Source organism: Podarcis gaigeae, assembly GCF_964106915.1.
Source record: "Podarcis gaigeae genome assembly, chromosome: 3".
In the NCBI taxonomy this organism is placed as follows: domain Eukaryota; kingdom Metazoa; phylum Chordata; class Lepidosauria; order Squamata; family Lacertidae; genus Podarcis; species Podarcis gaigeae.
In genome coordinates, this window is record NC_139680.1 from 57174004 (window position 1) to 57245837 (window position 71834).

The window sequence follows — 71834 nt, forward strand, 5'->3', positions numbered from 1 at the left end:
CAATCAATATTATCAACTTGACTCTGACTGGATTCATTATGCCTGGCACAGAAGGACTATATTCACCTTTCGAACCAGCTATCATCCTACTGGTGTCAGTTAAAACTCCACTGAAATCCCTGGCACTACTGCCCAGTAAATAATATGGTTTGGGGTTGCTAATCTCACTTGGTTTGGTATATCAGATGCTGCCACTGTTTGTATTTTCCAGAAGTAATGCTTTGTTCCAGAACACTTCAGATAAGGTCATGCAGTTCTACTATACTTTTGCTCAACTGCTTTCAGGCATGAGTTATATGATGTGCTACCATCTCATGGACATAGGTTCTTTAGCTAGGCCGCAAAGGCAAGTTTAGATAGCAGGTTAGTCTGGGAAGGGATGGAGAACCTGTGGCCCTCCAAATGTTGTTGGACGACAACTCTCATCATCTCTGGCCACTGGCAGTACTAGCTGGGGCTGACGAGAGTTTGTTTTATTCATATATTCCCAAAAATGTATTCAACTGAGCTGCCAGGTGTCCTCTAACCTCCCATCTTGTTTACAAAGAAGTTGTAACTGCTGGTTTTGCAGGGAGAGATAAGGCAAAAAGAGGAAGCAGTAGGTTGCGACAGGGATTGCTTATGCTAAATGCTGATAGCCAACAGAATCATAGTAAGTATTAACGAATGTAATTTAACTGTATAAATTGCATGAGCATGCCATGAAAAGGTGTGCAGGATTTGGAACTTGATTCCCCTGTCCCTTCTTACCTCATTCTGAATAAGCCCTTTCTTTTTCTACCCCGGTGTGATTATTGACTCATCACCCCAGCATTGGACCTTTGTCCGTAACAACATGGTGGTGTAAGAGCAATATATACAATAAAATATAAAACACAGTTATAAGAGTACAAAATGATCATTAAATAACTGAGTCCAACAATATATGGAAGGCCACAATTTCCCCATCTCTGGCCTAGCGTAAGGTGTGCACTGATTGCACATGTGTAAGTTTTTGCCCTGGGCCCTTCCAGAGAATTTTGTGTCTAAGTGAATTGCTGTGAGGGCAATCAAACACTGCAGCTCTGTTCTAGGCATACACAACGAGCTGATGCATGCATGTTTCTCCAAACAGAAACCTTCATCGCACAGTCTCAATCAGATTTTAATACCACCACAGGCTTGGGGGGTCCATTGAGCCCTCAATAAGTGATCAGTATTGTAAGCTACAAACTTACTGGGGTTGCTCACAGGCAAGTGTGGATCCAATAGATTTTTATCCTGGAGAAATGCACATACAATACCTTGCTTGTGCAAGTGCCCTTGGGGGACTGGCATGACAGTAGATATGCATGGGGAAAGTGCATATGGCCCAGCCAGACCACGGTTACAAGAATGCCAAACAAGGACAGATCCCACTGTGGACCTTACCTCCCAGTTGCTGTGTCACTGCTGTATACCAGGATCGGGTGGGGCAGGGCCATGGTGAGGTCAGGGTGATTTAGCGATTCTGGTGCTCCTACTGGTGTGCACAAGCCATCTCAAGCTTGCCACCATGCACTGTCCAAACACTGTCCCAGTGTGCACCAGTGACAGCACTGCCAGGAGGCCAGGTCCTCAGTGGGGTCCCTACCTGCCAGCCATTCCTGACAGTTACTATGGCAAGGTGTGAGAAAGTGAAAGTATGGAGAACAAGAGTAGATTTAGTTGAATGTTCAGTTGTAGCCACTGGTCTTCTGTCTTTTTCCCAACAATGGAGGGAGGTTACATTTGGCTGGGCATAGATTTACTCCTAGGGTATATGATGACAGCCTCAATTAGCCATAGAGCAGAAGCTAAAAGATGACTATAAAATGTGTTGGCCACAATAGTTCTTTAGTTATCTGAAGTTAAGGTGTTCACAGTCCAGTTGTGTGAATGGGAGACTTCGGAAGCTGCTCTGAGATTCCTAAAGGAAGAATGGCCCAGGAGTATAGTAAATAAATGCATAATATGGACAAAATGTTGCACAACAAAGAATGCTATGTTAACTTAGCCATATGTAAAGTTTACAATGCATGTTCTAAAGCTCAAGTAAAAGTGTGATAGGACCCATTCTGGTTCTTCCTTTCATTCTGGGTTCACCTCCAGACTGTCAGCATTTTGTGGGAAGGATTCTAGCGCATACTGAAAACACAGGGATATGAAATTAAAGTGCTCTGCTGCTCTAGCACAGGAAATGCACTTAAAAAACAACAACAGACTTTTTATGGTTAGGAAAATGACTGGGAAATGCATTGAAAAGTGTGGGTTGAACGAATAATAAAGGGAAGATGTATAAACACAGCACAAGCAAATTAGGAGGAATGTTCAGTCAAGACTAGGCGTGGTCCAAGCCCTCTGTAAGCCTTGCACAAGCAAATCTGGGTGAATGCTTAATTAATAGAAGACTTCCCTAATCAAAGCCCTTCCCCACCCAATTTGTGAGGCAATCTCATTTGGGCAGCCTGCTATGAGCTCTTCTTGTGTGCTTCACTTGAGATACTCCTTTACTCTGGCATGATTCACACATTCAAGACATGCCATGGTTCATGAGTTGTTGTTATTGCTTTGGCTCTTGTTTATATGCATGAGCATGGGCACAATCCTTTCCCAATCACAGATCACGTGTGTTTTAAAAGGAAATCAGAATAAACGTCACCTTGGATGCTTTACTCATATTCTGTAATCCTCCTGCTTCAAAATTCCAATATGGCTCAGATGAAATGGTCCTTGTGAAAGGGACATAGCCCTGGGACAGAGCACAGGCTTTGCAAGCAATCGTTCCAGGCATCAACCCTCTCTAGTCCTGGAGAAGTGTAGCAGGCAGTGTAGACAATATTGAACTGGAGGTGCAAACGGTGTGACTTGGCCTTACATGGCAGCTTAGTGAGTTCCTATAGCCTCTGAGCAGCAAAGATACATTACAGTCTTATTGTTATTTTTACATGTTTTGCAAATCCAGTGAGATACAGCGTGGCAAGCTTACACTGCTGTCCTCTGCTCTCTCAGGCTTTCCATTGCCACATACTAGCATACTGTGCCTCCTCAGATTCTTCTCTCCTTGGGCTTCAGCAGGAGAGCATCCTCCCACTCCTCTGGCCAATCAGGCCTTGCCGGCTTGTCCCCCTCCCTCCCTTCTCAATCACGCTGAGAAGGAAGAGAATTAACAGTTGGTTCCTTGTGTGCGATCAAGTTGCAGCCTGCTTGGATTCTAAAGAAAATGAAGAACTGATGTAGCCTGCTTGTTGGATGAACGTGGCGCAGTGCGAAATATAAAAGCTAAATGGCTTGGAATGAGAATCAAGAGTGAGCATCCTTCAGTGCTGACAAGCTTTGTTCTGCAAGACCTGTAGGGCAGGTTAACAAGGCCTCCAGGAGCTGATACAACACAGTTAAATGGAGCTGAAGTAAGTCAGAGAGCAGGAAGACTGCAGTGAGTTGCTTAGCATCTGCCACATTCAAATTCAATATAGTTATCAGTTCTTTGGGCTGCCTTGTAATGACTGGGTCTGAGGACAAACGTCAGCCCTCAAGCACAATAGCACCATTTTATTACGACTTGCAGGCAGCAACCTCTCTTCTTGATCCTTAACCCATCATTGCACATGTGAGATCTTCCAGTCTCAATCGTAATGCAGCGTCCTTGTTATCTCAAGTAGGCATGATGGTGGCAGGACCCAAGTCAGTGGTGCTTTTTCACCTGTAACAACTTCTAAAGCTTTCTCTCTTCCTAGCAGGTTTTTACAATCAGCAGGCAAATAAAGAAACCAGAGGCTTTTCTACAACTGATAGGTGATGGGTTAAGCTGTCTCCTCTCACCTGCCCACCTTTAAACATTCTCGCTTATTTTATAGGGATCCAGCAGCAGACCAGTTCTTCATGCACATCTGCTGCTGTCATGGCTAGATCGACTCTCATTCAAACTATTCTCCTGACCTACAAATAAGCTTGCATTGCTAATTCCCGGTTGGCAACAGGCTGCTGCTCCTTTAGCACAGTCATTTCCAAACTATGCACTGTGAAAGAACAACTCGTGTGCTTTGAGAAATAAGCTCATTCAATCATTAAGAGCTGCTGCGGGCCCTAAGTATCCACCCACAGGGGAGGCTGTATATGCATCTATGGGTGGATTACTATTCTGGCCTTGCTTCCTTTTAATCAGTCTCTGCTTGAGACAGGCAGTTTTGCTGTGTCTCTGCACTGGGTGTGATTGATTTAATCACTCCTGAGCCACACATGTGCAGTGTTTACCTGCCCTCAGACGAAGCTGCCTATAGGATCCCGGTATGAGTTGCTGCTCTGAGATGGCCTCCTGCTAATTAGGACACACATACCAGTGACCTACAGAAACACAGGGGTTGAATACCAGCTGTTTTATGGTATCATGCAAAATGGGGTGTTTTCCCCCTCTGTGTGAGTGTTTATGTTTGGGCAATTTCATTGCAGATTGTAGCTTTGTTTTTTGTTTGCTTGTTTATTGGCTAAAGATGCTGCAGTTTAACACAGTAATCTCAGTAGTGAACATAGCACATACATAAAATGGCAGAAAAATACTTAGCAAACATCTGGATTGCGATGCACAATAAACAATGGTTGAGCTAGACACCAGAAAGGCCCTGTGTAACCAAAAGAGAGCCCTTAAGCAGCCCTCTGAATTGAAATACTGAATGGCTCTTGCCAGTCTTGTGAAACAAGAAGTTTCACAACCTAGGTGCAGCTGCACTAAATGCTGTCTGGCAGAAGCAAGGTAAACATCACATGGCACCTTTAACAGCACCTCTCTGGTTGAATGTTAGCACTGTATATATGGGGCAAGTAAACTGACTTTATATACAAAGACCTTGAATCTGGCCTGGTAGTGCAGATCCTTAAGCAGGGTTTAAGCTATTGATGGGGTGTTTGTTTCTTTTAAAATACAAAGCCTAATAAAAAGAAATGAGAAAGAAAATAATTTTACAAACAAATCTTTCTAGATTGTGATACGGAAGAACAAAAAAGCATCAATCACAAATGCATCTTATGCATCCCTGCCGGAGTGAGTAATTTGGGGAATGCATTTTCTTCTTGCTGCTGCCAGACTCACTCTCAAGCTCATTAATTCAGCTTCAGATAATGGCAGCAATATAAAGCACTTTTTATAGCAGCAGGTTCTATACAAAGAGGGGAAAAGGTAAACGATAAGAAACCCAGTTCTGTTTTCTGCACTACAATAGAAGAGTGCAGTCCAATTTCCATCTCTTCAGACCACTGTTCATTGTTGAAAGGAAGTAGAGAGCCAGCCTTATCATTAGGCAGAGTTAGGCAGCCATCTTAGGCACTGAATGTTCCAGGGTGAGAGCAGCTGCTGCAGACCTCTCCCCAAGCTATTCTGCTTTGATAGTCTTTATGATGCAGTTGTAAAAATAAATTAAATAAATACTATACTCCCAGGATGCACACTCCAGCAAGCATCGTATATGTATCTGCATTGCTTCTCTCCCATGATGCATGCATCCCCTTGAGCTGGCACCGGCATTGCTGCAGTGCAGCATTGCACCAAGTAGTGAGTAAGCACTGTCTGGAGCGGAGACCAAGCAGCAGACAGCATCAAATTATAGTGATATTAGCTCTATGGTAGGGTACAAGCTGTCTTTTTGCATAGGAACATTGGCCCTGGTTGTTAGTATCCATTTGAAAGAGAGAGAGAAAGCACAAAGAGTGTGAATCACAGAAAGACTGAAACCAGAGCCAAGAGGGAATGCTGGTAATGAAGGAGAATGCAGCTCAGTGGTAGAGCTCATGCTTTGTATTCAGAAGGTCTCAGATTCAATCTCCAGTCAAAGGGATTTCACCAAGGAGAGCTGCTGCCAGTCTGGGGCCTTATACATTTTTTGGACTCTCATCTTTCCCAGCTTGGCCTCATGACCTCTGGATCAAGCAGCAGTCTGGGTATGGAGTTGGGATTGCAGGGGCACCAGGCTTATTTCAGGGCTCTACAGTAATGTTTGGAGATCAGGAGACCACTGCACCTGAGGCTGGTAGACAGGAGACCCCAGAAGGACCTCCAGCATCCCCAGGGCCTGTAGGACCAGAGCCAGAACCCTCACTGGCATGAGGAACCCAGTGCCTCCCACTCTACCTCACCGGTCCAGCAGTGCAGGGAATGCACCAGGCACAAGGTTAGGAAATGTAAGATAAGTCCATCTTCAGCCCAGAGGGTTGACCCTTTAAGAATCATCCTTTTTCCACAAGGGGTTAGAGGTAGAGCCTAGAAGAAGTCATGTGGAGGCAGAGGCTTAAAAGACCTGTCTTTGTTGTTGCAGATTACGTACCTGGAGCTATCTGTGGTTCTCCTTGCCGTTCCTGTGGAATCCCACATCAGACCAGAATGTGACATCTCCAATGGCTGTGCTAACTGGGGCTGATGGGAATTTTAGTCCAAAATACCTTGAGGACACTAAGTTAGGGAAGGTTAGAGCTGCCAATATGGGGCTGAACAAACTGAAGTAGCTTCATCTGACCAAACGTTTAGGAAGATCCTAGGAGAGCTAGCCCATGGGCATGCTGGTCAAGCTGGAACGTGAATGGATGAGGCTATTTGAAATGGATTGGGCAATGAAGCTGGGAAACAGCAGGCAGGAGACAAGAGATGAGACTGTGAAGAAGGGCAGCAGGCCAGCCTTGAATAGTGCCAGGGCTCAGTCCCAGCATTTGTTTTCATTGCCAAGGCTCAAATCCCTGGAATTGATGAGCTGATGAAAGTGCCTCTGAATAATAGAGCAAAGTGCATATTCCTCACCCCCGAGTTAACTACACAGAGTCTTCATGTATCAAGGACTACCTACACAAGGGCTTTCCCGAGGCTTACTTGAGACCCACATCTTTTTCAAGAAAGCAAGCATGGAAGTCAGGCAGGAAGAAGAGACTTGCAACAGTGCAGACAAGGCAGGAAGGTGCCGCTTAAACAAAGATCCAGGCAGGGAAACATTTAAAGTAGTTTATCACCAACCTCCATTTTCTTGTCAAAGCAATCCTCTGCCAAAAGCAGTTACTGTATATGTTACTGTTACAGATAGGTAGCCGTGTTGGTCTGCCATAGTCAAAACAAAAAAAAAAAATTCCTTCCAGTAGCACCTTAAAGACCAACTAAGTTAGTTCTTGGTATGAGCTTTCGTGTGCATGCACACTTCTTCAGATACACTGAAACAGAAGTTTCCAGACCCTTCTATATAGTGAGAAGGTGGGGAGGGGTATTACTCAGAAGGGTGGTGGGAATGGGTGATTGGCAGATAGCTGTGATGAGCCTGTTGATGACTCTTAACGACTGCAATAGGTCTTACAGGGAGAAGCAAGGGGTGAAAAGGTGAAAAATGGCTTTGTCATGTATAATGAGATAAGAATCCAAGGTCTTTGTTCAGACCAGGTCTCTCCATGGTTTTAAGTTTGGTGATAAGTTGCAATTCAGCAGCTTCTCTTTCCAGTCTATTTCTGAAATTCCTTTGTAGTAAAACAGCTACTTTGAGATCTTGTATAGAATGTCCTGGGAGATTGAAGTGTTCTCCTACTGGTTTCTCTGTCTTGTGATTCCTGATGTCCGATTTATGTCCGTTTATTCTTTGCTGTAAGGTCTGGCCTGTTTGTCCAATATAGAGAGCTGAAGGACACTGTTGGCATTTGATGGCATATACAATGTTAGACGATGAGCAATTAAATAGTCCCGAGATGGTATGTGTGATGTTGTTAGGGCCAGTAATGGTGTTGTCCGGGTGTATGTGGCAGCAAAGTTGGCATCTGGGTTTATTGCAGGCTCTGGTGCCAGTGTCCGTGTTAGGTCTGGTTGTAGTATTATTGTGGGTTAGGAGTTGTTTAAGATTGGGTGGCTGTCTGTAGGCAATGAAAGGTCTTCCTCCCAGAGCCTGAGAAAGAGAACTGTCATTGTCCAGGAGAGGTTATAGATCTCTGATGATGCGTTGTACTGTTTTAACTTGGGAGCTGTATGTGATGACTAGAGGTGTTCTGTTATTTTCTTTTTTGGGTCTGTCTTGCAGCAAGTTCTCTCTGGGTATTAGTCTGGCTCTGTTATCTGTTGTCTAACTTCATCTGCTGGGTATTTTAGTTCTAAAAAGGTTTGCTGTAGATCTCTTAGGTAAGAGTCTCTGTCTGTGGAATTGGAACAGATGCGGCTGTAACGTAGTGCCTGGCTATATACAATGGACTGTTTGGTATGTTTGGTATGTTACTGTATATGTTGCTGTCTTATCATGAAATAATTTAAAAGCCTGTTATGTACTACTCTTCTCAGGGTGGTTCAGTGAGTCTGTTTAGTCAATAATGCAACACATCCTCTCTCATTTTCCCTTGGGCTAGGAAATTAGATGAGGGGAAGAAATCAATGCATGCAGACAACGCAGTAATTTTACCTCATGTTCTCTGAGGTTGCCCTTCTGGTACCTTGGCCTGTAGTGGTGCTTTCACTTATGTAAAAATTTCTCTATGAAGGCTGAATGGTAATTCAAGACACTAAAGCTCTATTAGGCTTCAGAATTAATCCAATGACTCAGCTTTTATATGGCTAACTAAAACTGGAAATAATGGAGGAAAATAGTTTTTTACAAAACACAAACACCAGTGGGCAAGCACTTTGGATTACTGCACTGTATTTTGCTTGTATATTACACAACAGCAGCGTGCTGCCTCTTGCATTACATCAGTTTGCTTCTCCTGGGGTTAATTGAGTTTGTCTCCTATCTAAAGAGAACAGTCTAGACCAAAAGACAAATAAATATAACAGGCATCCCATGCACATCACTGAATCATATCTCCCAGAAAAGAGAGTATCTGGCTTTTAAACTATCAGTATCAGTGACTCCTGGCAATTTTCTGTAAATTATAAGGTTTATGATTACACAACCTTTCTGTGCCCCCCAACACTCATTTTTTCACACATTAAGAAATGCTTGATTTCTCAGAACTTTTGAAAAGTCTCCAGTTTGCAGCTGATGTCATAAACCATGAATGATCTTTATAATTCTTTTAATTTTGTTTTATGATTGACATTATCTTACAGATTTTTATGTACTCTTGTTCAGCTCTTACATGTTTCAGACAAGAACAACTCGTCACATGACAAAATATGGCATGTGGAAGGACTTAAAGTAGTCTCCAAATGGAGCTTGTGAACTACAATTCAGCCACAGAATATTTGCTTATATTTTGTTTGCTTATAGATAACATAGTTTGGGTGATGAGTTACATGTTTGCAGGAATATGGGGATCCCACACACACCATATATTATTGTAAGCAACTCTGAGTGTCCTTGACAGATAGATGGTTAGGATATAAGATTCAAAATGCTTGCTCAGGTGTGAGATAGGATATTAATACTTTCTTTAATAAACCCAACATAAAAGGTAAAGGTACCCCTGCCCGTACGGGCCAGTCTTGCCAGACTCTGGGGTTGTGCGCCCATCTCACTCAAGAGGCCAGGGGCCAGCGCTGTCCGAAGACACTTCCGGGTCACGTGGCCAGCGTGACATCACTGCTCTGGCGAGCCAGAGCTGCACACGGAAACGCCGTTTACCTTCCTGCTAGAAAGCGGTCCCTATTTATCTACTTGCACCCGAGGGTGCTTTTGAACTGCTAGGTTGGCAGGCGCTGGGACCGAGCAGCGGGAGCGCACCCCGCCGCGGGGATTCGAACTGCCGACCTTTCAATCGGCAAGCCCTAGGCGCTGAGGCATTTACCCACAGCGCCACCCGCGTCCCCAACATGCTAGTTACCAAAGTGTATGAGGGCTGACACTGACTGATGTCTGTACTCTAACTAGTGAACCACTGAGGATCCTGTCACAACTTTGAGATCAGATGAAAATGGCTCACAGTAGTTCTTGCTTTGAAAGGCTATCTGTGAAAAATGATGATTGGCTGGTCCTTGGCTAATACACACCATATATTTAAAATACACCCCCCCACACACACCTCACCCTGAAGAATCCTGGTTACTGTGGTTTGTTGAGAGTCCTGGGAATTGTAGCTCTGGGGAAAACTACAGTTCCCAGGATTCTTGGCAGAGGTGTGTGCTTTAAATGTATGGTGTGTATGCACCTTTTATATATATATAATCATGAAGTATCTCCTCCCGCACCTTCCTGTCAGACTGCTGTACACTCAGCACATACAATTTTCACATGGAGAGTTTGCCCACACCTTGGCCAAATTTCAAGTCCCTCTTCAACATGTATTAGAACATATGAGCAAAGCAAATGGAGGAATGTAAACATGACCAAAACCATATTTTCCTTGCCACTCCTCCACCCTCTCTGCTCTTAAATTCTCCTTCTGGTATTTTCCACAGGCAGCCTCGGGGATAGCATTTTACCATGGAAAATTAATTAGTTGTCATTCTCTGGGATTTTATTTTTATTTGTCTTAAGATGTTTGTCTTTCTTTGGCACAAAAATGAGCTGTTGCATTTGTGAGACTAGCTCAAAGAGGAAATTCTAAACACATTTTGTGAAATAATAAATGGAACAAGCTATAATCTGCCATACAACTGGAGGAAAACAATTATATTGGATACCTTCAACGCCAAATGCACTTTTAAAAATAAAAAAATAAAAAAGTAGTAACAAAAATCAAGAGTCACTGCAGATGCTCAGGTCATGTCAGAAAGAGATACATGCCAGTTTAAAACTGTGTAAGGAGGGAGTTTGTAGCTAGTTAAGATGCTACATTAAGATATGGTTGTGGCCTCTCTCCCTCTCTCTCCATAATTCCACATTATCAAACCCTTTCTGCACAAACACTCTATATGTGCCATTTCATTCCAGATACTTTTGCTTGAAGATAATGCAGGTATAAAACTTCTTCAGCCTGCCACCTCAAGAAACAGTGAGGGCAAGGACAGATTTGATCTGGACTTGGAATGTCAACAAGATTTTGTTGGTTTTGATTACAGAGCTGTATGCTACACTTAATGATTATATATGAATTTGAGGTAACGGAAGAGGCAAAAGCCTTCAGCTGATTGTGGTTTCACTTGCCCGGGAACAACATGAGAGAAAGAATATTTCAAAAGGCCTTGTTTCATGTTGGTTAACAAGATAAAAAGTTAAAGAAAAAAGAAAAGAAAAGAAATCCCCCTAAAGGTCTAGTTCAGATTATTTTATTCTCCTATGCAGAAACATCTATCTATGTATTCAGGGGCTATTTCAGATTTCATCATGGGAAAGTGAAGAGATTTGATCATCAGTGTTTAAAGGCCCACACAGTGGCATTAACAGTTAAATCTCTACCCCCCCCACCTGTCCATGCAATATACTTTGAATACAATTGCTGTGGTTAATAAGATCTGCAATAATTAATGTACCGTATTTTTCGTCCCACAGGATGCACAGCCCATAGGACACACCTAATTTTTTGGGGGGGCGGATAGCTTCCTGAAGCCTGGAGAGCGAGAGGAGTCGGTGCACACCGACCCCCCTTGCTCTCCAGGCTTTAGCGAAAGCCTGAATTTTGCCCATAGGACACACACACATTTCCCCTTCATTTTTGGAGGGGAAAAAGTGCGTCCTATAGGGTGAAAAATACGGTAATTGTACAATGACCTCTCTTAAAAAACTAAACAAAAATACAAAATCACAGCCACATGGGCTGGCAAACCTTTCCTATTTCCTTCAATGTACAATGTCACCTTGCCGACAAAGGTCCATATAGTAAAAGCTATGGTTTTCCCAGTAGTGATGTATGGAAGTGAGAGCTGGACCATCAAGAAGGCTGAACGCCGAAGAATTGATGCTTTTGAATTATGGTGCTGGAGGAGACTCTCGAGAGTCCCATGGACTGCAAGAAGATCAAACCTCTCCATTCTTAAGGAAATCAGCCCTGAGTGCTCACTGGAAGGACAGATCGTGAAGCTGAGGCTCCAATACTTTGACCACCTCATGAGAAGAGAAGACTCCCTGGAAAAGACCCTGATGTTGGGAAAGATGGAGGGCACAAGGAGAAGGGGATGACAGAGGACAAGATGGTTGGAGCGTGTTCTTGAAGCTACAAACATGAGCCTGACCAAACTGCGGGAGGCAGTAGAAGACAGAAGTGCCTGGCGTGCTCTGGTCCATGGGGTCACGAAGAGTCGGACATGACTAAACGACTAAACAACAACAACAACAATGTCACTTGTATTCTTATACCCCATTTATAATTTTATCCATTTCATTCACTCCTGATTTTTTTTTTTCTTCTGACTTTATTATCAAAAGGTCCTTGTGTTGAACTTACTTTGCTGATAATGTTTGTTTTTCACTTCATGTGCATTGTCCATTTTTGTTGCTCAATAAAAAAGAAACTGGGCAAAAAACAACACAACAACAACAAATTGATTTAGGTCTTGGGCATATATACCAGAACAGAGCCATGTTATTGTATGGATTTCACCGAATGGGTGAATGGGATCCAAATTAAGTATTTCCACATTTATTTCAATGAGATCCAGATTCAAGTAATGTAGCCCAAACCCCAGTGAATTGGCCAGAAAAACCAGTGCTTCTGAGGTATAATCACATGTCATCTGAAACACTTCCTCCAGTCTTTCCTAAATGAACTCCCTATTCTGCCAGGAGTTACTTCCTTTGTGAAGAAGGTTCATCCCATACAATGGAGGAGGGTATCCCATTGACATGTGTTTAAAGCTGGAGAAGTTGCAGGTCAGCAGCTGAGTCCTTTGTGCCAGAGATGGCCAGTGCCTTTGCTGGTTCAACACTTCAGTTCAGCCTCAGTCAGGTTTGTAAACCACAAGTTGGATTTATTTCAATGGCTATGTAAACCGCAACAACACATTTCAAAAGCAAGGCAGCATAAGAAAGCCTCAATATGTGCTTGTGGCTAATTTTATTTTCAAAAGGGCATACATCTGCACCAAGACACAGGATGGGAAAGTGGAGAATGCTGTCTTGAGTCTAGAATCCCCCTCCCCATCCAGGTGCTCTCCAGATATATTGAACTACCAAATCCATCAGTTCCAGCCGGAATGGCCATAGGGCCTAATGGTTACATTTCCCCCCACTAACTTAAGCTGCTACAGATTCTTGGGAAAGGAAATGACTCTAGTTCAAATTACTAGTAACTGGTAGACCTTCATGCCACACTACTTTCCGTCCTCGGTCTTCCCTGAAGTACCCTTTCCCTTCTACCACCAGCTTCGTTTCCTAACCCTGTGATTATGGAATCAACTCTGAATTGGTTGGCGCAAGGCTGACGCAGGAATCGGGGAAGGGATGCTGAACCCATCACCAATGCCATGGTCCTCTGTGTCTCAAACTATTGCCTGTGGTCTTCTTTACCTCTGAAACTGTCCTCCCAGAAACAATTTGAGTTGCTTCCTTGGAATTCCCAGCAGGACAGCACGGCATATTTGAAACCGTACACCACACATTTCAGTCATAATCCTCCTTTATACACTCAACTGCTAACACATTTCATTCCATCGTTGCTGCTTAGAAGAGCTATAGCTATCAGATCAGACTGAAGCTTCTTTTGCAAGCCATCAGTTGTTTTTTGCCATGACAGCTCCATTTAAACAGGCTTAATGGAAGCATCTAAAATCAACACAGCCAATGAACGAACTACCTATCTGCATATTGAATTCAAATGCCACGTACTTATCTAAATGCTAAAACAAACAAAAAAGGGACTACACATTATTTAATTGAGGAAAGAACATCCTATTCAATTTGCCATTGATCGATTTAAGATTAATTACCACAAGGGTTTCTTATGGTGTAGTTCAGTAAGTAAATACCATTGAGTTCAATGGGACTTTCCAGGATAAGTGGGTATAGGATTGCAGCCTTAATTAGGTCTATATACAAGGGGATGCTACCTACCATTCATTAATCTTAAATTGTAGCTGTCATTTGGTAAAGTGACAGAAATCAAAAGCAGACTAAACTACCATGCTATCATTTGATGAACGAGCTTTGAAAAGATAAGCCAACATAGGTTAAATGGAGGATTTACTTCATACAAGAGTGCAGCAACCTTTTCCACAGTAATTCAAGCATCGACATAGATTTCCAAATGGTTTTCCTGTCTTTGCCTTCAATAGCCTCTTTTGGCATGAACCTGCTATGCATTAAGCTCAACATCTGAGACCCTCCTTTGGATTTCACCTCTGAGACAAGTTTGGAGAGCAGCAATAATAATTATTAATTATTATTATTAGTTACTAAATTTGTTAGTTGCTTAATCTTAGTTGCTCAGTTAATTTCATTGTACACAGGTTGGACATTGACAATAAAGGTGGTATTATTATTATTATTATTATTATTATTATTATTATTATTATTCTATTATTATTATCTTGCCCAGGGCAGTCCAAAGCAACTTACAATCAAACAAGGGACGGGGCCTTTTCGTTTGTGGCTCCCTGCCTATGGAGTACTTTTCCCACTAAGGCCTGCCTGGAACCAATATTACTATTTTTTTTGTTGTTAAAAAAAGAATCCGGTGAAGACATTCCTCTGCTCCCAGCCATTACGATAGGGTGTTTGTTATTATCTATTTCTGGTGATTGTTGGCTATTGACTCTTTCTTGTGCTGATGCTGATTGTGTCAATTTTTATGGGGTAGGGTGAGGTTTTTTATATGTTGCTCTTTTTATGGTATTATTTCAAATGTATGTTTTGTATTTATTGGAAGTCACATCAAGTCTTTCTAAAAAAAATGTGTCAGGAGGAAATTCAAGTGATGATTTCCCCAATATGCCTAGTGGTAAAAGCTTCACCAGTGAACTTTTACATGCCATGAAACTTGTCAGGAAATAAGTTGGCTCCTGTAGATTAGTCTCATGTCAATTAGAGGGGCAGGGGAATCCTCTCAGATACCTCACAGGCAATTTTTAAAAAGTTTTTATCATAATTCATTCACAAGGCAAGTCAGCTAGATCATACGTTGCCTGTTCTGCCAAGAATTGGTATAATTCTACAGTATAATGTCTGGTCACTTTTCAAGTATTCTGTGAATTTTTCTGTCAAAAAGAAAACTGCACAGTAAATAGTCAACATGATTTCCCCTTCAGACAAGATCAGCTCGTCTGTGGGATCATTGTGACACAGAAATAATTTGGAAGAGGAATAATGGTGCAACCATGTAGCAAGTGTTCCCTCAATCATCAGCTGCTAAACATATGAAGCTGCCTCAAAGTAAGATAAGATTATTGGTCCATATATACCAGTACTGTCTCTTCAGTTCTCAAGAAGAAACCTTTCCTAGCCCCTATTACCTGAGATTCTTTTAAGCAACAGATCCTGTGGCCAGATCTGTGCTTGTAGAGCTGGAGAAGCTTCTGAGAAAGGCAACCAAAATGACAACAGGACTAGAGCGACTCATTTGGGGCTTCTCAGTTCAGAAAAAAGTTGAGTAAATGGGGGTGGCACACCTGATAGAAGTGTATATGTTTACACATAGTGTGGAGAAAGTGAATAAAGAGAGGTTTTTCTTCCTCTCAGCTAATGCTAGAATCCAGAATCATGCAATGAAGCTGAATGCTGGTGAGATTTAGGACAGACTTCTCCACATCATGGAATTCACTGTCATGAAATGTCGTGGCTTTAAGAGGATTTGTAGAGGATAAGGCTACTAGTTGCAGTATTGATGTGCTATCTCCACTGCTGGAGGCAGTATGCCTCTGAACATGTTACTGGGAATCCTAAGTGAGGGGTCTGCTCCTGCACTGCTTGTGGGCTTCTGGCCGGCAACTGGGTGGCCATTGTGAGAACAGAATTGTTTTAGCTTTTAAATCAGTGGTGGAGGACCTGTGTCCCTTCAAATGTTGTTGGAGCTATAATACCCACCAGTCCTAGCCAGAACAGTCAATGATACATATTTCAAGGCAATAAAATGTTAGGGTCTGATCTGTTGATGGGTTAATGTGGCAAATAATTTAGATTCCTTCTTTTTCTTCAAGTGGGGTAGTGTCTGACTTTTCTCATGAGAAGAGTAATAGTGTGACTATTTTGGACCGACCTATTTCCTTAAAAATATTACGTTCACCCTAGTATTCCACGTGGGTTGCTGTTCATTTCTCCTGCAAAATTCTCAGAGAGATGAACATTCACGACGATGAAGGCAGCATTTTTTTAAATGACACTTAACAAGGCAGTTCAGGAGGATCTATATTCCATTCAGACTCTTAGGAAGAGTGTATAAACTGGGCTACGCACATAGCATATTAACAGCCAACAACATAGAGACAGATGATGGCAAATACATGCTTCTAATGCCATCAGTCTAGGATTTCTGGCACCACAGCAATCCTATCTTGATGCAATATTTATGTACTCTATGTCAGGCTTCTGCCAGAATGAAAGCTAACCTCATAACCGAGAGCCACTCATAGCGCTCATGGGAGCAGAATGTGGCAGTTGCCTTGGCTCTCTGAAGTCCTCTAGTACTTCATTGGTTGATAATTCTTCTGCTTTCATTTAAAACGAAGTGATGAGCTCCATCTTCCTAGACTTGAGACTTTGACTGCAGCCTGGACAATCATAATGGGGGAGGGAGTGGGGATTGGCTCAAAAGCACAGCTTAGGTTAAGCCCTGCCACTTGCCCAAATCCTAACATTAATGGTAAATATGACAGCTACACTTTTATTACAAGTATTTCAGGGGAAATGGAAGTGTGCAGAACCAGCATGCACTCATCATGTTTAATAATAATAATAATAATAATAATAATAATAATAATACTTATATGCTGCCCATCTGACTGGGCTGCCCCAGCCACTCTGGCATGTTCTCCTTCACGTCATGGAGTTCATCTTACTACATGTCTGGGCAGCATCAGTGTGTTTCATCATCTCAATCCGCATCGCTGACAGCAGTTAGCAAGGAAACCAACATGTCAACATGTGGGTTAAGTTGTACTAGAAGCCCTGAGGCCAGTGAAGGTATCGTTCTGTCCTAAAGCTTTTAAAGCCAGGATTTGCCTGGCTTCCATGCACCTACCTGTACACAGCCTTCATGCACGTAGGGAAACAAGCCTGGAAGCAGTATCAACCAGAGTTTCCGCATATATGTGACCCAGGAACTCTTCTTAATGGCTTCCAAACAAGCAAGATTCATAAGTTTTAATTGCTTCCTGGCTTGTTTCTTTGTTTGCATAAAGGGAGGAGCAAGCGGTAGGAGTGAGCTGCACCAAGCTCTAGCATAGTGTGGTTTGTAAAGTCAGGATTTGATAGTGTAAGTGCAGCTGTTGTCTGGATATCCGTCTCAATCTTTCTCCTCTGTTCAACACACACGGCTGGTTGAACAAATCTATTAGAGTCCATTCACTGAGTGATGTTATAGCAAATGGCAAGCGCAAGCATTATTTTTTGGAATGTCTGTGTACTGATAAAGGCCTAATGTAGGTGTAAACACTAGGTTTTTAATTCTGAAACATATGCCTAGCATAGTAAAGTTTAAAGAAGTGACGTTTAAATAAGCATTAATGAAGACTCGATTCACTGAGCAAAACTGCTCCTGGTACATACCATAAAATGCCTTTTCACTACAGTTACCCCCCAAAATGCATTTCTTAGTTTTTGTATATCAAATACTAGACCTGTGAAACCTGTAAAAGATATACAAAATATTATTATTGCCAGGGCTATATGCTGAACTTTCAGAATAAAACAGAAACTTTTTTAAGTGTATATGCAAGTATATAAACAAATGTTATAATTTCAATTTCAGCACTGGGACTTATTTCTCTCACCTAAATACAGTTATGCTTCCTATTTCAACACATGCACCTACAAACACATGATCATGCATACAGCATTTCTTCCTGCTCTTTGTGGGGAAAGTAAGAATATACAGGATTATACATTATGTAATTTCTTTTTAAAAAAAGATTGAGGAGATAACTATTGGCATATGTCATTCAAAGGAAAACAATGGTCGCGAATTATAAAATTATATATACATATGAGGAAGGGACATCCTTATCTAGTTGATAAAAACACTGAAGACTGTGGAAGGATGGTCTAAGAATTGAAACAGTGACTCCAACAAGTCCAAGGGCAAGGTCACTGTTGACCAAAATACGATTACACAGATCTGGTTGTGGTCAGGAACATCGAAAAGAGAGTCCATATGGAGATTTAATAACAGCACCAGATCCATTCTTGAGTTCAGAACCACTGAGATCCCGCAACAGAAGTTCAAGAAAGTTCGTTCAAGGCAGCTCTTCTCACAGCTGGTGGGGCTGATGGCGACCTGGAGGCCCACCTGGAAGGCAAACGTCTGTTTGCTGGCCGAGCTGGCCGAGAGAAGCCTTTCGCATTTGACTGCTTAGCTGGCGCAGACACCTACAAACACAAATGTGGCTGCTTGGGTAACAAAGTCAGAACAAAACCCCTCAAAAAGCATTCGTGGAATTTAAAGAGAATGACTAGCCTTACAACAGGTGGCCGCTGGCTATTAAAAGGTCCAGAGAATGTGTTGTTTACTATAACATAGCAATGCAAAGATGTAAGGACAGAGGAACTCCTGCATGTGTCAAAGAAATATGTGGCATGCTAGTAAGACACAAAATATGCATGGGAGACTCTAAATGGGAGCTAAAACACACAACCCTCTCTCTGCACATGGCCAAAGCTGGATGAAGTCAAGCAGGTTGCGGAGCGAACTGGTTGTGTGGTGGCTCCATCCCTGATGCCACTCACACCTCTCAGCGTACAGTCAGGTTTTCAAAAGCTTATTGCTTGTTGATGGGAAACTGACTGTGTGATGCAACCAAATGCCCACTGTCTTGCAGGGACAGCTGTGCTAGGCACAGAATTATGGGTGGGCAGACTCTGCACCCAACTTCCTATTCCTTTAATTGTGATGACTTTGGAGCACATCTGGTGACTTATCTGAAAGTAACCTGATGTGTTCACTTTGAATCAGTAGGGCCTCTGGGGACCATTGCACTCCCAATGACACCTTTCAGAGCATGACAGAGCCTAGAAGACTCTCTGAAATGTTTCTCTGCCACCACCTTTCCCTAATTTATCATGGTGGGTGTTGATAGATGACTCTTGGGAAATCAAACAGTAATGGCTCAGGCTTCAGGCCATGCAGTGGCGGAGCTTCACTGGAAGCATGATTGGCGTGTGTCCCGGGGGCATGGCATGCTGCCTGGGGCATGGCATGTGTCGCAGGGGTGTGGTACGCTACCTGCAGGGGCATGGTGCGTGTCCTGGGGGCGTGGCGCCCAGCGTGGAGGGAGGGCAGCCGTGATGGCACTTCACTGGGATCATGGTGTTAGGGGCAGTGCGCTCCCCCTCCGCCCTCTTCCTCCGCCAGTGAGGCCACGGTCAATGCTGTGAGCATGTCTAGGAATGCTCTGAAGTAGACAGGAGCATAGGAAGCTGCCTCATGCTATTAGACCATCTACCTCAGTATTGTCTACCATGACTGGCAATTGCCCTGCCTGGAGATTCCGGGGGTTAAACCTGGAGCTTACTCCATGCAAAGCAGTTGCTCTGAGAACATAAGAATGGAAGAAGAACCTGCTGGATCATGCCCACAGCGGTCAACCAGACGCCTGTGAAAAACCTGCAGCCACAAGAGCACTCTCCCCGCCTGTGGTTTCTGACAACTGCTACAGCTCTTCCACAGAAGTACACTCCTTACAATTCCCCCTTTTTTAATTTGAAAAGCTGTTTTTAGAAAAGGACTTTTGGAGTGGGAAAGTAGGGAGGGATATGCGCAATCTTTTCCCGACACAGTTGCTTCTTCACCCCTAAACGCCCCATCTTTCAATCAACTTTCCAAGCTAAACAAGGACAGCTGGGCTACCATCTTGCATATAATGTCTAGTTTCTGCCCTACTCTTTGCCTTCTTCCTGTGGCCAATGTGGATAGCTGCTCAGTGGCAGCTTGCGGGGGTAGTGGCAGGCAGAAGCAGTGGCGTCCCCTCAGTGACTAACAGAACCATAGAATTGTAGAGCTGGAAGCGTCCAGACGGTCATCTAGTAAAATCACCCTGCAATGCAGGAATCTATTGCCCAACATGGGGCTGAAATCCACGTACTGAATGAGTTATCCATCATGAGCCATTGTACTAACTGAAAGAGGGATGAGGTGTTACCACTGTGCCAAAGACTCCCCAGTCTCACCATCTAGCCTCCCACCACCCCCATCCTGATGAGTGCAGCAGTGTCCCAGGAGGATGCCACTAACTTCACACATGGACACCCTCAGCCACCGCCGAGTCTGCTGTTGCTTCCATTATCAATCCTTTTCATTTCCTGGTTCTTGGGATAAAACAGCAAAATTGCTTCTGTATTGTATTGTATTCCTAGAAGCCTAATGACATGGTTCAAAAGGAAATTGATGGCAAGGAACTGGTAACAGCATAATAAAATTACTTCTCCTTTACCAGGACCGTGTTGTCTAACTGCTGTTACAAAATGAATGGCTAAGATATTTTCTTGCTGCCTTGGAAGTGGAAGAATTATTAAAACAAAGGCAGACTCTTAAAGGAACATGGCAAGCTTCTCCTCTTTGTTCTCTCTATGTGCATCAAGGTCTTTAGACCCTGGAGGAGTTTTGCTCAGAAGGGCAGCCTATAAATATTTTAAGGAAGACAAGTAATGAATAATAAAATGAAATATTAGCATGGTTCCAGTAAAATCAATGGAATATCAGCAACAGAAAATGAACAATCTGTGGGTTGTACAAAATGTATATTCTTCCCCGCTTTGTCCAATTTTGGGACTATTTTTACAGGAACTTTACAATCAATTCAACCTTACTCCAGCCAGCGATCATTTCTGCCTTTCAACATGTAATATTTAAAGACATTTGAGTAGATGATGAATGCCAATCCTCCTTGCTTGTACATTTATTTTCTATTATTTTTCATGCCTTTTGAATCCTTTTACATCAACGAGTTATTATCATATCCTTGCACTAATTCTGTGATGTCTTATGGGGTCAGGGCTCCAATGAGCAGATGGAAAACCCACTCAGCAGACCATTGTTCCTAATTCACACAATCTGTTCCACAATGGACTGAGCATGCAGCAATTGGGAAGCACTTTCGGGCAGTGTCAGATTGGGAATTGTAATAAATCATCCTTGAGAGCTCTGTCTAAAATTTCTCCTATAACAGATGGTGCAAAATGCAAATGGAACACTGAGAGAGCTGTGTATGCTGCATCTGATACTGTATTTGATTTGTTAAGGAACCAACCCACCCATCCCACTCATCTCTGAAGCTCACTAAGTGACTTGGGCTAGTCACTCCCTCAGGCTAGCCTACCTCACAGCACTGTTGTGTGGGTGCAAGAGGCCCAGGGGCAAAGAAACTCAAGGAAGGCCATATTGGACAACATGTGCCGCCTCAAGCTTCTGCAAGGAAGAGTAGGGTCAAAATGTGACAAATGGGTCAACTTTCATTATAAAGGCATACCTCAGGAAATTTCTGCTTCTCTTTGCCATGCTTGGCATAAAGCCCAACGTGCCTGGTTGAATTTTTCGGCTGCTCCTGCTTCCCTTGATCTGTCTGGAGCATTTCAAAATAGTGGCCCAATTTCTCGCAGCTGCCACCCGCCAATTCCGAACTGGGTGCCAGCCAGCGCTCTTTGTGGAGCTTTGAGTTCCATGCAGCGGTTGACTTTTCATAGTTCTTCAGAAGCTTCTCGACGACCCCATAGTTGGATCTGGAGTCTGCGGATCGCGGGCGGCCAGACAAATTGCTTGGCTTCCAATCGTGTTCATGGAGCATATGCTGGTAACCACTTAGGAGTCCATTGAGCTGCCTCTGCTGCCCTGTGGCTTTGGCATTTTTGCTGGGCTTGGAGGCTTTCTCATCCATTTTTAAAGAGAGCCTGGGATTCAGAACACAGGCTGGCTCTTCCTTTTGCGCCCTGCTGGCCACACCGTCCTGAACTATGGGGCGGGGTTTGGGGTCTCCAGACAGCACTGGCCCCACTGGGTTCCATTCCACACACTTGTGGCCTTTATCTGTGTGAAACACAGTTCTGTTGAACTCGTCAATTTTTGCCTCCAGCGTTTCATTTCGTTGAGTCTTTCCAGTTCCATAGCCGGAATCACCCAGAGTGTTGCACACAGGGGCATATAAGTCCCTGCTATAATGCACACTGCTTTGCGATATAGGATGCTGTTGTTTCTGGGGCACCATATTTCCGTCAGAACAGCTCTTCTGGACAGAATGTGAGGCAGAGTCCTTTTTAGGACTATTCCCAACCTTACTTGCATCATGAGACCAAGTGTTATGAGAAAACCCTGCAGGCAGCTTGCATTCAAGGGACTGATCCCTTTTCTCAGTGGGTACCGTGGTAGCCATAGCAGGCCCACTAACAGATTTCCATTCATTTGTCAGTGGCATTGGAGCATCACATTGCTTTGCAAAAGGCAGGCGAGTCAATGCACTTTCTTCCTGGTCCTCCTGGGTCTCGCAACTGCTTTTGTGCCCTGTTTCTTTTGCTAATGCTTCAGAAACCTGTGCGAGAGAGCTGGCCAAGTGCCGGGAAGTGCTTCTTGGAGGCACAGGAGGGGCTTCTCTTTTCTGCCAGGGAAAAAAGCCTGTTTTCTCAACTCCAGCAAGAGGGCTCGGTGGCATCTCCTTTGAACACCTGTTAATGCCCATCAAGTTCTTCTTATTGTTTTGCTCTTCTGTATCAAATGCAATTGAAACTGTTTGTGGGTCATGATTACGCCCATGGTTCATCTCTTGCGTGATCAGTGCGTTTTCAGTTTCAGCAGATTCTCCCAGGAAGGGAAAAAACTTCTTTCTACATATGTAAGAAAAATATTTTATATTAATCAGCAGTGATTTAACTATTACACAAATCTATTACACAAATCAGTCCAGCAACAGTTTCAGAATGTCAATGTAGGACTTGAAGTGGGGACTCAGTCCATGTTCTGTTTGTTTACCTACCTACCTACCTACCTACCTACCTACCTACCTATATCAATAGGCCCACACCTCTATGAAGCCCATGAGGAGTGTGATCATTCTACACAGCAAATATCTTGAAATCTCTTTCTTTCCAACATGCCAGGGTACCAAATCAGCAGCACAACATAACAAAACACATCATTGCCCAAGGTTCTTGTAATCTCATCTTTGATCCCTTAAGAGAACTATCCTAGGGGCCCACCAGCATCTCCCAGAAGAACTGGCTAACCTGAGCGATGTTTGTATATATTTTTGGCAAGCCGTTCCTTGGAGAGAAAAGGAATTTTAATCAGATAGCAACAACACTTGCTGGATTACAGAAGCACTTCCTACTTCCCTGTGAATCAAATCATGGGCCCAAACGAGAACTTAGGTTAGTCACAGCTATCCAAGGCACTCGAGTGTGACTAACTGTCACTGCCTCTGTGCGAAAGAGAGAAGACCAATGTGTCTTTCACCTTTGAGCTCCACAGGCAACTAAAGCTGGGGGACAGCCTATAAAGCATGCCTTTCTTTTATAATGTTTTTAATGTCGGAGGAAGAACTTTTGGGAGCGAGTCCCTTGAAAGGATTAAAATGTGGTTTCACTGCTCAGCTGCCTCAAATGAGGGGAGGATTTTAACAGGAGCCTCAGGCTGCTGTTTCTTTCACAACCAGATCTAATATGTGATGTGGGCATAGCTTTGAACTGGATTTAAGGTAAAGCAATTTTATTACAAGTAGAAGGGACTAGGAATTTGTCTGTCTCTCTCTCTCTCTCTCTCTCTCTCTCTCTCTCTCTCCAAGGACACGTAAAGTGATGATGGGGGACCTGTGCCTTCCCTGCCCAGATGTGGCTGAACTACAGGTCCCATCATCCTTGACCATGCTGGCTGGGGCTGATGGGAGTTGGAGTCCAACATTTGGAGGGCCACAGAGTCTCCACCCTGATTAAAGACTAAAGTATTGTGAACATTTCTCCAGCTCACATTCAACGTTTCCCAGTTGCTTGCATGTGGCCCTGTGTCTCCAATGTGCCCAAGTAAGAACATCTAGAGTAGTGATACCTTTTGTGGTTGGACTTCTTGCGGATTTCCTCTTGGTAGCTGCACAAATCTTCACTTACTTTGGCAAGTTCTTTAAGAGCCTAGAAATACAAATAGCAATCTTTTAGTGTGATCAGGTTCTTATCAAATTTCTAGAACAGCTGTAAACACAGCTATAGCCTATGTTTTCAATTTCAGAGGTAATTAAAGAAGGGCCACATCACAAAAGATACAGACCTGGTAGAGCCATAACTTCTCCTATCTGCTATTTACATTATTGTGTAGTTATGTCTGTGATTTTGATGTTTTATTCTGCACCAAGCCACCTTGAGTACTTTTTTGTAAAAAGGCAAATAAATAAAGCAAAAACCCTGCACACCATGGTTTACCAAATCAGGAGCTAGCCTTATGAATAGGCCACAATCCTGCCTCACTTCCTCCTCCTTCCATTTCCAAAGTATCTTCCCCTCTCCCCAAGACTTGGTCATCAGCCCAGGTCCTCCTACAAATTGGAAACTGTAATTGTAATTTCTGGAAATCACAGATATGAAGGAATCTGTTTTTATGCTAATTGTGACTTAAATTGATATGTAATGGCAAACCAAGAAAAGGAATAACCGGGAGAAACTGTACCACATGGGAAAGGAGGAATCGCAGAGGGCACTTATTTTTGAGGCTGATTTCCCACTTACAAGTAATAGTTCACAGCAAATCAGTTTTATGTCTAAACCAGACCACAAACTGCAGCAAAAAGGCTATGCTAACAAAAAACAGCAAACAGAAGAGTCTGCATGGCTTGACTGACAAGTTCCGGAATCCTCAGCACCCAGGAGATATATTTTGGGGACAGAGGGCAGCGTGACATTCATTTTCTTAGATCTGTAGTTAGCATGTTTTCACACATATTCAGTTCAGCTCAGCACAGGCTGATCTGATCTTGTCACCTTCCAGTGGACTTGGAATAGACTCAGATGAGCTGAACACATCAAGTCCATCCATTAAACAGCCAATTATAAAAAAGTGTTGACATGTTAGAGGTTGAAGCCTGGGCTACCTTCACTTTCCCTAACTGAAATACCCATTACTGGTTTACTCACAATATTGAGATCCTGTGTGTAATTCTTGGTTGTTTTCAAGCCTGGGCAATCTTCAGATTCCTTGTAACTCTCAAAGGCCAGAGTATCATTTGCAAAAGCATGGTTTCTTCCCTTGTTTTTTGCATCCTTGCTCTCCTTTTCTGCCTTGCCGAGAAAACTCTCTTTGTCTGCTGAAAAAGAGTTCAGTCCTGGTGTGTCGCTCCATACTGAAGAGGGGGAATGTATGGGTCGTGTCTGCGCCTTGCTATGAATGGCCTTAGTCTCAGAGGCATTCATATTGCTCTCACGCCTTAATTTTACCTCCTGGTAAAGCTGGAAAGGAAACAAAAAGCCTCCTATTAGACCACAGTGATCTTACCAGCTTGATGAACAAAGGATGATATCTGTTTTCATGTTGAGCTTGTGTCATCAGACTCCAAAGTCTGGATTCCTCGGTGGGCTGGAATATCTGGAACTTTTTTTGCTACAGCATCATTTCTTTTCACAAGGAAGTACTGCAATTTCCAAAAATGGTGTCGGTTTCAAACATAAAGTGCATGAGTATGTGGCTGTTGCATACTGGAACAAGGTCTGAAAAGATTCCCATTGTACCACACTAACTCTCAAATGAAGCATCTCCCAGCTGGGCGAACTCTTGGACATCAAAACCAAACCGAAGACATGGTGCACCACAATAGGACATGATAATTGGTACAAAACTATGTAGAGAAGGCATATGATATGAGAAGCAGAGCAGAAGAGCCACTCAGATCCTATTGGTGGGCTTCCAATCAGCACCAGGTTATCCACTGTGAGCACAGGACTCAACTGTGTGTGTGGTTACTGTTTTAGTTTGTTACTATGTTATGTAGTTTTGTGTTCTTATATTGTAAACTGACCTGTGATCCTTGGATGAAAGGTGGTATATAAATTTAATAAATAATATAATAATAGATGGGTCTTTGGCCTCATCCAGCATGGTTCTAGCTGCTCTTCCATTCGTTCTGACTTGGAAGCAGTATCCCTAAGGATTCATGACCAATTGCTATGGGAAGCTGTGACCTCTACCACCATAGGCACAGATTGCACAACAGCCTGTTAGGCTTCCTTTCCAAGGGGAACAGACAGATATAACAACTGGTGGCTCTTCTGCATTTCGCCTCTGCAGTGACTGACAGATATCAATTTCACCTCCCTCTTCAAATTCTACCTTTTCATCTCAAATCAGTTTACAGATTTAGCAAGGCAACAACTATAATATGGAATGGTGATGCTCTTCCATGGACAAATGAAAGATCTGATGGGCAAAGCAGTGGCATCCTCATTACAAGGAATACGGCTAAGAGGTCAGGGAGCTTGTTAAACAGCTACACTTCACTCTGAAGGCACAAAATGGCAGAGATCCAGTGGGGTGTATCAGCCACCTCAGCTGCAAACCGCCAGGCAGATGTATCAATGCAGACACATAGTGTGAATGTGGAAAACCAACAAAGCAGATACAGAATCACCAGCAGGAATAAATTCCATGTCCTGGTAAACAAAATACACTGCTAAAACGGCAACTCAAGGGAGCATCAGCAATAATTACACTAAACTCGTCCCATGGGTTAGAACTGTGCGAAGACTGGCAGAGAACGAATGAGTGAAGGGTGTATAAATACAGTTTGTGTCTAGCCTGCGGTATGTTGTTTATTGTACTCTCTTGCTACTGAATGCCATCAATAAATATAGCAGGGCTGAGCCAGAATAAATGTGTCCTGCTCTCGTGTCCCTGGATTCCAAATTCAAGACATTCCTTTACATGCTAATAAACAAGATTGGTCAACGTTAATCTCAGAAAGCAATGTCTAAAAAGGCACACCTAGATTTAGGGTGGGCAGTGTGTGGCACCCCAGAGTGTGTTGGACTTCATGACCAGGCATGATGGAAATTGTAGTCCAACAGCACTTGCAGGGCCACAGCTTGCTACGTGGCATCTTTTTTTGCATGGATTGCTGTTCCATAATACAAGGGTATGCTCATGACCCCTTTAGTTTTAAAAGCACAGTGCAAATTCTTCCAACACCCTTTCTGGCATCAATATCATGTGAGCATTAGCATGCTTTCTACAGCAATGTGCCAAAAGGCATCATGCTTCAATGTTTATACAATAAGTGGTGCCTGAAGAACTCCCCATGCTTCTGAACAGTGGCATAGACACAATGGCTGATTCATTCCAACCCTATGGATTCTTTGGTGAAAGCATCTTTTTAGGTTATGGGACTTTGCTTAAGTCAGTATCATCATGTTAGCTGCTGACATGGAAAAGAACCCAAAAATACCTCTTCTATTTTCTTCTGCATGACCTTCCACTGGCATTCCCATTCTTTCCTTTCATTGTCAAAGCGCTCCAGAAGTTCCATCTTCTCTTTATTCCAGTTCCTCTCAGTTGTGCTCTCCAGTTGTGTCCGTAGGTCCATAGCTGCAGTGGCCGAACAGAGAAATGCCCGTGCACCTCTTTTCTCTTCTAAGATTTTCCTGGAATGTGTGGGAGTTACGGAACAGCAAGCCTTACTTGCCCCTGGCTCCAGCTTTTGGGTCAAGCGCAAAGGAGAAGAGCAAAGAAACAGGGAAATCAAACAATCTGCATTAAAGGTTGGTTGCAGAGTATAATTCTATGCCTCTTGCTTTAAAATACATACAATACAACAACAGAACAATCTGCTCAGTTGTTCTGCCTGAGCTGGCCTCCTGCTGAATAAGCAATACACAGGTGGATTTTTCACTAGTGGAGACCAGAGAAAGCTCTGAAACAGGGCCTTCCAAGGTGAAGACTTAGCTGGCCTGGGATCCACTGGATTCCAAGCCAATCTCACTGTCATCACACAATGGAATTGGACTGCTGCAAGAATTGGGCTTGATCATCTACCATGGCAGCTGGCAAGAAGAGTGGGTGTGAGTTTGGATTCTGATCTTAATCTCTGGCAAAATGGAAATGGAGGAAATTCAAAATCTGTGGAGAAGGAACAAATGCATGACAGCTCCTGTAATCTCAACATATGCAGGAACTGCCTTTATTTTTATTTTACTCCAGTGGTATTTTATATTCACAAGACTACTAAAAATGCAATGCTGAACATGTTGATTTTTTAAATATTTCTAATGGTTTTGCAAAACCATACAAGGTTCTCGGAAGATGTTTCAAAGATGAAACAGGAGCTGCATAATCTATATACGCCAGGCAGAGCATTTACATGATTTGCACAATTTAATTAAAAGCAGGCACAGGATCTTGGTAAGTAATTTCTTAGCAGGTGCAAAAATGCTTATCATAGAAGCATGGTGCAGAAAGATATGGAATGTTATGATGGGTAAACTACTTACTATTATTAAGACATGGTTCAGCACTAAAGCTCTGATTAACTTTATGAATGACTCTGATTAACTTTATGGAAAACATACATTATGTTGGAAGAAAAATAATCCAGACAGAAATACATGTCTATAGATTAGCAATGCCATAAAATTAAGCATTTGGTCTATCAGAACACAAGCACAATTGATTGACTTATTTAAGTATTACATTTTTGCATTTGCAGTGTTGTATTTGGAAAAGTAGTTTCTTTGTCTTTATCTTTTAAACATATTTTTACAATATACAAATAATTTTAAAACCTATGCAAAAAGAGATGTGTGGCATAATCACCAAAAGATCTGCTATTTGTCTTAATTAAGAAATTAAATTAAATTTTATTTTCATTAAAATAAAAAGTACACATTCAAACATGAGCAGCTGTCCAGGATTGTGATACTCAGTCTTGCAAGGTAATGCTGAGCAACCTCTGTTCTCCCTGGTGCCTGGCAGTGGAAATCAAAACCCTCCAATCTTGCTAGGCCTGGAATGACCAAGACACAGTCCATGTCCTACTATCTCGCACTCTGTTGACAAGGCAGCCAAGAATCTAAAGATAGTAAGTTTGCTAATGAAGATGATTTGGAACTGATGCAGTCAATCTCTCCATTTGCTCTTCCCAATAAACAAATACACACACACAGAAACACGGAGGGGTGATCTATACGACAATGGTATTCTGACTTCAATCTTGCAGAATCTATACTTTTGCTTCACAAGAATCCCCGCAGCCAACCACGTATATTAACTGTGCAGAGCTCATCAGTCTTAAGTGTTTTTGAGTATTCATTACTGCTTAAGAATATAAGAGATAGCTTGCAGGATCAGACCAATATCCCAGCAACCAACAGTCACTAGGTGATTATTGGTCAGTGGTCTACTGCTTCCTTGTAGTCTACCTATCTCCATCCCACAATAAGGATGCTCTTCATGCTTAAAATCATACTGTGATTTTATTTTCTAAATTCAAACCAACGTTGTCAAGGCTGGAGAAAGGATGACCATAATAAAATTTTAGGCCTTCCTTATGGGGGCTAAAAAAAAATGCTACTGTATATTTCTGATGTCCTAACCCCAAATACAAAAAACTATTATGTAAACTGGATTCAATTAACAAGTCCACTAACAGAATCCAACACAATAATTTGTGCTAGCACAACAGTGCTTCTCCCTTTCTCCTTCTCCTGTGCCCCCCCCCATTGGCTCCGGGGGGGGGGGGGATCCCCAGAACAACGCACAGGGAAAATGCTTTGCTTGCCAAGCTAAAATGCTAGTACTTACAGAACAATTGCCACAGCGCCACACTGAATTCCTCCCTACATCTTTTTGAACGACAGTTCACCAAAGCCCTGCTCATGCAACATGGTTTGTTTGTACAACAGATTTATAGGGTTGGGATGACACGCAATGACCCTGCATGGCCTATGCACATTCTGTAGTCCTTCTGAGCAGACTCTATATGTGTGCAAATCATAGATGAGATCAAGTTCTTTTCACAATATCGTTTGGGGCTCAGGGAGCACCCCTTTCACCCCACCCCTTGTGTCCTTCACTGTACATGCCAAGAAGTCAAGGAAGTTCCTTAGGGGAATTCTCTCACCCCCCTCAAGACTATGGAAAGCAGTCTTGCTTGGCAACCACAAACAATATCTAGAGCTACTAGAAGGAAACATCTGTCAATTCCCAAGGAATGGGTGATGGCCTCCTTTGCCTCCTGAGATTTCTGCATTGCAGGGGGTTGGACTAAATGACCCTTGTGTTCTCCTTATATTCCTAAGAAACACAACCTAGACACAGGCTTGCTACCTCAGTGACAAATAAGTATATTTTTGATTGGTGTTTTGCTGCCTGCATCTTAGTTTCATATTTTTATAAGTTGGAAACCACCCAGGGGTTACGTCAACATGATGAGTGATCTATAAATGAAACCAATAAATAAACAATATATTTCTTGGGGAAGGAAAGTAGCCATAGACAAGTATGTATTTGCAGCGTGAGAAGGGATGACAAATTCCTTATCGTTCCTCTTTAAAATCATATGTATGCTACTGAGTGTCTCTCACCTGCGTGATGAAACATTTAAGCCTTTCTTTCTCTGGAGCTCACCCAGACATTTCACAGGACTCTGAAGCTCCAAAGGGCTCACTCTTTTCTCCTCTCTTTGCTTCACTTTCTAAAGCTGACTCTGGATCCAGTAAATTCTTTTGTGTTTATACCTGCCAGGAAAAAAATCAGGGCAGCTTTATTACAAATGAGGGTCACTGCTGGTAACTGAGCTGTTCAAATACAACACAATATTCTTAATAAAAAAATGAGGAGTGGCCAAGAGGGACTGATTGTTTAAGCAAAGGTCTTGGCTTCAACTAGGAAACAGTCAGCAGATAAAGCTTCCACGATTTCTTAGGCCAAAGTTCTAGCTGACTGCCAGGGGCTGAAATGACTGTTGCTCAAAAACAAATTCTTACATAAAGTTTCCACTGCCCTGAAAGCTCGTTTGCAGTCTAAATGTCATTTGAAATAGAGCTTGTGCAGCCATTTCAATATTTTTAAAAGTTTACAATAATGTAAAATCACTAGGTTTGATTTTCTAACAAAATGAAGCTGCACAGTATTTGGAGGGGTGCTACAGTTACCTCTGAGCAGACTTATTCAGATGAATTACAAGACTTTTATTACTTTGACTTCAACTGTATGAAGACTGGTCAATCTGCAGGTTCCCGTGCAAAGCAATAAAATAAGGCAATGTAAAAAAGCAATGATCTTGAGAAGCATTAAGATATAGGTGCATTACAGGACAAGCATAAATATAATGCATTTCACCTTAATGCGTATTGATTGCGTTCTTGCAATGCATGCTTTTGCAGTGAAGCTCAGTAGATGTAAAACAAAGGAGCACAAAGCATTTCTGCAATTATTACCGGGTACTTGGTTGCTTAAAGCAATCCTTGCAGTGTACAATCTGTTTCCCACCAAACTACATTTCTGAAACCACACTGGAGACCAACCAAATGCAATCAAGTTCTGGAAGAGCACCACGGGAGTCATTGCATTACATGTAACATAGAATGGGATGGTTGGAAAGAGCTGGAGGTCACATAACTCAAACTTTTGCCCTATGACAGGTCCCGCTTTGCCCCAAGCACTCTCAGCAGATTAGCACATGTCAGATGGACCCGTTGTTAGAGAATTGCCTTGGACTCAGAAAACCTGGACCCAAGTCCCTCTTCTAGTTGAGATTCATTCCGTGGCAAGACACTTTGTGACCTCCAGCTTCTCCTCTGTAAAATGGGAATGAAAGTTACCCTATATGCAGGGTTACTGTAAAGGTAACAGCAATAAAAGCTGTGAAGCATTTTTTTGCAAATTAATCACGTTATAGTAGTAGAAGGCTTGAGCAAAGTGGTCATTGAAGGGCAACTTAGTGAAACACATCCAGATGGCCCAACCCAACAACGTCTTGGGTGATATCCAACTGTGCCCATCTGCTAGCAGAACAGACTTCCACTTGCACAACAAAACTCCTCCTTCTTCTTCCTCTCCCTCCCCCTGCAGCCTCATATGCACCTCCCTCCAAACTGTTTCAGAGGGTTGGGGAACTACAGGAGGGTGGAGAGTAAGAGGAGGCCTCCTCACACAATGCTTGATACTGCCCCATTATATATACACCCGAGGACACCAAAACCTGCATTCCTGTACCCGTGAAAATCTACGAAAGCATATATATATATATATATATATATATATATATATATATATATATATATATATAAAAAATTTCTCCCTTTTCATTCATGTTCTCTTCACTTGCTCCCATTGCTGCTTATGGATCTGCCACATTTTCTTGCTAATTGCTCCCATTGATACTGACACTCAAGCCTGACATTTACACGTGGGAAACTGGGTCACTGTTTAATTTTGTACCAAATTCTCAAGCTGGTATTATGGTGGATAAATTCCTTAGGGGACTGTCCCTTATCTCCATCTCTTATTCTCCTCAGATGATCCTTTCTTCCCTGGGAGAGCAGAATTAAATTTCCCTTTCCTGTATTATTTGTACCCATATGGTCAGGGAAAAATAAAAATAAAGGCTTGGTTGAAGAATCATGGCAGATAATTCACATCAAAGCTCATTCTCCATGTAAATAGGAAGCCTTTTCCTTTTAAAAGAAATAGCTAACATGCAGTGTGTGACACAGCTTTTGTTTCCCTTGGGGAACAGCAGCGCGTCCATCCTTTTCAACATGTCCTAGACAAGGTCAGTAGCTCAATACAGCAGTAAACTGTATGCCAACAATCAATGACATCTGCACCACTGGTTGTTTCCTATGTCAAGCAAACAAGTTTTTCTTTTTTTAAAAAAGAAAGCAAAACTGTATAGCATTATACTCTCCTTCTATCCCACTCTCTCTGCATACAAACACACATACAAGTTCAAATAATTTGAAATAAATACCCTTCTGGGGCACGGACGGCAGCAGCTAAAAATAACAGATGGTGACATCAGCCAAGGAGGTGTTATGTTTTAACGGAGATGAACAAAAGTGGTTGCACAAGTCAGTTCTCCGGGAGAGCCTTCTTTTGATTTATCAGCAACGCAGCCATTCAGCTGTGCCAGATAGTTAGGTACATGCTACAAAACAGTTACTTTTGATCACAACTGCAGCCAGCTACTGTGCACTTGAACACACGCATGCAAGACTCAGGCAGTGAAAATCAATCCATTTCTTAGTAAGATGATTACTGACCTACATTCACATCAAGAGGAAAAACTAGACAGATGCCAAAATAAGCTGTTAGACACAATGCTATAGCCCCTTCTCATTTTATGTTTTTTTAAATTATCGTAGTCTAAAAATGAGTATAAAACAACAATGAGGTTTAAAGTAGGAGAAAAACCTTACCTTTTATAGAGGAAAAAAACCTTTCAGAAGTATTTCAGTCCAAATGTGAAGTAGTAGTGAAAGCAGTGAAAGTCTTCCACTTCTGAAAATACTGAAATTGTTCAAAGAAAGGAAAAACAATCAGCTTCTCAACCAGGAGAGCTCTTGGAACTCTATTAGATCAACTTTGCAACTTTTTGCAAACTGAAGAACGGTTCCGTTTAGCATCATCCCAACAGCTGGTTTCCATGTGACGTCAGCACACGGAGGATGGTTTTAGAATCTCTTCCAATCCCCAGCCCTGTAACTTTATATCTTCTCATATTATATGTAAACAACTTTGTGTCCAGGACATTTTTAGGTTTTATAGTGGAGCCCAGTTTTTAAAACTTGCCAGAGCAGCCTGTGTAAATATTAGAGCAGTGACAATAGCCAGTTTTAGATTTCTTTTATTAAAAGGCAGTCATCTTTTTTTCTTTCTTTCTTAAGAAGCATTCTTTCCCTGGAGAATTTTCAGATGCACAGATAGGATAGCAACGTCCCACCACATTTTTAAAAAAATCTACATATTTTCTCCTTCTTCAAAATAATAGCTGTGGCTCAATCTTTTATTGTTTTTGAAAAGCCTTCTTTCAATAGAGAAGAGGAGTTTGAAAAATATTATCAAACTCACAGTGCCCTGCCAAAAAAGACAAAACTTTAAATGAGAACGAGAATCAAACCTAACTATCTTCCTTAATGCCTGTGTGCTGTGAACTCTGTGTGGTTGCCTTTGAAGACTATTCAACAGCTGCAGCTGGTGTGGAATTCAGTGACCCCACCTCATGGTGGGTGGAGGGGTCACTTGGAGCAGAGAAGAACAATATTCCAAGTCTCCACTGGCTGCCTGTTGCCGAGCAGATCAGCACAATTTAAGGAGCTGGTTTAGATTCATAAGGCATGAAACAATGTGACCTCTGCATACTTCATGGCTGTTTTATAGAATTTGGTTTGAACATGCACTCCTATCATACACAGTCAAGCATTGACCTATAGTGCTTAAAAACACATACTTCATAGGAATATACAGACTACAGGAAGATCTCATAAGTCTGCGGTGTGTACTTGTATTAGAAGTCTCACTGGCTTCTGTGAAGTTGTTTATTTTCTCCTACTTGATTTCCATTGCAATTGTTTACCTTCTGTTTTCCATTACACATGTGTTGGTGAAACAGCAGAGGGGCATTTTCAGTGCCTGCTCTGAGGATCAAACTCCCCTTCTCTCCACCACAATACAAGTCTGTATCATTCCAGAAAGTGTTGTGTAGCATCTTTGTTAAGTAAGAATTATACTGCCCAGGATGGGTATGAAGACTTAAAAGAAAAACTTGCTTGCCTTCAGACCACGGAACCCTTTCCACATCAACATCTACCATGGATTCCTGCTCATCTGCCATGGAATCCCTCAACCACAGTATGAAAACCAATGTTTCAGTAGCATAACTGTAACCTGCATGTCACGATATATTATATATTTTTGTATTTAAAATTGTTATCTTCTCTGAGGTACAGTTGTCACTCTGGTGGTCAAAAGCCATTTGAAGGAAAAAAATGTAATGTATTTGTAGCAGATGTTTTTCAGCATTCAGGAACCCACAGGAAATGATTGGCTCAAAATACTTATATTGTTGACTCATTTTTAAATGGTTATTCTCTCTCCCCACCCCCACAACCTATTAGGTTTCAAGACACATTGTCAACTATGCAGTCCTTGGCTTCCATCAGATTAAAAATGTGTGTTTCATTCCATATTGAGGGGCACAGAAGAGTGTGTCTGAAGGATGTTTTAAGCCTGAAAAGTATGTGCTTATGATTCAGCTCTGCTATGAACTCTACTTCCCCTTGCACCAAGCATAAGAGCACATTTGTACAATGTCATCCTAAGCTTTTGGTTCAGTGTCTTAGCAAACCAACGTGACTGTTATCAGGACTTAGGCCTACAGATGGCCCTTTGTGAGAAATAATCTGCGACCTATGAGATAAAATGCTGGCCTTCAGCTTTTGTGCCACCACTGAGTACCAGGCAAAGGGAAAAAGCGAAGGAAGAGCAGACAGACCTACAAGAGCTTCATGAACATCAATATGACATCACAGGCCAAAGCCTGAGCATAGAGGCTACTTTTCCAACACGGTTCAGCTTCAGATAGGTAGCCGTGTTGGTCTGCCATAGTCAAAACAAAAAACTATTTTTTTTTTGTTTTGATGGTTCAGCTTGTTGCTGTTCCTTTTCACAAATACTGCTTGCCCAGCCTATCTCACCTTGTCTCACACAGCATCTTTGTATTGTGTAGTGTTGCCTAAATAGCACCCCCACTGACTTCACAGAAGTTATCTCAGGCAAGGATTTGGAGCCAAACTTTGGATGCTGGCTTTATTTACTCCCCTAGGTAGATCATGCTATGCTGAGCATGCAAAATCTATGACTAAAGGTGGTGCCATATAAGTGCAATTGTGGACAAATGTCTTGCCCTTTCTTTTCCCTCCCTTCTGAAGGTAGCTGTTCATTGCAGAGCACATTGCTTATGCTGACTGGAACGCCAATGGAATATGCTGAAAGGTTTGTGAGTATAATCTGCCTCAGTTCCAACCTATCAAAATGGCTTTCTCCAGGCACTGCCAGGATTTAGACAGACTGCAGAAGGTATTAAGTGGTATATTAGCAAATGGGCCAAATACACTTCCTCATAAATATTTTGGTACATTCAGTCTGATAAAACAAGAACAATGCAATTATGACAGGAAAGAGGTACATGGTAATTTCTCAGGTTCTAGCATAGTGATACGATTCCACATTAAGGCCTACTTCTCACAAACAGCAGGTGAAGAAGTAAATCTGTTACTGGACTGTTCCACTACATATTGCAGCCCTGAACATATATTGATGCCAGGAAGAAATGTTCTAGTCTCATTCAAGAAATATGCATATAGAGTTACGAGGTTGAAGGCTATGAGAAAATGAAAAGAACATTCTAACCCTGGTGCACTGTAAAACCCTTAAGTACCAAAGAAGAGGCCTTCTAGATTAGGCCAAAGGCCCATCTGTTCCAGCATCCTGTTGTCATAGTAACCAGCCAGATGCCTATGGGAAGCATGTGTGTAGGACCTGAGTGCAACAGCTGTCTCTTCATTAGTGACTCCCTGCAACTGGTATTCAGAGGCATACAGTGGTACCTCAGTTTATGAACAGTCCTGTTTATGAATATTCAGATTACGGACGATGCAAAACCAGAAGTAGTGTTCCAGTTTGCGAACTTTACCTCGGTCTACAAACAGAAGCTGAACAGTGGATGGGCACCAGCAGCGGGAGGTCTCATTAAGGAAAGTACACCTTGGTTTAAGAATGGATTTGGTTTAAGAATGGACTTCAGGAATGGATTAAGTTTGTAAACCAAGGTACCACTGTACTGCTTCCAAGAATGGATGTAAATCATAGCCACAATGACTGGTAACCACTGGCAGCCTTATCTTCTATGAATTTGTCTAACCTTCTTTAAAGTTGGTGGTTTTTGTTGCACCTTGTGGGAGCCAATTCTGAAGTTTAACTGTGTTGTGTGTGAAGGAGTACCTCCCTTTGTCTGTCCTGAATCTTCCAACATTCAGCTTCATTGAGTTCTAAAATTATGAGACTGAGAGGTTTTTCTCCTGCATTTTGTTTCCCCTTGTCATTCCAGAAGCATAGTTAATTCAGTCTATTCCAAGCCTAGCAAAGGAACTGGAGTGTGATGTTCTTAAGGCCCTGCACATGTTGTAAACAACCCCTGAAGGTCATCAGCAGTTCATCTTTCTTTTCGTTATGACACATTCAGGCCCTCTTTCTGGCAAATATTTCTATATTCCAATGACTGGGTGTATTTCTGCTTCACAGTGGCACCTGCTTTCTTCCGCTCTGGTTCCAAAGTGTTATTATATCTGAGACCAGGAGCTCCAGGCACAAAATATTTTCAGTGGAAAGAAATCTCCATGTTCTTGAAAGAGATCTTTCAAACCACCATTTAATTTGAGAGTGGCAGAGATGGCTTGCACAATTAGGGTGGGTGGAGGGAGAACTGTGTGACTCATCCCACATTCCTTAATTTTCAAGCTAGTAAATGTTACTCTGCCTAAGACCTGTGAAATTCTGCACTTGCATAAGCCCATTATCAGGGACATCCAGGAAGACTTGTAAGTTTGAAAGGGCTATAGATCAGCCATCACACACATGCTTTGTGTGCAAAAGGTCCAAGGTTCAATTCTCTTTATCTGGGCTTTGCCAAATACAAAGTGAAGCTGACTTGAGCCCAAGAAATTGGGTAGTTCACGGCCTAGTGCAGGGGTCTGCAACCTTTAAGACAAAAAGAGCCACTTGGACCCATTTCCGAAGAAAAAAAAATCTGGGAGCCGCAAAACCATTGCGACATTTAAAACAAATATATCTCTGGAGCCACGGTCCGACAGCAGGAGGGAAGGTGACATCGGGACGGTGCGTGACTAACGCACGCACCGCCCCCATGCGACGTCACAGCCAGTACAGCGCCCGCCACAGTGGGGAGTGTCGGGGCACACAGTGCTCCTCCTCCCCTTGCTAGTATCTGCCCTGGAGCCGCGGCAAAGGTGTAAAAGAGCCACATGCGGCTCCGGAGCCGCGGGTTGCTGACCCCTGGCCTAGTGCAATTGCTCTGGTTGTCTCGCCCTAAAACCACCCAGGAAGGTCTGTAATGATCGAGTTGCAGTGTGATCTTGCCCTGTTGTAAAAATGCAGCAGTTACAGTAAAGTCTGACGTTTCTTGGGTGTGAATGCACAACCCGCCCTTCAGTGTTTAATGGCACATTTATTAAGGAAGGGTGGGGAAACAGAATTACCATTTTATTGTTAGTACATTTCTGTCATTAACTAAAAAAAATAATATTATGGGTTTGTGTCATTGACTCTTAGACTCCCCCCCCCCCCAAGGGAATGATAAAAAGAAAGACAACAACAATCCTCTCTGGTGCAGAGAATTTATGGGATATGTTTTGTCTAGAAGGGATTCTTTTGAAAGAAGGAAAGAAACTGGTGCATTGCAAATTGCGAGAAACACAGACTGTAGAGGGACATTGCCAAGTAATCTTACTGGGGGGGGGGTGAAATAAGAGAGACAGGATGTTTAAGTTACAGATAGGTAGCCGTGTTGGTCTGCCGTAGTCGAAACAAAATAAAAAAATTCCTTCCAGTAGCACCTTAGAGATACATCTTCAGTATCTGAAGAAGTGTGCATGCACATGAAAGCTCATACCAATGACAAACTTAGTTGGTCTCTAAGGTGCTACTGGAAGGAATTTTTTTAGGATGTTTAAGAACTCTCTTACTCAGTGATCTGTCTGATGCCAAGGCAACTGGTTGTATTTTAAGAAAATGCAGAAATAGGGTCCACACTGGAGAGCTGGAAGGGACCACAGGAGTCCTCTAGTCCAACCCCCTGCAATGCAGGAATCTTTTGCCCAAGGTAGGTCTTGAACCCACAACCCAGAGATTACGAATATCATGCTCTACCAACTGAGCTATTCCAAAAGGGCAATGGGATTGGCAAACATTCCACAGTTTTCCCCAAATTGACTTGTTTTTAAGTGTGTGTTCACATTAATGGAAACAGAACACCTGGGGTGATTTCCTAATATAATTCATTACCTTCCTCAAACAAAAATATGGCATATTTTGGGATGAGATGGAATTAGATGCTTGCAACCTCACTGTGGGGCAGACCTGTGCAACTGTGACCTGCCAAGCTGAACATAGCTCACTGATGTGCAAGCAGAATCAATAAGCTACTTTTTGGTCCGGTCTGCTTAGAGCCTGGCCTCACTGTTGTGGGGGTGGGCAGGAAGAAAGCTGGTAAACTACAACCTTTGCCTAGTGGGCTGTGTTCTTCTTGGAGGGTCCCATATTGTGTATGCTTTCTATGGAGACACGGAAACTGTAAAAACCAGTTTCTGTGTCTACTCTGAAAGGCATGCTTAATTTCTACATTGATCTGCTCTTAACGACATGCACAGCTTATTCAGGCTTGTTTTTCCCTTGACCTTAACCCAGCAAGCTACAGTAAAGAAAAATAATGGCTAGAGGCAGAGTTGAGATATGGCCAGGAGGCTTCAGGAATACAGAAGAATATCTGATAAGTGATGAGCTGACAAAAGAAGTGAAATCCTTCATCGTTTTTCTATCTCACCATGGTTTTGGTCAATAAAGGCCAGATCTACATCATTATCCATGCTATTCTGACATTTGTCGCTGACATTTTATACCACTCATCAGACTCTAAACTAAACCAAATCTACATTCACTACAAGATGTTGTCATTCAGTGTTCCAGGGGATTGATCCTGGACTTAGGAGCTATACATTCAGTTTCCAAAGGATCCTGGTAGAAGCTCTGCATATATATCAACTGCCAGGAAGCCAGGCAAACTCCATGTAAAATCAATTTTAAATTCACAGCTCTGTTCTGAAGAACACAAACTGCAGTGAGTACAATATAAGCATTGTATTGAGGGGAAACCTGCAACATTTCTACTATTGTATAGTTTACTAAATGTACTGTGAAATAGCTATTAGCTGTTTACAGCCTCATTCCCATTCCCCCCCTAAAAATAAAATAGATAAATAAAAAGAATGAAGATCTGTTTTTAACCTGCTTACCTAGGTTTTTTTTTATGACCACGATCAATTCCATTGTGGAGATGGTGTCCTCTGTGGGTTGTTGCTTCCTGTGTGACTGCATTTTGGCACCTAAGGGCTGGTTTGCCTTCTTTCAAACAAGTAGTCTTCAGTGTTTTTACAACAGTAGTGATGGCTACAGAAACTTATAGCTCTTGCACTTCTTGTCTTGGGAGGGATGGACAAAACAAAACAAACTGAAAATAATACTACAATGAATGGTAAAATGATGAAAAAAGGTCTACAGCACAAAGAACAGTGTGAAAAGGAAGACAAGCTTAAATATTGTTGTGTAAGAAAGGGATGAAAATAATACAAGGATGAGAATCAGTAAAATGATAGGCTGGAACATCTGGGAAGGTACAAAGACAAGATAATGCTATATTAATGAAACAATAAATAACAAATTTCCAGAGAGTGAAAAATCAGTATCTGGAACCTAGACCTACAAAGACACTGTATGCTTGGGCTGACTAGTTTTAGCAGATCAGTTTTCAAAAGTTAATCCTGCTCACTTGCAATCTCTTCCCTAAAAATGCTGCAACAGGAGCAATTAGGATTTTTTTTAAACCCTCATATTGGAGCCATTGGGGGCTTTTCCCCCCAAGCATAACTGATCTGTGATGAGAGAAAACATAGGGAGCAAGGGATTAACCTTCTCTCCCCAACTGTGACTCCTGCCCCCCCTAAAAAAAAGTCCCTCTGCACAGTCAGAAAACTTAAAAAGGACTTTCATTGGTACTTGTAATTTTTTTGTTTTAAGTAGTCTATTTGTTGCACTGAGCGGTCAGGGTAAGGAGAGGCATGGCAAGTGAGGAAAGGAACTCATGGGCTTGACTGGGAGGCCGAAGGGGATTGTAGCTACATTATGAGCTGGATGTTCCCTGCACCTGGATTACTGGATGTGGGGAGAGTCTTCTGCCAACCTCCACAATAGATTTGGCATGTCTTGTAAAGATGAATATTTTGCTCTTGTAGCCCTAGTGCTGGCTCCAGGTTGGTTTGTTAATTTTTTTGTGGGGGCACAGGAAACAGCAGCAGCACTCTCACTGTGAGACCACCTCCTTTCTGCAATATGGTGCTGCTGGCTCCCCCTTGGCAATACCACATGATTGCTTGCCAGGGCAGAAGCCAGCCAGCCAGCAAGAGAGCAGGTAGTGGTAGCCATTCTCTTGCCCCTTTGGGGCCTGATGGAAAGGCCAGGCAAGAAAGCCAGAGGAGCCATGGGGGGGGGGGGTCTTGGCAATGGGTCCAATGTGATTGCCAGCGCTGATGCCAGCCCCACACAGTCTTGAGAATCCAATACAGTGGAATCTCTGTTGTTGAACGTAATCCATTCTGGAAGACTGTTCAACTTCCAAAATGTTCGACAACTGAGACTCAATGGGCAGTTGGAAGATTCAATTGAGAAAATTGAGAAACGCGCCTCAGAAACCGGTCGACTTCTGAGGCACGTTTGAAAGTGGAAACAATTACTTCTGGGTTTTCAGTGTTCAAAAACCAAAACGTTTGGCTTCCAAGATGCTCAAAACTGAGGTTCCACTGTATTGTGATTGGGTGGCAGACATTAATCTGGCAAATTTACAATTAAGCCAGAGAAATGTAAAAGGAAGACTATTATATAAGAATTTTAATCAAATGTGGCTCAAATATCCATGGCATCTTGGGCTAGATTTTTTTTTTTACCTGGATGGCTTAATAGGTAAAAATCTACCTGACTCACTGACAAAGGTTCATCTGTACTTCGGTCGTCCGAAGACTTCGGAACTTCTAGTCTGTCAATAAAGGTTTGGAGCTCTTTTCTGAACGCCTTCATTTGGGCATTTATCCGGTAAAGAAGTTCATGCTCCCGTATCCGACTGCCATCATCTTCATCATCCATAAGTCCAAACAGGTCCCCATTTGCCACATAAACTCTTGCCTCTGTTATTATGGTGCTTGTGTCTGAAATCAGGCGGTCTATCGTCTTGCCCAGGCGTTCTGCCTCACAACGGATGTCCTTCATTTGCTGCCGGTCGGTCAAGCTTTTCTGCCACCCTGCCGGCGTTGGGTAGAAGCTTCTAGTGGGGGTCAGGCAACGTATGTTGCGGACCTCCTCCGAGTCACTTTCCCCACCGATGGGCCCCTCACGCTTGCGGTGTGGGGGCCGAGAGTCATCATCACTTTCTTTTTTCCCTGCGTCACTTTCAGCATCGCTGTCTCTGGGGCTGCCCCGGATCCCCAGATGAGAGGCTAGATCATAGCGCTGCATGTTGGACATCAAGACTCTGTTCTCGTACTGGAGCTGCATGACTTTACCACTGAGGTCATTGATCTGCATGCGAGCAGCTTTGAGCTCTTCTTGCAGCGCATCCATCTTGACACTATCGTAGTGCCTTGAACTGTCGTGAGCCCCACTCTTGTATTTGTATTTGTTCAGCTCTGTCGTGATGCGCTTGTTTTGTTCTTCTACATCAGCCAAGTTCCTCCTCAGCAATTCAGTTTCATCCTCAACTAGCTGAAGATGCTGACGTAATTCTGAGAGGGATTCATTCTGCTCCCCCATGAGGGGGTTGGCTGCCCCTGAAAAATCATCCCCCCTTAAGTCATCCAGCTCTGCTTTCAGCCCTCTATTTTCCACTTCCAGCTCCACTATTTTCCTTCCCAGAATATTGGCTTCTTCTTCTACCAATCTCAGACGGAGCTTGAGTTCTGATTCTCTTGTGGTAGGTGGGCCTCCTGCTTCCCCTTTGGGTAAGGGACTGTCTAGGTCACCATAAAATGACCGATACTTCTGCAGGTCATGTTCAAACCTGTCCTTTTCCTTGTCTATTTTGGCCAGCTTCTTCCTCATCAGGGCAGCTTCCTCTTTGACAAACTGCAACTGGCATTTCAGATCCTCACTGTCCTCCTTACAAAAGGAAAAGGTTATGCAACAGTTACTTCATGCGTGCAAGCCAAAACACTACTTGGCAATTCAACAAAAGAAAATACCGAAGTGTAGAATACTGGCCCTCGTAGAAGTGTAGAATACTTCCCGCCCTACATTCATTTCAATAGAGGCAAGCCTCCATTTGACCCAGATTTCAATTACGAAAACATCTGCGCTGTGCCATAAGAGCAAAATCTGAGGCTACATCTAAAGGAGATTCAGGAACCTTATTCATAGATAAAGCATAGCTAAAATCCCCCAAACCAATTATAAATAAAAATATTTGTGTCCGATGCATTCCCACATTTTTTTATTTGTAGGGGTTTATCTACAATATGTTGATCTGTTTAAGTGCCCCTGAGGAATAGCTGAGATTCTGACCAAGGGATTCTTACCCCTGGCATTATAAAATGAAGGGCAACGTTATCCTACAAGGAATAGTTTGTGACATTTATTGCCATATAATTAGTGAAATAAGTAGTGATCTGTGTTTATCACTGTTATAGCCATTCAACAGTAGTCCAGGCTTTGCACTTTAGATGTATAGATACTGAGAATTAATTATAATTAATATTTGGGCCGTGTTCTTGCAAACAAGTGCCATAAAAACAGCAGCAGATTTCCTATGCTTGACTAAGGAAACACTTGCACTCATGGATCTTTGCATTCCATGCCCAGTATGGTGTACTGGTTGGAGTAAAAGACTGGGAAACCAGGGTTCAAATTCTCAACCAGCCATGAAGCCCATTGGGTGACCTTGTGCCAGCTACTGACTCTCAGCCTAACCTAACTCACTAAGTTATTGTGAGCATACAATGGGGAGGAGGAGAAATATATATGCCAGCTTGAGCTCCTGGGAGAAAATGTGGGGTAGAAAAGCCATAAGCTAGACCATAGAATAGGCAGGTACCTTTGAGCTCACCTCGGTGGGTGTCTGCTGTGACTTTTTCTCTGATTTCTGCAGGTCCTTGCTTCCCCTTCTTTTCATGGACTGCTATAAAAGAAAGATCAGGGGAAGGACATAAAGGTCAGATGTAGTCAACAGATGGATGAAAAGTGTACACAATGCAAATCCATTAAAGCATCATTTGAAACAGACAAAACTTCCAGCTATCTTTTTCATAATATTTGCGGCTCCACAATCCAGAGACATTTACCTTGGAACAATATCAGGATAATGCCATACAAAACAATACCATTCTGTAATTATTATTCTTAATAAATTAAATTGTCAAAGTAGTATCAGAAACAAATGATGTATTTTTTTAAAAAACTACCCCCCCTTAAAAATCGACTTAGAAATCCTGTAGTTTAAAAGAGATCTACATGCTTTCATATCTTTTTTCACCACACCAGAGGTAGATGATGCAACCTTAGGGTGCTGCTATACCCTGCAGTTCTGCATCGCTGAGTTGACAAATGCTGTTTAAACTTTCCCAACGTGCCCTACATCTTTATGAATACTGGGGACCAGAACTTTGTGAAAAACATTTTATGACAAGTTAATAGCCTCTTTTACCTCTCTAATGCATAGGTTACCAAATATGAAAACCATTTTTTTTTATCCTTCCTTTGAATATGAAGCATACCTTAGGAGTTATTTTAGTATGCAATATACTAATCTTTCAGTAGAGCACCTAGCAGTTTACCACTTTCCTCTATCTTCTTTTTTAATAATCAAATGCATGTAGTTTAAGTTGCTTTTAGTATCATGTTGCTACTGAAAAACACAACAAAATAAGGCCATCTGCAACTCAATTTAGCCAGAGTACTTGCATTTACATGAACTTAGGGGTATCATCCATTTTACATTATCACATTGTGGCAATTCTGGAGCAAAGGAAATATTCATCCTTGCTGGGAACATCCAGTCACACTGCAAGTTCTGGGAACAGGGCGAGCACTCTGGATGATAGCTCAGTCAGGAAGTCATCTGGAAGTCTAACAAATGACCAACAGTGCCAATCCTAGTATTGGGTGGGGTTCCTTGCAGAATGTGAGGAGGGAAAAGTCCGCTTCAGGTTTACACTTTATCTGCAATCCTAACCCCCACCCCACTCACGGGGCTTTGCAGAGTGGCCATGGTGGAAGGTCAGGGGGTACAAGAAGATTGGGCTCAACCCCTGAGGTCTGGACCCAATCACAGGCTGAGATGGCAATTGGTATCATGGCAGCAAGACTGGCTCAGGATCCTGTGGATCCCAGGCCAGCTCAACCATTCCCCCTTCCCCAGCTTCAGAATATGCCATTTGGGAACTTCCCACTGGGCTCTGCTGGCAGGAATGCCACGTATCTGTTGGGAGGGCAGAAAGGAGAGATCAGTTCAGTTAGCAGTGCTGACACCTCCATGCAATCCACACACACATCCAGCCTGGCGAAAGACCCAGTGAAATATAAGAGCTCAACTTAGTGAATACACTAGGCATGACTAAGTCTGAATCTAACCCAATGCACATTTTGATAGAGCAAAAAGCAGAAGACTATTCTTCTCTTACCCACTGCCCTGCCACACTTGTTCCTATTCACTGCAATAATCCTTTGTTATTATTATCAGGTTGACATCTGCTGGGCAATGTGTGTTTTTCTTTCTTTCTCTTGAGCTGTATGTTTCCAGGCCAAGTTAATCACTATGATATTACCAGGGCAGGGAGAATGCTTAACCCATGTTAAAAGGCATAAGATTAATCTGCATGAGGTATTCTTGAAAATCCTCCCCAACACACCCTGCTCCTTCCAAATGGAAATGTTCTCAAGACATGATCTTTAGTGCTATGAAACGATCAAGAGGTCCAAGTTTCCAGCTGGTAGGAATTCTCATCTCTGAACATTTTCAGTTCAAAAAGAGGCCCTGGTGCACTGACACTGTTATAATTATTACACTGAATCATATTATCGAGGATGCAAACTGCTGATATCTATTCAAATTAAAGGTGTAGTCAAACCTCTAACATGGTATTTTTCTGGTAACTGAGCTTCCAGGACAGTCACCATCAATCAGACTTTAAATGAACCTAAGTTTCTCTTTATTCTAGGCAAGCAGAATGGCAGCATGTGCTCAGCAAATACCTCCTAAGCTTGATGGCCAGCCATCTGAAACCTAAAGCAGGGAAGTCATTAGAGAGAAGTTTCAACTAAAATTATCTCTCAGGCTTCTCTATATGGCAACTATCATGCATTTAGCATTTCATTATAATTCAAGTCAAGAGGAAAAAGACCCTGGAATCTAAATGGGTGGTTCAAATGTTAGTAAATAGTTCCATCTAGGGTTGGTACAGGGAACCACTGGCCCTCCAGATGTTGCTGAACTACAGCTCCCATCATCCATTGGCCATGCTTGCTAAGGCTGTATGGAAGAAGTACCGGTAATATCTGATCCCACACAACTGCAGATACAGCTAACATTCCCTAGAGTGCGGCTTCATATAAGGGGATCAGTGAAACATCTGCAGCTTGTGCAGATTAACAGTGAGTAAGCACAGCTGTACTTGTAGAAACACTTGGTCAGCCATTACTTCCACCCTAGCCCCTGGATCTTTTTCGGCACCATTTGAATCAGCCGTAAATGTTTCCCAAAGGATAGAGGTTTGATGCTCCTACCAGGTGTAACTATAGTAGGCTTCTCATATATTAGGAAGAGCCAACAAAAAAATAGAACAAATTTCCACCTTTATAATTTCCAAGCATGGCATATTCCCTCATACTCACTCACAAATTAGTGAAAGTCTACCAAAGTTTGCCTTTGGTACATAATACCGGTCTTGAAAGACCTACATTGACATTCCAAAATGTTCCTGTTGGTTGTGACACAAAACCTAGTGCTCAGCCTGCAAAGGAGGGGCTTATAGTTCATGGACTTGGTATATAATCCAGTATTGCTACTAGCCTCAGCATTCCCATAGGCCATGAAGGCTTTTACATCAAAGTGTGCTGGCTCTACACAGAGCCCTGCTTTAGCAAAGAGTAAGGGTGATTTTCCTTGTGTTAGCCGTTTTATTATAAATATATATATTACTAAAACAGGATTATCAAAAAAGGAGAAAAAGTAAGGTGGGATAAACATGACAAAGTCCCTAGAAGTAAAATTCATGTCCCAACATTTTAATCTAAAAGCAGGCAGAGCACTGAAATGCCAGAGAATGATGATGATGACCTTTTCTTCCCATCTCAGTCTCTAGAGCAGCTTTCCTCTCTCTCCCCTCTTGCGCATGTAGCCCTGGTTACTATCGCAGTTCAGGAATTCAAGCTTGCACAGCAAGATCAAGTCTGAGCTGATGTTTCTCTGACACAGGCTCACAGATAGCACTGTCAAACAGATTGTCTTTCAAAACACATCCATGAGAAAACAGCACATTGTTCACATTGTTCACTAAACTCACTTCGCTGGTTACACAACGCTTTTCCTCTGGAGACTTTGATTCTGTGTTAAATGGCTTAATACAAGGTACCATCTGGGATCTCTCACAACCTGCCTAGACTCAAGCCAACCCCCCTAGAAAAACCAGGTGTAAGTTTCACAAGCAGGCATGCAACACACTGAGGATAACAAGCCTTGAGGATAACAAGCCCTGGCAGTGAAACCAATAAGATATTATATCCTTATTTACTTTAACCTTCTTTGCAAGTCCCTTCTTTGCAAGCTTTTTATTTATTCCCTGTTGTGCACTTGCTGAAGCCTCATAAAAATTGCCTTGCTACTTGGAGGGCCGAAGGGGGGGGGTATTTTTTCTTACACCGACCCATACATAGGTGCAACACAGTATTGTCCTTCCTATGTGTATCTGCCTGAACAGGTGATTGGGGCTACTCATCATCTCAACACAGCCCCAGGGTATCTCTGCCATGAAGATGCTGAAGGCTCAAAAGTTCCTCCTTGTTGAGATAATCTTTTTTCAGTTTCATCTGATTATCTGAGATTCTGTAAATGAAGATGCTGGGGATTGAACAGGCTAATGATACATATATGCAAATATCTGAAACAGAAAGAAAGGAAAACAGGGGGGAAAGCAGCTTGGTAGAGCACAGTTAGCTGTGGAGAAGAAGGAAGAGAAGGTATACGCAACCCCTTTGTGTTCCACCTTTGCTCTCATGTTTAGAGGTGTTTAGGTGAATATGTACCTATATTTCTCCAAACTATCCAGCTGGGCTTTGAGATCAGTTGGTGAGGACCTTTTGAAGGTACCACAATTGACAGAGAAAGAAAAATAGTCAATGACTCTGCAAACAGGGCCTTCTCTGCATTAGCAGATGTGGAATTCTAGGCCCATCAACTTTGGTCACCTCCTGATCTGTTCAGTTCCAGTGACAACTGAAAACTCCCCCACTTCCTGCAGCCCTTTGGATATTAATATGTCCGGATCGAAGGCCTGTAATACATTTTTAAAAACCAGAATCTATAAAAAGTATTCATTTGATCTATTTATATTTATTTGTTGCAACCTGCTCCAAGATCATACATGATGTGGGGTAGGCTATAAATCTTAGATATAATAAAACAGAATACAGTATGTGCATAGAACATGGGAAAGAGAGTATGGTAGGAGAAGTCATTTGACGTGCCACAGCAGCCAGCAGGGAAATAGTTAAGCACCCCACCATCACTTTTCAGTTCAAACCCCCTCCCAATGCTGCTTTTCTCAAAAACACATAAACAGCCTGTTATGTGCATTTCCATAAAACATGTAGTTAGGCCCATGTGCAAGGAATGCAATATACTGCTGAGCTATGTACAAAAGTATTTTTTCTCTTCTAAGGCCCTGAAATATGTTGGCAAGTATTGCAGGGATCTGTGATTCTTTTGCACACTGACTCCCATCTCTCACATATACTATGGAAATGATTTTTTTTAAAAAAAAAAACCTGCAATGTCTTACTTACTGCCATCAACTTCATCATCATACCCAAACAAATTATGGAAACAACTTTTTCCATATTCTATCACAGAAAAACAAAAACTGAGCATTCAGTTCCTTCCCCCCGACCCCCCAGGGTATTGCTAGTGTCAAGGTAAAACTTTGATTTTAATTTTTAGTGTGTGTTGTAGTCCGAGCATTGTTTACCTCTTATCACTCATAGGTTACCTGTTGACACTGCTATAAAGAGATCTATTGACTATTCACCAGTTTTGTGCTAAAGAACTTAACTGAAGCAGATGAACTGGTAAGCAAAAAGAGCTCAACACTCTGCCATTTCGTTGGTATTATCAAAATCCAACAACTGTGATTCAACGGCAAGTTAATGAGCAATCAAGAGAAGACTGAAATCCCCCCAAATCAGGGTTCTCAATACTATTCATGATTTTTAAATACATCAATGATAGTAATCCCCCCCCCATAACATCCATTTATGTCTTGACTATTCCAGGTAAGAAATTTAGTGATTGAGCCTGTCTCTTAAATTTCACAAAACATAACTGAATCACCATAACAAAGAAATAGATCTATGGTGAGATATGAATCCCATATGGGACTTGTCAGAGCAAATGCTGAAGCAAATAATGCAAGAAAGATATTCAGGAGTTTTATCCTGGCAGAAGCAAGAAAGAGAAGTCAACTGCAGTCGTTAGTTACTGTACAATCCACATCTAAAGAGGCAAACTGCTATTCAAAGGCTGAATTTCATGACTCACAAGGAAAGCAACATGCGGTTGCTTATTCAGTAAAACAGCAACCACATGCAAAACCGGCTTGAAACCTCTTCATGTTTCAAACACTGTGGACGTTTTATTGTAGTTCAAATGAAATGCAGTGACTCAACAACTAAACCAACAGAAATTAGTTCACTTGCATGAGAGACATCTCTCTCACAAAATGAAGAACTAGAAAAGATTGGACATTCAAAAGAAGCAGGATAGCAAAACTGGGCTGCAGCTGTAACTCTGTATGCAGGTTGCCCGCTTTCCATTAAGCACACCGACTGCTATTTAAACAGTTACGAAATTCAGGGTGGGGCAAAAACTTGCCATATTCCCCAATTCCCAAAGGAAAGGGGTGAGTACTGACCTCTTTCATCTTGTCAAGTTCATTCTGCAGAGCCTGCTTAGCAATCTCTACTTCGATTAGCTTCTGTCTTAGCTTGTCATTTTCATCTTCTGTGGTGGTGCGTTTTTCTTCCACATTTTCCAGCTCATGGTGAAGTCTCACTGAAACATCCTTTGCAACCTAAATGCAACAGTGTTTAAAACTTTAAATAAGCAGAAATTTATAGCAGAACTATGTTATATGAGTAGTCTGCCAACAAAAACTGAGTTGGGGTAGATAATTCTGAAGCTAGAGTAGCATTCTGACCAGTTAGGAGGTATATTTCCACTAAATATTCCTAATGGTAAGAGTTGTGTGACAGTGGAACAAATTGTATCACCAGGTGGTGGGATCTCCTGAGTATTTAAGCAGAGGCTGAGCAATTGTCTGTCAGGTTTGTTGTAGTTGCATCCTGCACTACAGATCCTGCATTGAGTCTGGGGTTCAACCACATTCCCTCTAGATTCCCTTCCAATTCTGTTAGTTACATAGAATCATAGAACGGCAGAGTTGGAAGGGACCACAAGGTTCAATTCCATTAGAAGTTGAATAAATTACTCTCCCCACCAAGGAGCCTAATTGGGGCTTAGTTCATACAGTCCAATGTACTCCTAATTATTACATGGCTAAGAAGTGACTGGAACTCCCACATCAAATACCATCTCTCTCCATTAGAAGACTAGGCACAGCCCAACCAAAAGCTTTATTTGAAGCTGGGAGTCTAAGTTACATTCACTTTTCTTAGTAGAAATATCACCTTCACACTAACATGAAAACTGGGGCTGTACCCCTTGGCTGATGAATCCATTAATGCTTTAGAATTCAAGGTTACAAATTTTAATTGGGCAGGAAAAAATTAACTGGTATGTCTGAGTAGGGCACAAATTGTTTTAAAGATGTGTGGCTTCTGTATGCCACTGTAAAAGTGAATGCAATGAAAAATACTTAAGAAGCCTTTTACTTCTAACAATGAGGATTGTTCATAAAATTGTAATTCATCTGTTTTCCAAATTTACAGGCTTTGTCACTTTACACATTTACGTGGATTTTACTCACATCTTATCTTCATACCTTGAAAGATCAGGTTAGGTTAATGGGTATGAAGATAAAAAACTGAAGATATGACAAAAAATGAATATATTTCAAAACAGTACATGTGGTGCTTTAAAATTGTAAAAACAAGCAGAAAAGGAACTATTAGATATCTTGGTGTAGACTTAGTATAACAACCATTAAAAGTAAAAATCTGTAAGATTCAATTTCATCTATCGGTACACAGCTCTATCTATTAACATTCAACTAGCCTTTTTAACATTTTGTTTAGCATGCTATTATATTTACAGTTTGATATCTTTTCAAAATCAATGATCACTTTCAATAGCCTTTCCCCCTAAACAAGCCTACATAAGATTGTGGCTTTAATCTTAGTTTCCCTAGTTACAGCAAGTCAAAGGAAAAATGATTGGCTGGAAACAACCCAGAAACCTGCTATTTACCAGAAAGCAGCAGGAGAGAATGACTCACTTGTTCTTACGGGAAACATAATTGTCTATGAAATATGGTTAATTAGAATACAGACTCTCTTTCAATCTAGGGATGAGAAAAGGTAGAAAACATACCACTGAAAATTTAATATGGAAAGAGAATACAAATTTGGCTAACTAGTCATAATGTAGGAGGAAAAGATCTAGGCCTTTAACGTAATTATATTTGTTGCAGTTTCTTTAAATCAAATGTGATTGCATCATCAAGGTTTGCATCACATATTTGTGAGATATATTGTAGTGCATCAACTACAAGGTTGGACACTTTTGTCTTCAAGACACATTTGCCCATTCAAATGGCCTCTGTAGAGCCTTGGGTAGCTTTATACAGAGGTCAATGAAACAACTGTCAAAGCAACAAAGCAACTTCTTAGCCTAAGTGTTCTTCCCCTCATGAGCTCCCTCTACCATTTGCCAATTTCTGACCCCATGGTACCTTTAGGTCTTGCTCCAAGCTACGTAGAAGTTCTCCATCAATCTCCCCAGTTTCTGCATAGCGGAGCCTCTTGCGCTCTGCTTTTCGAAGGCGATACTGGAGGATCCTGCAATTTTTATTGGCCCTCTCCAATTCATGGCGCATTTCCTGCAGTTGGCAGGCATCCTCTTCGAAGAAGCTGTCCCTCATCTCATCCATCTCAGTCCTTAGCTCGTCTATCTCATTCTGACACCCATTCAGACAGGACAGACAGAAATCCACCATACAAGGTTAGTTCACATAAATTAAAGTAATAAATAAATAAAAATTAAAGTAACCTTTAGTGCTATTACTAAAAGCAATAACAAACAGCACCTTCGGGTAATCTACACATATTTTCGACAGATGTATCCATTGCTATCTTATGCCTGCCCCCATAATAGCTCTCATATGCCAACATGTATATCGGTAGGGAATCCATTAATAAATCATAAGTAAATGGTACTTATCCAGTGTGGGGAGCAACAAGAAGTAAACAGAGCTGTATCTACTACTAGATACTCAGTTGACTTACTAAAAAGTAATGGCCCTAATATAGCCAATTCCATTCATTTCAATGGGTTTACTCTGAGTATGACTAACATTTGTTACAACCCATAGCCTCCCCATTATTTGCACTTATCAGCTCTACAATGGCAAAGCAAGAGGCATGTTGGTCTTACTCATCTTATCACCACATAGTCATTCCTGATATGATAGTAGATAAATACTCAGGAGTTGCATACTAACTGTAAAGTGTAACTGTAATCTTAAGGAGACCTAGCATGCAATCCCTTCCCTAACAGGTGAAACAAATGGTAGCAGGAAAGAGCCATCTGATCTGAAAAGAATAATTACTTTAAACATTTCCCTTAAGACATGTAAAGAAGATGCATTTGCACATAGCAAAATTTGGACTGCTTCACACATGAGAGGGGAAGAATGAACATGGATGCTCATTGTTTCGCATGTCAGCTATGGATGCTTTGTAGGGTCTGGCTGGGAAACTGCTATATTCTGACTGCTATTCCAAAAAGGTGAATTTATCAAATGCAAACAATCCAATGTTTGATCAGGGGTAGCACAGGAGAACCAGAGCTTCCCCTCTCAGAAATGCAGCAGAATATAAACATTTTCCTTTTTGATGGGAGTGGGTGGAATGTAGCAGCTGCTCATATTTGTGTCAAAATATGTCTCCTCCCCATTTTGTGCCTCCCCATTTTGAAACCAGAAGGTTTAGCATCTATTGATTGATTGCTTTGTCTTCTACTAGTGGGGTTCTCCAGTTGAATTCCCCACTCTGGGCTGGCCCACACTCTTTTAGCCCTCCCCCCCTTTTCTGCTCACCTTGAGAGTCTCATTCTCCTCCAGCAGTTTCTCCATCTCTTCCTGCAGCTCCTGCTGCTGCTGAGGGTTGAGGCTCAAGGCGCCTTCGGCGGCTCGGCTGCGCCCATTGCCCTCTTCCGCCCCAGCCAGCGCCATTGGCGACGGGGTCGACGAGGCAGGCTGAGGCTGTTTGGCGGCCGCGTCTTCGCCGTTCCCCGGGCTGCTGCCTTTGCTTTGCATCTGGGCCGCTGCCAGCCCCTTCCTGAGGTGGAACTGGATGAGCTCACTTTGCAGGCATCCTTCCTTCCAGTAGCCGCCGCCCTTCGCTGCTGCCGCGCAAGCCGGAGGAGCCGGGGCTGCGTCCCCTCCACCCTTCGGTAGAGGCCTGCCCGCTTTGCCTCGGCTCCAGCTCTTGGGTGGCGGCTGTGAGAGCGCGAAGGGGCCCTCCCTCTCCCCCTCCTCTCCAGCCGGCGTCTGCGGCTGCTCTCCAGCTCCGAGAGAGGCGAGCTCGGGGTCTCTGGGAGGCGCCTCCCGCTTGTCAGCCGCAGGCCTCGGCGCTGCCTTCGGGCAACCTCCTGCCGGGACCAGGGGCGTGGCGGCTTGAACTTCAGCACCATCCCCGGCCTGGACAGCTCCCAGCGGCGCCGCGCTCCTCGCTAGCGCAGGCTGTGCGGACGCCTTGTCCCCTCCCACTCCGCCTCCCTTCGCCCGGCCCGCTTTCTGCCCGGGCGGCGGCTGCTGCTGCTGCGGTGGCGGCGGCTGCCGGGCGGAGCTTCCTTTGGAGGCAGCGGCTGCAGCAGCCGTCGCGGAGCGGGGTGAGCTAGCAGCCGGGGAGGGCTGGCGGACGGGGGAATCCTTGGGTCTGCCTGGAGAGGATGCTCGCTGCTGCTGCTGCTGCTGCTTGTTTCGGCTGCTGCTCCCCTCTGGATGCAGGCGAGGAGAGGCGGTAGCAGCAGCGCCTCCGCTAGGCGGCTGGCTCATGGCTGATGCTATCTCCCAGGCGTCGCAGAAAGGTCCGGCCCCGCAAGGGTCATCGTCCCTCCCTAGCTGCCCTTCGAGCTGGGGAAAGAGGCACACACAGAGCGCTCGTAAATGACTCAGCAGCGCATCACCAAGCCGGCCTGCTCGCCACAATGGGAACCGGGTGCCTCCAAGAAAGAGGGCGGAGTTGGAAGCGGCGCCACGAGGTTTGCGAAAAATCCCAGGCGCAAAAAGGATCGCGCTCTCCTCCAAGGCAGAGTCGTCACCTGGGGGGTTGCTTTGAGAGCACTCCAGCTTTGCAGAAAAAACATTTGCTATTCCGGGAAGGGGAGCCTTTTCTACTGCTGATTTTCTGGTTCCAAACGCTTAAAATCACCCCATCCGGAGTATTCCTCAAAGAATTAGTTCATCTAATCACTTGCCCCTAAGTACTTCTAGAGGGCAGTGGGGCTGGTTCCATATAGTCATTTTAAAATGGGTCATCCAGCCTTTCCCAACCCAAATTCCATGCTTACTTTTACTGCACTTTGTGCTAGTTAACCCACAACTCTGCAAAAGGGGTAATGAAAGGTTCTGGGGAGCGTACTATCTTACTAGTACACTATCAAACTAGTGTACTATCAAACTATACAAACAAGCTGGGGGAGCTGTTCACTGGGTGAGCTTTGGCCTTGTTCTGATTGGCTGACACAAGTTTGTGTGCCCATTCAATGCTGAACAACAGGTCTTGTACCCCCCACCATTATTTCACTTTATAGTTGCTATTCCCTTTACCCTGAGCCCCAATAATAAATGTGGGTGTCTATGGCTGCAATCCTATACACACTTGCCTAGGAAGAAGACATGGACCAGATTTCACTGCATGTTTGTTCACAGTCAAAACAATTTTTTCCCCCTTCCAGTAGCACCTTAAAGACCAACTAAGTTAGTTCTTGGTATGAGCTTTCGTGTGCATGCACACTACTGGAAGGAAATTTTTTTTGTTTTGACTATGGCAGACCAACACGGCTACCTATCTGTAACTGTTTGTTCACATTCATCCCTGTCTAACCCTCTCTTCCTCCCCTCCCTCTACTGTCTTCCTTGCAAATTTAAATTGCAGGCCACTTCCTTTGTAGCTTCAGTATTACTCCAGGTACGTTGATGGTAAATAATAATAAGGGAACAGTCAGAAAGAATAAGATGCAGAACTACTGCTGAAGCCACACAAGGTTTGAATCTGTACATGGGAGCCAACCCATCCAAAATATACTCTTGACTTCTTCAAAGGAAGAAATAGTTCAGCCCTGTATACCTGAAGGAGTGTCTCCCCTCCCATTGTTCGGCCCGCTGTTCAACACTGAGATCTAACGAGGTTACAGGGAACCAGGTATAGGGCCTTCACAGTAGTTGCATCCACCCTGTGGATATCCATCAGATATCAAGGAAATAAACAACTACCAGTATTTGACTTTTAGAAGACATCTGAAGGCAGCTTTGTATTGGGAAGTTTCTAATGTTTGATGTTTTACTGTGGTTCTTTAATTTGCTGGAACCTGCCCAGAGTGGCTGGAGCAACCCAGTCAGATGGGCGGGATATTATTATTATTATTATTATTATTATTATTATTATTATTATACTATAATTATTACTGAGAACCTCTGGACTTGGAACTCAAAACCAGGATCTCCAAGGTGAGAATGAAAACATGTTCCAAGTTACAACTAAAACATACTTATAATCATGTAAAACAAATCTAGTTATTCAGTAAAGCACTTTAATTTCTTCCTCCGCCACTCTATCCAACCCAACAAACACTTTTGTATTTCTTTTTTGTTCTCTAAGTGTAGGGAATTTTATTAGAATTGCTGGACTTCCCTTCTGACTTCCAGCTCTGTCCATTCAAATGCTAAAGACTATTTTTCTACAAAGGGTGTGTTTTAGCTGAAATACAGACACTTTTTCTAATCTACATTTTTAAATGGAAAGAATGGGCAAAATATATAGTAGAATGCTGGATCTCAAAGCTATTCTTAATCCAGAAAAGTATAACCTCAATATGCAATATTAATCTCAGCACCTTATGACAATTATGACAAACTGAGGATAATATATATGTGCATGAAGAGAGAGGGTGACCAAGAAAGTTTTACATGAGACGATGAAATAAACAAGGTCTGTTGCCAGATTTTAGCAGTCTATAAAGTTATATGCCAGAAAAACACTATCTAATTATTTGTTTAGGTGCCAGTGCTGCAGATTCTTATTTTAGATGAAGTACTTAAAAGAAGTGAAACATTATTAATTTATTATAATGCAGGCAACTACAATATATTAAATGGGAGAAGATCAGTCCACCACCCGCATTTTATTAGAGTGAATAAAATAAAATAACCACCTTCTGAATTCTAGAATTCCCAAGTGTAGATGGGATTGCAGCCTAAATTAGTAAATGTTTTACATATATCTATTACTATTGTCACCTCCAGATTCTATTACCCTAAAGTCTTCAGGTTACCAAATGTTAGCAATTATTTGAAATCTCTGTTTCTCAAACACTTCATCTTCAATCTGAAATTCAAATTGGTTTTACTGAATGAAACTTCAGGTTCTCAAAACAAAGCAAAAGCCAAAACACTACACAATAACCTTCAAGAGTTTGGATACACACACACACACACACACACACACACATATATATATATATATATATATATATATATATATATATATATCCTACAGTCCTTCACATTAACAACCTTCTCCCACCTCCAAGTTGCATTGCAGCAGAGTCATCACTTTTACCAAGGACATCCTATGACCTCCTTCAAGTCTTCAATTGCAGCAGCGGTTGATACCTCTCTATACAAACTTCATAACCCATTTCAAAAAATAAAATAAATCAAGTTACAATCAAAACCAAGAATTTCTCCCCCCCTCCCTAGATCTCTGGGACATCGTCACGTGGTTATCAGAGAGGTGGCAGAATGTTGCGCCTCTGCAGATTTCCATGTTAAAGCAAGGGGGGGGGGGAGCGGAAGAGAGAGAAACAAAGAAGGAATTCCATACTTCACCATTTAGCATAGACTACCTTGAAAACAGCCAGCAGCTCAGAAGCGGCTCTATTTGGTCACTTATCTCCACCCCCCACCGCCCCCAGCAACGGTCTATTTCCAGCGTGTCGCGATTTCGAAGCTCTTTTTGAACTTTTATCCAGGTTTCAGCAGGCGGAGAGTTTGCACGCGCGCTCTCTACAAAGGATCAAGGGCTTTGTTAAGTTGCCCTGCTGTGCGATTGCCCTTTTTCTTTGCGAACAATGGCTCCCAGCGTTACTTACCCCCCACTTGGTGTCCTCTTAGGCTGGCTAAACTGCACACGCCCACGGATGCACGAGGTACCAAGCGGAGCCAGAGCTGCTCGGGGTAATGCAGCAATATTCATGAGCTGACCTCATTGGGCCCCGGAAAGGGAGAGCGGGTGGGGGGTGGGGAGAGGAGGGAAGGAGGGAGGGAGGGGAGAGAGAGAGAGAGAGAGAGAGAGAGAGAGAGAGAGAGAGAGAGAGAGAAGAGCCACGCCCGGGAAGGCCTCAGGGCTCCATTGCACCTCGTATTATCGGCACGGGGTAGAATTGGATTACAGCTCTCCGAGTAGGAAGGAGGCAAAAGACATGGGAAGTTTTCCCTTCGAAATTCAGTCCTGAGAAACAGTCGATTCTGATCAAATATTTATTCTTCTTTGAAGTCCGGATGTGCGGAGTGCACAGTGATGTCAGGCGCTTTTTGATGTTGCAGCAGCATCAGCATAATGACAACTGGGCTCTCCTTTGTTCTTTGGCTCCAGTGGCTGTTTGACTTGCATTTCAGTCAGTCTGGAGGAATCAGAGACAAAGACAGACTATAACCATGTTGCTCCGCTGCCTGTGGCTTCACTTACTCTGGATTCTCTTTTGTGAAAATTTAAAAAGGCTGACTATCACGAGTGAAGGCCTAATACCGTTTACCAAACGTGGTTTTAATTATTTGGTGGAAATTTACATTGAATTCTCTTGTAGTTTCAAAACTATGTATGCACGTGTTAGGGTTCAGAGATAGCTCTTTCTTTAAAGCCAATCAAATCCTCTAAAATATGGATTGTCTGTTTCTTGCCTCTTGAAATCACCAATAGTAGATCCTGCATATTCTGTACAACACAATTTTCTTCTATCTATTGTGTAATCCTTATACATCTTCTAAAAAGAAGAAGAAGAAGAAGAAGAAGAAGAAGAAGAAGAAGAAGAAGAAGAATGCTGAATGTGGCTGGGCCAAACTTCACTGAATAGAGTTTTGTCTATTTTTGTGTAGTGCCATCAGTGGACAGTAAACTCCAGTTCACACAAATGTAAACAGGTACCTGATAGTTTAGGATTAGAGGACTAAAATCTTTTCTGTCTGGTGAATAAAACTGGTAGGTGTTAATATTGTCGACCTGATGAGGAATTTCACTTTGGGTGATCTTTGGCTTGGGTAGTAGATGGTCATATGGAATAAAGGAACACAAAAGACAAAGGGCTTTTGCATTTTGTTTAAAGGGTTTAAGTTGTGTATAGTGTCATGCTTGTTACTTGTATGAATGGAACCTCCAGCTTTGGGCCAGATCATGCAAGAATGGAGGTTTTTGACCTTACACATTTGATTAACAATTTGTTTATGCCTGTGTTCCAATACTTATTGGAGTACAGTGGTACCTCGGGTTAAGAACTTAATTCGTTCCGGAGGTCCATTCTTAACCTGAAACTGTTCTTAACCTGAGGTACCACTTTAGCTAATGGGGCCTCCCGCTGCCACCACCCCACAATTTCTGTTCTCATCCTGAAGCAAAGTTCTTAACCCGAGGTACTATTTCTGGGTTAGCGGAGTCTAACCTGAAGCGTCTGTAACCTGAGGTACCACTGTAATTGATATATGGAGCAGTAAACAGGGCCATAGCTAACCAGGGCTAGCTGGGGTCTCAGCCCTGGGTGAAGCCTCTAGAAACACACATGGGGTGTGTGACAAATGGGGTCTTTGCCCCAGGTGACAGAAAGCCTAGTTTTGGCCCTGCAGTAAATGATGAATTGGTAGGTCCAATCTTTAATTTGTAGAAAATACTTATGGTAAGTCAACTAAATCAAATTATATAAAAATAATTATTCCAGCTTGGCTGGAGTCCTCATCCCAGTCTCCCAGTGAGGCCTTGGAAGCTTGGCTTGCACCACAACAGGGTTCAGCACTAGGCAGCTCCCATGGAAGAGGTTTGGCGCTGTCCAACCCCACCAGCTAGTGGCGAGTAGAATGATGAACTGATCCGGTCCTACTGCCATGCCAACCCATACTCAACCTGCCACAGTCAATAAAGATTTGGCCTGATTTCATCCCAACCTTTCTGTCTCGTCGTTTGCAAACCTGGGTCACAGAATGCACCTACTGAGGCAATAAAGTATTGACTCATAAAATGATTCCTTTTAGAAATAACAAAGATATGTAACAATTAAAGTATTTTCCACTGTGAGTTCCAGTATTTTTGAGAGTAAAAAGACTTCTTATAAAGTCTTAAATGAGCCAGATGTTTGCCTATACTGGTGACAATGAGTGACCTTGTGCGTCAATATTTGAAGAGGAAATAAAATCATGCCACATGGTCAAAAAAGAGAAAGGTCGCTTGAGTTGTGTCCTTTAGATACTTTTAGTTTATGAGATATCTTTTCAAGGAGGGTAATTTATCAAAACTAATTCTGTCCCATTTTCTAATGTTCCTATTTTGCCTGCTGTACCTTTTTGTGTTATGGGATTGTCTTTTTCAGCTATATACTGTCATGTGCTAAATTTTAAATGCCATGAATGAACTGTTTGCTGGCATGCCACTCCAAATGGTGATCTGTGAATGATTTTTTTATGTCTTCCAGCATTCTAATTCCCCCACCTGTGTTCAGTTTACCTCAAGAAATATAAGGTTCAGAAGCTTCTGTGCTTAACTTTGCACTTTATGAATCACAAAAGATTTGGGCTCTTTATATATTATTCCCAGAATCTGTAAAGATGGGCTAATTCTTTCTGTTTGGGTGAGTTTCATGCTTGACAGATTTTAGGATGTTTATTTTAGTTTTCTTACTTTTATATACTGTCTTTCTTTGATTATGGAGCTCAAGGTGGTGTCTGAGAGCCAGTGTGGTGTAGTGGTTAAGAGCGGTAGATTTGTAATCTGGGGAACCGGGTTCGCTTCCCCGCTCCTCCACATGCAGCTGCTGGGTGACCTTGGGCTAGTCACACTTCTTTGAAGTCTCTCAGCCTCACTCACCTCACAGAGTGTTTGTTGTGGGGGATGAAGGGAAAGAAGAATGTTAGCCGCTTTGAGACTCCTTCGGGTAGTGATAAAGTGGGATATCAAATCCAAACTCTTCTTCTTCTTCTGTGTGACTTCCTGGCAGTCAGCCATAAAGGCACTGACCAGACCCAGCTTCAGCAAGATATTTTTTCCACTTCATTCAAATGGGACTTGCACAGGATATGTTCCACCTCTGCTGTGCCAAGATTAATACTAGTGAGGGAGTTTGTAGGGTGGGGGTGAAGCAGTCATTCTCATGCTTGATTTTGGCCATGATTAAATGGTTGACCATCAGTATAATTCTGTATGAAGCAGAGGAATGTATCAATTGATTGATTTAAAAGCTGTTATCTAATTTCATTTCAATTTTGAAGCAGCTTGCAATGAAAATCAGGGAAATGTCATACAGCACATAATAAAATTGCAATGTGAATAGCTTAGAGCTACCTTGAAAAAGATTGTCAGTAAAAACAAGGCATGGTAATAAATTAAATTAACATATCACAGATTCAGGGATGAATTAGTCTTCTATGCCTTTTTGAGGGTATCCTGTTCATTCCTTTAAAAATAAACAAACTGAAGGTAAAACTGAAGAACAGCAGCATGTAATTGCAGGAAGCTCTCATTCTACAAAAGGTGGAAGGGGGAATACTCTTCCCTTTTTTCAGCTGCTCTCTCCTCCCTCCATAATATAAGGGAGAAAATGAAAGCCATGCAGCCCGTCCCCCCTTAAGAGGTTAGGGCTTGTTGATGGAGTGACATGCTACCAGGGTAACCATGGAAACTAGACTCACTCACACAAAAACTGCTTCCCAAGCAGTCCAGAATGTGTGTGCATGTGTAAAGAAAGAGAGAAGAGAAGCTATTGTACTTGTGAGGGTAGCAAATTGGATCCCTTTTGATGGGATGCTATAATTCTACACATGACTGTGGCCTGATGAGAAGTCTTGCACATGACTGTGGCCTGATGGGAAGTCTTGCTCCTAAGCTTCGCTTCTGTACATAATGCTGCACAAACCATTCTAATACTAAGACATTCACTCATCACCTTAGAATGTTCAGTTCACATTGAGTTCAGGACAAACATTGTATTTTGACCTGTTCTTAATGCATGGTTGACCACATCTACAGATGAATGCTATATCAATCACTAGTAAAAGTTTAATAAGGAGGTTTTCATGCCTGTCCAATTCTGTGTTCCCTTTCCCACCCTTTAATCTATTGGTGATTAATGCTTATATGCAACCCTTGTATTGTATTTGTGTTAACCAATCAGCAACAAGCACATACGTGGCAATGCTGTAATATTCAATAAAAGGGACTCCCCGAGACATGCTCGAGAGGTGCCTCCCAGATGACGCTCGCTACCTGTCTGTCGTTATTTCAACCCAACACCTTTCCCATACATTTCACCCGAACTCCTTAAAGCAGTATTAGTGTGAAAGCCAAAAGATAGTCACAGTAATCATCCAAATGTGTTTACAGCACTGGAACAAAACATCAGTTGAGTATTTTGTTGCACTCAACTTGCAAAACGCTCTCTGAATTAATATTTTATCAGCTAATTAGTATTTTCCTTCTGGGCACTACTTCTGATCCATGTAAACGGACTTAATATAACTGCAGTATATCAGGCTGGCAACAATAACCGATATAAGGAAGAGGAACTCTCGGCCATCCCAAATCTTGATGCATTGGTCTAGCACCAATCTCTAAAATCCCAGTACCCAGTATAATCAACCACATGAATCGGAGAGGGGGGATGCACCTCAAAATATTTTAGAAAGCCAAAGCTCTAGAAATCATTTAGAACTAAGATCTCTCATTTCGAACTGTTTTCGCACATGACATTAAGAATCACCACTGCCAGTGATGTAAGGTAAAGGTAAAGGTAAAGGTAAAGAACCCCTGGATGGTTAAGTCCAGTCAAAGGCGACTATGGGGTTGCAGCACTCATCTCACTTTCAGGCCGAGGGAGCTGGTGTTTGTCTGCAGACAGCTTTCCGGGTCATGTGGCCAGCATGACTATACCGCTTCTGGCGCAATGGGACACTGTGACAGAAACCAGAGTGCATGAAAATGCCATTTGCCTTCCCACTGCAGCGGTACCTTTTTATCTACTTGAATTGGTCTGCTTCTGAACTGCTAGATTGGCAGAAGCTGGGACAGAGCAACGGGAGCTCACTCCATTGCGGGGATTCAAACCACCGACCTTCCGATTGGCAAGCCCAAGAGGCTCAGTAGTTTAGACCACAGTGCCGCCCACGTCTCCTACCAGTGTTGTAGGTTTTAGTTTCACCTAATGGACCTACTTAGGTTGAAAACTGATTGAAATCTGGTGTGTTTAAATTATTATTATTTTATTTATTGGATTTATATACTGCTCTTTATCTAAAGATCTCAGGGCGACTCACAAGATAAAATGTGGGACAGAGTCCCTCCTGCATAAAGAAGCTATCTTAAATGGGCTTTGTATTTTACAACATTGAGGGAGATAGGGTAAAAATTCCTCAGATGCCACCAAGCCAGTCTTTCAAGAGAGCAGGAAATATCAGAATATTTCATTTAAAACACTATTCTCAAGATGAAATCCATTGATCCACCTTGAACTAAGCCATGCACTAATTCTACCTAGTGATGTTTCTTTATTGGTAATTTATTCCATTAGGTCTCTTTTACGTTATTATAATATTCTGTCCACTATGTAATAGGTTTTAGGATATTAAAAATGCATGGCAGCTTTATGATTTCTCTTAGCGGTCATTGCTCTATCATCTCTACTGCTGGAAGAGGCAGAATTTGTTTGAGGCCTTCACTGCTAAGGCCTATGTAGAATGATTTTTCTGTGGGAAGTTATTTGCTGCCTCAGTAACATTGTGGGCAAAATGACAATGAAAAATATTTTCCTTTGTCTTGTCCACATAAACTGCTTGGAGAAGCTCTAGTTCTGACAGCAAAAATAGGTTGGCACACCTGTATTTTTAAAGGCATAAGCAGAATGGATTGCAACTGTATAAAATGAGATTATTTCCTTGCCTCTGTTTAGTTCTCCTTTGCGACCTTGTAAACAAGATAACTTTCCCACACTACTTTAATCACATAGTTAATAAAGAGGAGCCAAGGTTGGTTAGTTTTTCAGAAAATAAGAATTTTAAAAAGGGCTTTTGAGTAACGTGTCAGGAAAATAAATTAGGCCGAAGTACACATGCATGTGTAGTAACTCCAGTCACCAGCATTAAAAGCCAGGAATTTTAATTTAAGCAAGCATCTTCTATACATGTGTGACGACTGATGAAGCTAACAGTTTAGTAAAAATACTAGAAAAAGGCAATCCCAAATGTGAGAAATGATCATGTTGCTTTTTCACATAATCCACAATCCTGCAATTGCTAGACAACTTTAGATGGCTGATCGCCGAAGAATTGATGCTTTTGAATTATGGTGTTGGAGGAGATTCTTGAGAGTCCCATGGACTGCAAGAAGATCAAACCTCTCCATTCTTAAGGAAATCAGCCCTGAGTGCTCACTGGAAGGACAGATCATGAACTGAGGCTCCAATACTTTGGCCACCTCATGAGAAGAGAAGACTCCCTGGAAAAGACCCTGATGTTGGGAAAGATGGAGGGCACAAGGAGAAGGGGATGACAGAGGACAAGATGGCCGGACAGTGTTCTCGAAGCTACCAGCATGAGTCTGACCAAACTGCGGGAGGCAGTGGAAGACAGGAGTGCCTGGCGTGCTCTGGTCCATGGGATCACGAAGAGTCAGACATGACTAAACGATTAAACAACAACAACAACATTGTTAGAACAGCTTGTGGTTAGGATGCTCTTAAGTAGAACAGCTTGAGGCTGGAGTTTGGTTTATACATAGGCTTCAGCAGGTATAGTACTTGCTTACACCTGTAACCAGGACACCTAGTGGTCAGGATGTTGCTTGCATCAGTATGTAAATGCATAGGAACATAGATCAAATAAGGAATAGGATAAACAAGAAGGGTGGGTGTCGAAATCAGAGTAATGGGAGATGTAAACAGGGGCGGGAATGTTAGCTGGGTAATTAGGCGGTCATGATAAGCTGTAAACCTTGTAGTACCAAGCTAATGGGGAGACAAGGGAGGGAATCTAAGCTTGTGCTTTGTCAATTTGGGGTGTGCCTACTTTGGACACCAGCTCTTGCCAGAACATTTTGTAATCAATAAACTCTTTGCTCCTTCACCAATTTTGTTCAGATTTTATTTTGAGGATCTTAAGACCCACTTCTAACACCAAACAAACCATAGGTTGTGGGCGGGCTTGGGCTGAGGCATGAAAACAAACTGTTTTTAAAGCATGTTTAAGAATACAGTTTCAAACTTTTTTAAAAAATCACATCTGAGGGGAAAACATTTTTCATTTTAAAATTCTCCTTCCTATCATAATACTCTGAATCCACACATTTACACAAAGGAAAGGGGGTAGAGGTTGACTGGGCAGGCGCTAAATAAATTTGGATGTTCTGTTATTAGTTATATAGGAATATAAATAATACCACTATAACCTCTTTTTAGTTATAAAGGGATTTCATATGTATGTTTGATGGGACAAAGGGATGATAACTGCCTCTTAGAAGGACTAGTAGCCACCCTAGGGTGCGCATTGCCTGGTCATTGTGGTTGCAGCACTGCCGTTGGAGGGGAGCTCAGAACCCTTGGAAGGTGGATGTGGCCACAAAAAGTTAACTTATCCAAGTGAACAAGATGAAATTGTAATGCCCTGCAATATGTATATTTGTCCCGCATGCTGGGGAGGAGGAAGCAGAGAGGAGAGGCAGGAGGAGTGACTTATTTCTGATTTACATAGGGTGTACGTTTCACATTCTAACTTGCTCCTCCCTTTTTAAAACAACTTTCATGCATTGTGAAGCCAAGAAACAGAATGGTCTTGTCCAGCATGGGGTGCCTTTTCCTGAGAAATTTTTTTTGGTATCTCTTTATCTTCCTTTTTGCTACTTCTTCACTCAGCCTAGAACTCACAGAAAAATTAGCTGAAGAGCCAGAAAGCTACAGTGATGCTGTTCCTCCGCTATGGGATTCTGCACCTGGAAATTTAGATGATTACCCAGTAAATGGCAGCAACATATTAATCAACCCGTGGAGCTACCCTCAGAGATTAGGACTATACAAAATCCTGCTTAAAGCCACATCTAACTTTTTCGCTCCTCCTGGACCAAATGATGCTGACAACAATGTCCCAGGAAGATTGCCCCAGCAGCATGGTTTGCAATACATTTCGAACAAAAATATCCTATGGGGACTGGCTTTACAACATGGCTGGCAATACTCTTCAGGTATGAACAAATTCCCTTACAATCTAAACTGTTAGGAATGTGCTCTCTCTTCTTGGTTCAAATGGCAGGAGAAATAGGTTGAGACTTGTGACTTTGAAAATGTATTTCAGCGCTTTTTGTTAAGCTCTACAATGCAAAAATGGTGTTCTTGGCCTCACTGCTTTTTGTTTGTAAAAAAATGAGGTCCAGTGCTCAGACATCATACGTATGGACACAATAGGGAAGTGGGTGTCTTCTATATATACAGATGAAAGGGCCAATTAGCTTAGCTCACCTCACTTTATTGAGGATAGCAAAAGAAAATGTTGAAAAAAGATCCTCGAACTACAGGCATAACCAAAGCAGGCTGCTCATATCTCAGAGTCACAGCACTGCCGCCCATTTACTGGTCATTATTATCATCCCAATTCTTAACAATTTCCCCACAAACTTTGTTCTTCAGCCCAAGCAAGGAATGCATCTTTTCTGTAGCACATATTTCCTTTCCATTTCCACCTTACATGTACAGTGGTACCTCAGGTTACATACGCTTCAGGTTACAGACTCCGCTAACCCAGAAATAGTGCTTCAGGTTAAGAACTTTGCTTCAAGATGAGAACAGAAATTGTGCTCCGGGGGCACCGCGGTAGCAGGAGGCCCCATTAGCTAAAGTGGTACTTCAGGTTAATAACAGTTTCAGGTTAAGTACGGACCTCTGGAACGAATTAAGTGCTTAACCCGAGGTACCACTTTATTGACAGTACAATGCTACGCATGCTTATTCAGTAGCAAGCTCCACTAAGTCCTTGCATAAAGTGATGGGTATGTGATGTGGCTCTTTAAAAGGGGGGGTGGGGTACTCTGCATCACTGAGTGTCACTATAAAAAAACACTGGCTGTTCTCATATTTTCCATGTACCTCATGTGTTTTCCAGGTACCTCAGGTTAAGTACATAATTTGTTCCAGAGGTCTGTTCTTAACCTGAAACTGTTCTTAACCTGAAGCACCACTTTAGCTAATGGGGCCTCCTGCCGCGCCGCCGGAGCATGATTTCTGTTCTCATCCTGAAGCAAAGTTCTTAACCCAAGGGACTATTTCTGGGTTAGCGGATTCTGTAACCTGAAGCGTCTGTAACCCAAGGTACCACTGTAGCTGGGTAGTGATCATTTGAAGGGACAATGAAACACATAAGAAGAATGTTTAACCCTCTCCAACTCAGTTGAATCTCCCTTGCAAACGTTCCTATGGTCATTACACACACACTGCCCAAAAAACCTCAAAATCTTACAACCACCTACCTGTGGCTAAGCCCGGCTGAACTCAGCCAAACTTATTTCTGAGTAGATATGAAATGTAAGGTGTATTTGCAGGGAACTGTTAGGTGTGGCAAAAGTTAAAAGTTATTCTGATTGATTTTGTGTAGGCTTTTGATATGGTGGCTGGGTGCAAATGAGGACATGACTCCTGTTGCCTTGAGCAGGGAATTTCAGCAGCTGCAGTTGATAAGCTGCACCTGATGAAATTCCCTCTTCTACACTGCCCTCGTTTTCAGCTGGCTACAGTAACAATGGCTTATGCAAGTCTTTCCATATGTTTTGGGCCAACTCCCATCAGCCTCAGCCAACATTGGTCAGAGATGATGGGAGTCGCTGTTCAAGAATACCTGGAGAGCAACAAACTGGGAAATGGTGGCATATATAAAACCTTGCTGTGGCGGCTGCCATCTTTTGGGATCGGTTAGGAATTTGTCCACCAGGCCAATTGGCTCCAGCCTGGTGGTTTTGCCTACCTCATAGCAATCGTCACAACTCACCCAGTCATTAAAATGTTTGTGGTAGGATGTAAACATCATTAAATGTAATGTAATACTGTACTTGATTTTCTTCTAGGCAGACTAGAAGATCCAACCAACATCACAAGATGCGGCAAGAAAGATGGAGATAATCAGTGCATATCAGAGCACAGCTGGTGGGCGTGTAGGTATTTTCATCCACGAAGATTTTTCATAATACCAGAGTCCTACCCACACAGTAATTTGTAGGGCCTAAATGTGCAGAGCATGGATTGGACCTTTATTGCTTATAGTATTTATTCGCTCTGTGTTACCCATACATTTATCCAGTGCTTTTTTTTCTAAAAAAAATGTTTAGGGGTACTCTCATTTTCCTACTTATATTGAAATACTGCCCCTCAATGAGGCCAAACATAGATTCACAAAATGTTTAGGGGTATGCTTACTCCTGCATCCCCCCAGAAAAAAGCACTGCATTTATCTATGTGTGAATGAGGCCTCCTGCCTCTGAAATCCTGTGGCTGCAATCCCAGAACCACATATTTGCGAGTTAGACCATTGAACAAATTGGGACTCAAGGCCAAACTAGATGTGAGACCATTCATACAAGTAGTGGCTGCATGAATTCCTTATTTTAAATATATTGCAGAAGTCAGGGCCCAATTCAAATTGAAAACCTTGCACAGGAGTAGACAAAGCCCATGAGGTGACGTAAGACAGTCACCACAGACGGTAGATCCCGCCTCTGAAAAGCATGCTGCTCCCCACCACGACTGCCCATTTTTACTCCCCTGCCACCTTTAGCAAGAGGGGCTGCAGAGGAAGAGGTAGCAGCAGCAGGGGGCGCTGTGGAAGAGGAGGTAATGAGGGATGGCATTTTCTGCTTTGTTTAAAGCAGCCAAATGCCCTAGGCCAGTCCTGGGAGGAGATGTGCATTATGCCTTTGCTGTCTGCTATGCTACTAATCCAGATTGGGGAATGTGCTAATTGCATTTCAGGGTGGCAGGGGGGACACGGACTCCCAGTCATGTAAATAGCAAGCTCAGGTGGCCTAGTTTACTTTTTAAAAAGCCCTTCACCCAGTTGTTAAATTGTGTAATTGATGTCTTAAGTTTTGCCTGATGCTGCATGGAAATGTGCCTTCCATTTACCAGAACTTCCAGTAATTTGAATGCTTTTCCATATCACCAGATGTTCTGCTAAACCAATATTGCTGCTGTCCATTACTGCAGGTATGAATTACTACCTAGCAATTGTACCCTTTCTGGGAGCACTGGAAAGTGGCATTTTTGGAGACTTGGCAGACAAGGTAGAACTACTACCACCGGATGAGCAAAGAGCTGACTTCTGTCACAGTGTTGCAGAATGCAATGCCCAGGCACCAAAAGCCATGGCTGGCTGGAGAGATTTTTTCAAGGTACTGTAGCTGTTTTTCTGGCAAGATGGATAGTAGGGTGTGTTTTTTTTGTGTTTTTTTTTTTGCACCAGAACCATATATTTAAAGATAGCAATCAAGTAGCGCCTTCTGTTTTTCAGTTTCAACAATAGGTTATTGTTTCCTTGTTTTCCCACTTCAAAATAATCTCTGCTCACCTACTTTATTAGACAATTTAGGACTTTTTCAAATGGTTAAAGAAAATAATTATGTTTCAGAACCTGTCTAAATTAATGCCACCAGCAAAATCCTGCAAGATGTTGGGATGATTTGTAGTGTGAGTAAGAAAGAGAACATGAAACGTTCTGGGATGTTTTTGAAGGAACAGGGACAATCCATTTCTGACACAATTCCGTGGGTATTGCACTGCCATCAATGACATGATATTTTAGAATAGCCGCTCAGCTAATGAGAATTCTAGTTATGGCTACAATCTTATAACTGGGAGTAAATCCTATTGAAGCCAGCAAGGCTGGTATAATATTGCAATATAAAGGATGATACAGTATTTATGAACAAAAGCTCCACATGGTCATGCAAGTGCTATGATTTGGAAGGGCTGGGAAAAGAGGGATAGATTTACAATCTTCAGTTACTTCCCTTTTTTAAAACAAAAACAAAAACTTCATTTCCAAGAAATCTGAATAAGGGGAAAGCTCACACACATCTGTAGCAGAACAAACCAAACAGTTTTAATTAAGGATGCAGGAAGATGCCTTATAGCAGGCATCCTCAAACTCGGCCCTCCAGATGTTTTTGGCCTACAACTCCTATGATCCCTAGCTAGCAGGACCAGTGGTCAGGGGTGATGGGAATTGTAGTCTCAAAATATCTGGAGGGCTGAGTTTGAGGAAGCCCGCCTTATAGTCAGACCCTTCATCTAGCTCAGGATTGTTGCCATTGGCTGGCCGTGGTTCACCAGGATTTTGAACACAGGGCATCCCCTCCCCATCTGGTGATGCCAGGGATTTGACCTGGGACCTTCTGCATGAAAAAATAGATGCTGTTCCATCCCCTCCCCCATTCACTTTTTTGGGGCTACTTTGGAAGGTGACTCAGAAACTACAACTAATCCAGAAGGCGGCAGCTAGACTGGTGACTGGAAGCAGCTGCCAAGACCATGTAACACCGGTCCTGAAAGACCTACATTGGCTCCCGGTACATTTCTGAGCACAATTCAAAGTGCTGGTGCTGACCTTTAAAGCCCTAAGTGGCCTTGGTCCAGTGTACCTGAAGGAGCATCTCCTCTCCCATCGTTCAGCCCGGACATGGAGGTCCAGCGCCGATGGCCTTCTGGCGGTTCCCTCACTACGAGAAGCCAAGTTACAGGGAACAGGGAGAGGGCCTTCTCAATAATGGCGCCTGCCCTGTGGAACGCCCTCCCATCAGATGTCAAGGAAATAAACAAATATCTGACTTTTAGAAGACATCTGAGGGCAGCCCTGTTTAGAGAAGTTTTTAATGTTTGATGTTTTATTGTGTTTTTAATATTCTGCTGGGAGTCGCCCAGAGTGGTTGGCAAAACCCAGCCAGATGGGCGTGGTATAAATAAATAAATAATAAGTTTATTATTATTATTTTATTATCCTAATGGAGTGTGTGTGTGTGTGTGCGCGCGCGTATGTGCGTATGGCATCTTCTCTTCTAGTATCTCTCATCCACTGCACTGAGCTCTGAAGCACCTGAAGCACAAGAAGCAGCTCTGAACTACATGTGGAACGCTCACGTTCATAGCTTGGCTTATGGAAGGCGAAAGTTTAAAAACCGGTAAGAGAAAACTACAGGTGTGAGAAACAATCTTTGTTTTCCAGCAGTCATATGCAGCGCTGTTTTGGAAAGAAGGAAAGATACCTGTAATCTTATTTTGATATAGGTGCTGTGGGTGCCGGCACAAAATAACTGCCATGGGTGAGGTGGGGGGAACCACAGGTGTCAATACTCCATACCTGTGAATATCATCACGAAAAGCACTAGTCATTACTAATCCATGTGCCAGGCCTATTTTGTGGTGGTGCCTTACATGTAGCACTTCAACCCTGGGGAAATTTAGTTGTTCCCCTCCCTGATGGTTTTTAAAAGTCAATTTAAAACGTTTCTGCTTATTCAGGATATAGCTTGAGGAGTGCATCAACCTAGGACTGACTGCTGGCTGTTACGTTCTACATTTTATCCTGTATATTTGCCCTAGGCTTCTAATTTGTGTTTGATTGTGTATGTATTCTTGAACGTTTTTGAATTCTGTGTCTCTTTGGGAAGAAAAGTCTCTTAATAAATAAATAAGTTCTTCCAACAGGACGATGTGTTGTCAAAGAGTGATGCAGCTCCTGGTAATGTGCAATTAATTAATCAAAATCCAAGAATCTATTTTTACTTAGATCACATTAGAAGCTATTTAACCCGTTGATAGCAGAATGAATATTTTAGTGGGGTGGGCTACAATCTGTCCTTTTTTAGCATTAATAATTGGCACTGAATGAATTTTGTTTACTATACAGTGGTACCTCGGGTTACATGCGCTTCAAGTTACATACGCTTTAGACTCCGCATATGTTACAGACTCCACTAACCCAGAAATAGTGCTTCAGGTTAAGAATTTTGCTTCAGGATGAGAACACAAATCGTGCTCTGGCAGCACAGCAGCAGCAGGAGGCCCCATTAGCTAAAGTGGTGCTTCAGGTTAAGAACAGTTTCAGGTTAAGAACAGACCTCCAGAACAAATTAAGTTCTTA

General features: G+C 42.5%; 2 protein-coding genes across 2 annotated transcripts in view; one reads left to right on the forward strand and one right to left on the reverse strand.

Annotated features, from left to right (window-relative positions):
- Window positions 1–27542: 27542 nt before the first annotated feature.
- Window positions 27543–57679, reverse strand: MTCL3 (MTCL family member 3). Its single transcript, XM_083731120.1, has 10 exons — window positions 57569–57679; window positions 53292–54329; window positions 51927–52151; window positions 49929–50087; window positions 43853–43924; window positions 41734–42909; window positions 39994–40371; window positions 33333–33423; window positions 30495–30647; window positions 27543–27610 (listed from the first exon to the last, which is right to left on the reverse strand). Exons 2-7 carry the CDS (start codon window positions 54249–54251, stop codon window positions 40261–40263), a joined length of 2703 nt encoding a protein of 900 aa, XP_083587246.1. The 5' UTR covers window positions 54252–54329; window positions 57569–57679; the 3' UTR covers window positions 27543–27610; window positions 30495–30647; window positions 33333–33423; window positions 39994–40260.
- Window positions 57680–65445: 7766 nt separating this feature from the next.
- The window catches only part of LOC310842300 (protein LEG1 homolog), a 9013-nt gene continuing 2624 nt past the window's right edge, over window positions 65446–71834 (forward strand). Inside the window, exons 1-4 of the mRNA XM_083734020.1 lie at window positions 65446–65898; window positions 67768–67854; window positions 68903–69087; window positions 70754–70872. Coding sequence (XP_083590146.1) covers window positions 65487–65898; window positions 67768–67854; window positions 68903–69087; window positions 70754–70872 — 803 coding nt within the window. The 5' untranslated portion in view covers window positions 65446–65486. The remainder of the gene's footprint in view (window positions 65899–67767; window positions 67855–68902; window positions 69088–70753; window positions 70873–71834) is intronic.

What these genes read in the sequence shown, in the direction of transcription:
- MTCL3 (XM_083731120.1), bottom strand. Translation starts at nt 54,251, where the DNA reads ATGAGCCAGCCGCCTAGCGGAGGCGCTGCTGCTACCGCCTCTCCTCGC. An exon ending in AACTTGACAAGATGAAAGAG is followed by an intron (nt 43,925 to 49,928) that starts GTCAGTACTCAC and finishes TTTCTTTTATAG; the next exon opens with CAGTCCATGAAAAGAAGGGG. An exon ending in CACAGCAGACACCCACCGAG is followed by an intron (nt 42,910 to 43,852) that starts GTGAGCTCAAAG and finishes TCCTTTTGTAAG; the next exon opens with GAGGACAGTGAGGATCTGAA.